General features: G+C 33.1%; 1 protein-coding gene across 1 annotated transcript; it reads left to right on the top strand.

Annotated features, from left to right (window-relative positions):
• The first annotated feature begins 13,670 nt into the window (after window positions 1-13,670).
• Window positions 13,671-41,803, top strand: LOC106783840. Its single transcript, XM_014742750.1, has 6 exons — window positions 13,671-14,226; window positions 34,491-34,623; window positions 37,615-37,757; window positions 38,454-38,595; window positions 40,615-40,729; window positions 41,407-41,803. Exons 1-6 carry the CDS (start codon window positions 14,163-14,165, stop codon window positions 41,530-41,532), a joined length of 723 nt encoding a protein of 240 aa, XP_014598236.1. The 5' UTR covers window positions 13,671-14,162; the 3' UTR covers window positions 41,533-41,803.
• Window positions 41,804-72,089: the final 30,286 nt, after the last annotated feature.

Here is a 72,089-nt window from a genome sequence, read left to right as displayed (position 1 = left end):
TCTAAATTAACTGTATATAATATCGTTTTATTTAATTTCAAAAACATAATACATTTAGTTTTTGGACACGTGCACAGGTATATACGTCGCGACGTATCAATTGTATTTGACGATTACATCGACTTAGCCAATAATATTTGTTGATGTTACTTTTCGACGGGATACTCGGGAGTAAAATTTATCAAGGGTTTATCCCGCTACTTGACCTACGTCGAGCAAACATATTTGTACGATTTATCTTTTCGTTTACTATACGCGAAACAAACATTGCAATTTGTTACCTCTCATATCGTCGCCGTGTAAAACACGATTTTTCCTATTTTTAGTTTTATTTCCCTTTATTTCCGCGTTCTTTTTCTCTTCGTTATTAAAATACGTAAATATGCATACGTATATACATATAATGTAACAAAATAATTTCGAAAATAATAAAATTATCTATGAGAAAATTAAAATAAATGAATTTAAATCTGTGATACAAATAACGAATGCATTATATTAATATAAAAGATTCTAATCTTGTAATACAAATAAAAGGAGTGTCCAAACTTTTGTAATTTCGGTATGACTCAATTAAAGGGATGTTAATTATCAAATTGAAGTAGAAAACTTGAGATACGTTAATGCGATGTCAAAGAGAAGATGGACTTAAAGACGAAAAGCCAATGAGAGTTAAGACGAGAAAACAGAAAGAGAGAGAGCAAGAGAAAGAGAGAGATTGTATACCCTTAGGGGATGAAAGATAGACTAAATGAGAGAGATAGAGATAGAGACAGAAATCTAGTTCTAGTAAAGTCTAGTCTTGCGAGTAGTTCGAAGGTGGTTTCGAATCCAAATTCTCAAGAGTTAAGCCAAACCGTCTTCTCAACCGGAACGTACTCTCGTTCTCTTCGCAGAGTCTGTTCTTCGGCAAGTCTGAAATGAGATCTGCCAGCTCGTACTGTCCTTGATTCTCGCATGCAAACGATCATGAATGCTCACTCAATATCCACCAAGTTGCGAACCTCTTCGATAATCCTCTCGAATCAGTCAACAAACGTGCGAGCGAGTCGAGCTACGTATGTAAGAATGAGGAGAGGGTTGAAGATTCAAGAGGGGAGCTAAAGTAGGATAGGATAAATCACGCGTTTCCGAGTTCCCTCCGCGATTTTCTCACCATTTTCCGGCTATTTTTTACCACGCTTACACTTTACATCAGTTATTCTATAGAAATATACGAGGAAGATGTTATCTACAAAATTGGAATAGGAAATTCAATTCTTCTGTTTTCTTCGTGATAACATTTAGAAATGATATATGTGATATCTTTCGACAAGGCTCGTCGATAAGAAAATTATCCTGCGATTATTTTATCGTTTTTTTTTTATTGATTTTGTTCTATTTTCTCTCTCTAGCATCTAGGATTTTTCTGTTATTTTTAAATTAATTTGATTTTCAACATCGTAGAAAGATCCGACCTATGAAAGAACAACAATAAAAGATTTCTAAGAATCGGTATAATCGAAATATGAAAAATTCAATAGTAGCACAAGTCTCGGGAGACATTCGAAGAAAGTTTGAAAATAATTGTTTTATTTGTTAAAAGAGTTTCCTAGCAATGTCGATTAATAATTATTATCCACACGTGAACAAGAGAACTTGTATGGTGTTTGTTTTTTCTACATTTTAAATTAAGATGATATTTTCTTACAAAAAACGCGATAGTTTATCCATAACAGAATATGTATAACAAAGAATAACAATCCGGAAAACAAGACAACATCTTTCAGTTTGTTCTTTTTCATCGGCGTTTACATTAAAAATACAATGTGCTAATTGAATCATAACGTACTCTCTCATATAGATAGAAGTTATTTTTCTTTTCTAAAGCATTTATCCCATCGCGTAATAGCTATTCTCTAGTGTCCGCGAACGCATTGCTCGATATTGCGCGAGTTTATTTGTTCTTTGCGTTTTGTGATTTATTTCCGGTCTCGAAAAGCGTATACCGAAGTTAACCGAAGAAGGAAAACGATACTGCAATGCGGTGGTTAGTAATGCCAAATTTAAGTGGAATGTTAGCATGATACACACATGGACCAGAAACGTATGGGAAGATAGAACAGAACGGTCTTTATCATTTTCCACCAAGCTAAATGCATTTACCACGCTCGAACGATTTTTTTATACGCTCTCTCTCTCCTTGACTCCTCGTACCTTCAGTTTTCCACTTGATTTGATACACTAAATCCAAATAAATAATTTATTACATTATCACCTTTTCTTTTCTTTTCTTTTCATTTGTTATTTTTTTTTTTTTTACTTTTATTTGTGCATTATTATTCGTATTAAAGAATTACATTAGTTTCTATAAATATAATGATGATGTTTAGAAGAAAAATAATTAGTCAGAATAATTATCAATCAAAACTACTCGTTTACGGCTGACTTCTACTGATTAATTCAACTCACGGTCGTGCAACCCGTGCTTCTACCTATTGAAACGGAATGAGCTTGAATGAAAAGGAAAGCGTCAAGTAACATCGAATCTCGTGAGAATGTTGGAAAGTCGAGCGGAATGCAAATGTCGATCTTCGTTTCGCACACAGGATCCCTTTGTCCTTGATAGAAGCGTGTCGAGCTGGTGGAGGAGCACGTCGTAAAACGAGATTATTTGAGCCTAGCTAGACGAGACGATCGATGGAATGGATAGTAAAGTCTCTTCTATATGTTACCTACAAAAGCTAGAACTGCCCCCTCCTGCATATTGCAGTAGAAGCCTCAAAATTACTTTCCAACTCGATAGCTAATGCTTCAGCCCTTTAAATATTCCAATTCGTTACTCACCATCCCTATTTTCGATCCTTAACTTTTTCTCTCTCTCTCTCTCTCTCTTTCTTTCTCTCTCTTTCTCTTCTTCAAATATCCGAACACCAAATCGAGATCAATTCTTCTACCTTTTCCCTTTTTAAATATTTCTACGATAGCTTATCTCTTTCTTGTTTTTATTTAACCCAATCCTGCCAATCTCTTTTCAATTTGTCCCTTCTTCTTTCCATTTTAACTCCTATTTTTATTTTAATGCCACATGACGCGAAAAAGTTTTAACCTATATTTCCTTAACTATTTTATCCATCCTTATTATTTACTTTAATATTATTCTATCGTTTGTTTTTTTTTCGATACTAATTTTACCGACCAATTAATATTTTATTAGCTTAATAATAATCCGATTCAATTATTTGAAAATTGTGGCATGTATCACGTTGTGGTTTTATAAATAATACGACACATTAAAATGAAGAACGACAGGACGGATATTAAAAACTTTCGATAAAATATTCTCAACGCGAAAGGTGTTCGCGTGCCTTAAAAAAAAAAGAAAAGGAGAGGTAATGAGAAAAAAGTAAAAAAAAGGAAGGTAAAAAGAGAAAAAAGAAAGGAAACAGAAACTTTGAGAGTTGGAATTAGTCCGTTCTTTATGGCCACGTTTCTTCTGCACGACGAGAGCTAGTGAACGTCGTAAAGCTTATAGATACAGAAAAAACTTCCCGTTGGTCCATCGCAACATTTTTGCGTTCTCATTCCGACTAATGTCCGTGATATTTTACGTTAGCGATCGTTTAATAAAAAAAGTTTTCTCTCACGATATGGAGAGTCATGTCGACTTTTTACGCGCGTTTATACTTGAATATATTCCGAGTTAAAAAGATTTCATCTTTCGATTCGCGAATAAAAATTAAAAAAGGGGAGACCAGAGGTAGTACCCATACGTAATAGCCCTTTTACGATAATGACTGAAGAATATTTAGGACAAAAATGTAATTACATTTAATATTTTTCTATAGTTTTATATTATTAAAATAAGGAAGAAAACTCGAATATCCATGGGTGTATACTCGTATTTTATAAAATATATATATATATATGTAGGTACATTATATTATATTATATTTATTCCCTTTCTCTCTCATTTTCCTCGATATACCATTAATCTAATTAGTATCATTTATTCTAATTAATATCACTCATTCTAATTAGTTAAAAAGGGTGTACCTAAGTACATTGTTAAGTACAAGCTTAAAAACTCTTAAGGAACATCAAAGAACATCAAGGAACATCAAGGAACATCAAGGACCATCAAGGACAAAAGATAGATGAGCTTTAGGTATAGTAAATCTATCGAAGCGAATCGAATCGACTTAACGTTAATATTTGCGAACTATATTATATGTTACATCCGTTCCAACGTTGGTTGGCTCTTCATGGAAACAAGACGTAATTCTGGAAGCTTTCCATCTAAACATAATTTTCAGTAGATATCTAACGAGATACGAACACAGCTTTCGGATATCCATGTAATATGATCAAGATTAACGTTCATTTCGTTCGAATCTCTCTCGGATCGACTACAAACGATAGAATCGATTCTAATAGTCAAGCAAGATTGAATTATCCTCAGGCTAAACACTGTTCCTGACAAAAGAATCCACGTGACTGTTCAATGCATCCAGAGGTTAATTTATTGATCGATTGATGCAACTATTTATTCGTTAGAAATTCACTCTAAATCAAATCGTATTCAATAGATATTTAAACATTGCTCATATATAATTAATCAATTTTTATTCGTTGAAAAATTAACTTATTTTTTCTTTTAGAAAATAAAATCATTCCTTTTTTATCGCGTTAATCGATAAGAGAACTAAGTGCATAAAAATTAATTATGAGATAAATCTGTCGTATCGTGCTTTCTCACGTCCTAGTTCGACCGATTATAGGAAGGACGACAATATGAAATCATTCGGTCGGCGAATAATATCGTTAATTAGTCTGTAATACAGGTACGAGGTAATTAGATAGATGGCATTCAGGATGTGTTTCAATATAGAACGTGATACCTACGTGGTAATAACGAACGATACGTTCTCATTCGTCATATCATCTGTTCGAATCTATATTCAACTCGCACAAATTTAGTTTCTTTTTTTTCTTTTTTCAGTATATTTTATTTGTCATATCATAAAATATACTTAAAATGATCGATAACCCTTTCGTCCAAAAATATCTTTGGTAAATTTGCCGACAGAATTTTCATTTTCTATTACAAAATTATGGTTAAATTTATCATCCAATGTTTTCTCATTAATTGGAATAATTAAGATCTCCTGTTATACGATAAAATATCAAAGTTTACGATGTCGTGGTCTTGCATATGCATCTTCCCAATTGATATTCCCTCTCGTGAGATTTACTCAAAATGAATTTATAATATAAAGTAATTTACATGTATAGAGATATTTTTAATATTTAGTCACAAAAATCAAAGATTCGATTAATTCAAATCTTTGCAACATCTTTTGACGAGTGTAATCTACAAATTAATGTGATCATCGTATAAGTAATCATAGTATTTTTAATAGACATGGAACACACAAATATCATTAATGTATGTAACACATTCCTATGCAATCCGATTATATTAGTTAGGTTCATTTGCATGTGCATGAACATTTTCAATCCATTATCTCGGAAATACAGTGGAGCTCATGCTGTCAGCGATGTTACGATTCAGCAATGTGGTATACTAGTGTAAATGCTAATGATATCTGCGCCATCGGAACAAGATAATAGCCAACGGGTTGACCGAAATGAAGGCGCTAATTAGTAAACGTTTCGCGTTTAAGCTTAAAACGAGAACATTAAATGTCGACGTTGCTTATTTGTAATAACAAGAAACGAACTAACCTAATATATTTGTATATAGTTACCTATCCCTGTATTTCGCATAGAATGTTTTCAAATCAAACAAATATCCTTAGCTTTACTCATAAGCTGTTCATTTGGTTTCGCTTGAAACGCATCTATTGATAATTGTCTGCAAATTAAGAAAACATTCCTTTCCCCCATGTTCTAAACACAACCAACTGAAGCATATATTGTGGATTGACCAAAACCCTCCTGGGCATTCTATAAAATGCCCTGATTCTCTATATTGTCCGTAACATATATATATAGGTAGAAAAGATGTATCAAACTCGTCGTAGTTAGAAAGGTAACGTTTACGAATGCAAATTAACTTGACCAACAGTTCTTTGAGATTCAAATCCATGCAAATGGATCCTCCTTGCGTCCTTCTGATGTGTTACAGCCGTGACGAACGTTCGAGAAGTTCGTAGGACACGAGTAGGAGTAAGGAAAAGAGAGATAGGAAGGGTAGGAATAAGTAAATAAAAAGCAGAAAGGACGACGCCAGGCGTCCTTTCATTGACGTTTCTTTGGCGCCGAGGACTCGCGTCGATGACGCCAAAAGGATGGCGTCAATACGACGCCGTCTCTCTTACCATAGAAATACAGAAGTACAGATCGAGAGGGAAATGAAGGTCGTAACAGATGACTCAATTCTTTTTTTTCTTTACCTTTCAAAAATGTATTACGATAAAAAAAAAAAACGATCAAATTTATCATTTTGTATAACAATTATTGCTATTAGATTTATGGTATTTTTGATTTTGGAAATGATTTTCGGCCCAAGTAAAAGACAGAATTTGTCCCTTTTATTATTTTGAAATACGAACAGTTAGTTATAGAAGCAGAAGCGTATTCTCGAATCCTAGATCAACAACCGCATCCACAAACGGTGCGATACTCGCCTGAGATTCGGCTTACCGTCATGATTTCAAGCACTGTTGAATACCGCATCCGACAGATCGGAGCTGACGGACAGACCACGTTTCGCAGGCTACAAACGTGTTCATCGAAACGCGTCATTTTCGAAACCATTTTAGCATAAGTTAGAGAAAAAGGTTCAATAGGATTGCCAGATATAATGTTGAGTCAAGTAAGAAATCAAATTTCTTATACAAATACTAAGAAATATTATAATACTGTTTACATTTATTCATATTTTTCAACGAATTATATAAAATATATTTTTCATCGAAAAATGTTCTATCATCAATTTCTCTTTCGGAGAAAAATCGATCCATCGAAGCATCATAAATCGCTAGATATCAAATTTATAAATTTATAGTCCCCCAAATTCTTGACGTTGTTTCTATGACGTATATTTGGTTCTAAGAAATTGCCATGTCATCTATAGGTACGCGATAGTATCGGAACGATCGTATTAAAAGCGTGCGATAAAAATATCACACACACACACACGCTGCTAATGAACAAACACGTGAGATCAACTATCAATGTTTTAGATTTGTTAAAAGATCGTAGAAGTATGTGTATAAATGATATCGGATAAATAAAACATAGGAAGAAATGAATTGTCGTTTGATCGTACATTATTTAGTAGGCTATATTCCACGACTTAAATACAACCACGTAAGTTATTCGCAATCGAATGATTATCGTACGATCATCGTACGATATTTCAAGGAAATAAGCATGACTGTACGAATTGTACAATTTCAGTTATAGAAATAAATACGTAACACGCATAAATATTTATTTATTGTATCTAAATAATAAAAGATAATGAAATCTTTTAAAACAAATTATTTATATAATATATTGTAGTTTAAAATTGAAAGTTTATTTGAACGTTTGAAATATAGTTTTGATATATTTCACATATTGTGTATAAACTTTATAGACATTTCTGTTATAAATTAAAGCGATTTTCTTGACACGTACCGACTTATCACAAGTCATAAGAAGAGTCCTGCAAAGGGATTCGAAATTTTCTTACTTCCATCGTATGCGCTGGTCTCGCGAGAGTGCATTAATATGCATTATTTCGCGGAGCTTATGAATGCGGCATAAATAAGAGCCGTAATAGTTGACGGTGTAAATTCTCGCGAGATCGCTCGTGGCAAAAATAGTCTGGCTTTGAGATTGCACTCGTCTTTTCAAATTACGTGTTTCTCAAACCGCTTTTGCGCTCTCGTCTCTTTAAATCTTCGCGAATTTTCGCAAATTTCCCCGAATTCTCACGCTCTTATAAGATCGGAAATAATTAATCTTTCTTTCCCATCGCGTATATAATCAAGGAAGTTCAAATTGAATTCGCGCGAATACACAATGTTCGATTTGTTGGTTCGTTTACAATATACGTAGGAATTCTATTGACGTAATAAACGGATAAACGATTAAGAAATAATCTTATCTTCCGTATATTTTTGTTTTGTACTTTACGAAGAAACATTTCTATCATCGTAATATTATTTCGTCTAAATCGATAAGAAATTCTACGCGATTCTATTACAAAACGTATCTCTAAATTACATAAAACATATCGATTTTTTAGTAATACAAATTTCTCTTAAAACGTGGTAGTTTATCATATACGTATGATTAGAAATCAAACTGGAATATTGAAATGTATTGAAAAAAGATGTTATCTATGTTGAAAATTATTTGTGTGAAAAAGTTGAGGAATATATTTAAACTGTCGGATCTTACAGGTTCGATCGGTTATTTCGTCGATGATGTTGGTGCAAGAAACGTAACGTAGAAGGAGTATCTCTAGTTGAAGCATTTTTCGTAGATAAGAGGTCCTTTTGCGCGGATGAGGCAGAACTCCACGGCAGCTCGTAAAACTTTACGAGTTTCGTTTTCTACGTCGAAAGAGTCGCTTGGGAGAAAGGCCTGCCTTCGGTTCCCGATGGCTTTTCGGCGTAAAAGCATTGCTATTTCGGACTTCCAACGTTTATAGTTATTTGTTTCATTTAATTCTTTCCTATATATATTTTCTTTTTTTTGGTACATAGATATATATACACGAATATATATAAAAGTACATATACGACCAAAGTATATTTAAGTTTGAAACTTTTTTTATAGGCAAATATAGAAATGGTAAATGTATAAGCACAAATATGATATATGATCTAACCACGTTTATATATGTTCACGTTTGATATATAAACTCAAACAGATACATGATAGATTTATCGGAAATACTTGAAACTAAAACATACATTTCGAAGATAGTTTCGTCGCAGAAATTTATTGCAAACTCGTTTATTCTTCTTTCCATCATTATTGGTAACAATACTTTCTCTTTTCGGATTTATATTATCGTAACAGATTTTTCTTTACTAATTTTTTGTCGGTTACATTTAATAGAATAGACGTTTGTTAATGGACGTTGTAAAAAAGAAAATACAAGAAAAAAATGGATTTTATTTAGGTCATCGTTCGTTGTAAGAATTTGTCCGTGTCATAACCAGAAGACAAGACGTAGTTTCTTATTCGCAAATAGACAAAACATGTCTGGTTTAGGCAGTCGTTCAATAGATACCGTGCGTTCCTACAACTTGCTAGCTTTTTAAAATTCACTCTTCGAGCACTCCTGAATCTCATTCATACGAAAATAAGTTCGCGAGATGTCCTTGGAAAGCTTGTTCGGGAAAACGAATGGAAGTGGTTGGCGAAAATAAGAATAATGGAAAAGGGTGAGGAAAGCTGAATGACTTCCGAGAAATTATTATTCCCTTTTAGCGAATTTAATTTTATAATCTGTGATTATTAATTATAATTTTTGGTGTACTATTTGGTATAAGTTTTGCCAGTCGTCTGTACGATGGATTCAAATCATTGAAAATGTGTGTGTGTATGTGTTGAAAACTTATTAATAAATATAATAAATTTGTTTAAAAGAAATCAAATTAATTGCTGTGTTTATTATATATGAATGCAAATTGTACGTACGATCAATTATCTATAGTAAAGAAGCATCTTTCTCTCACACTGTTAAGTCAGATACGACATACTCGCGTTTCCGTGACAAACATAATCTACTTACGAGACAAATCCTCTTACCGTGTCACCGTTAGAATCTCTATTTGCCATATCACGTATCAGCTCGAATAAAGTAATCGATTCGCAACTGGTCGAATTTCAGAGATCTTTATTCCATCCAGATATTTGCTAGCCAAAAAATAGAAAAAACCGAAACGAATTTAGTATGCTAGTTTGTTTGAAAAGGATTCACGTGTCAGGATTAAAATTTCACGATACATTGTTAATGTTATATCTATCATTTTTTTGTAAGACTGATAATTTGCCCTAATTTTAGATCGATATATTATCATTAATATCATTTATCTTAACCCTCGTTTCATGACTTTATAAATACAATACGAATGTCGATACTTTTTCAATATCGAAGAACTAAATCGACGGAACCTGGATATGGTTTTAATTTTACATGGAAATTCATGTCACGTTGGAAGAAGATATGTTATATATTATTTTGATTTGGATTTTTTGGTCAATTTTAGCACTTTTATCACTTTTTCATAGCTCACGTTCGCGAGTAGCGACATAAATGGATAACAGAAACTCCTATTTCGACTTGATTTTCGAACTGAACTGAAATGGAACGGTGGATTTGCTTGAAGCAGAGATATAGAGATCGATTGATAAAAGTCTACATACGTTTGTATCTACGTAGGAATATATGTACACACATAATCGAATCGTATTCAGAAGAGCAAAGTAACGAGAAGTTTTCGTTTAAACAAACGAGGGGAAAATCGATCGATAGAAAACTTCAACTTACATTAGTTAGACTTTCAGTTAGATCATCTCTATTTCTTCCTTTTTCTTTTTCTTTTTCTTTTTCTATTTTCTTTTTCTATTTTCTTTTTCTTCTTTCTCCTCTTTTTGAAGTAAAGAGCCCGTAAAAATCGATCCACCGATGTTAATCGGTCGCGATCGTTTACTCGTAACGGTAGTCGTTACTATTCAAGTTAAATGAGATTTCCCGTCGAAACTGGCGAGGTTCCATTTGAGAAAACGTCCCTGCTGCATCAGACGAAGACCGAACTAACGCTTTTTTATGTCAACAGAAAAGGATATTTTTGAAGGAGCGCATTGTGAGCTGTTCGATCAGCTCGTAAATCGCGTTAGGATAAGACCTCGCTGAATATCGATGAAAAGGTATTACGATTCTTTCCAACGATCTAACTCCATCCCCCTCACCCACCCCAGCTCTCTCTCTCTCTCTCTCTCTCTCTCTCTCTTTCTTTCTCTGTGTGCTGAGTATGTGTCTACGTTCTTCAAACGTTTGAACTTTATTTCGAATCGCGACGTCGAACTTGGCACTCGACAACTGTCCCCGTTCGAGCAGCGAATCCGAATAGCCGAGATATTCAAGGTTACGTGACGAAATTCGTCTTATCATCAGACTTAAATGCATTTATCTTTGAGGAAGTTTTTTCGTCATATATAATTACCTTATTAAATGTTATCTCTATTGTTGGTTGTATAAACGACAAATTGAGGCTACGATTAAATTTCATTTATCGTAATGTTTAACTGCGTTTTTCTTTTTTATTTGTATTTTTGGTTAACAATAGCACGCGTTTAAATTGATTAAGGAAATTAACGTTCATTAAGTAAATGCGATTACTTCGTTCGAAACGTAATTAAGAACGGATCGTTAAACCAGTAACACAGTCACTCTTTTACTTTACTTGTTTTTATTTTTATTTTTATTTTTTTTCAACAGAACACGATTGTTTTTGGTGGTGACTTTTTGGCGAACATAAATTTATTATTCCATATGTTTTTTTTTCAATTTAAGAAGGTAATATCACTGGGAATAGCATAATATAAGAGAAAAGTTGGACGCGTTAGTTTGAAGTGTTGCAGCAGCTGGTACGAATGCGTTAAAAATGACACTTAAAATGTAACAGTACGATAATCGGCGTTCGTTCTCTTTGCATCTTATCTTACATTGCATGTTCCACATAAATTTTTATTATAATATATTGTAACGAAATATTATTATCCTTATTCTATACGATGTCACATTTTAGTTATCCTATAGTCGTATCAAATATTTCCAACAAATATTATTCATTAATATTATTTTTCTCATTATAATATAAACGTTAGAAAAGATTATATTATATGTAGAAAAATATTTGAACTAATATGAGCGAAGTGAAAATAACAGATATTTTTCGTATATTTCAAAATATCGTCTACTCAGTTTACAATAACAAGGTATTCAATCAAAGTTCATAGCTAAAGAACTTCTCATTAGTTTCTATACGAATTCGTGCATTTGTGTAGAAAGCATTATTCACGCATATATGATGATGATAATGATACACAGATATGTATAAACGTCAGTCCACACTATCGATTTGGGCAATCGATAATCATCGAATCTTCTGTATTAATTAACGCTGACTAATTGCACTCATTAATAACGTGTTTACAACTAATAAATACGCATTTTCTTTTCATACGTGTAAACATATTAGTTTTTTACATGTAATATGCATATACCTAAATATATAAGAATCGTATGATACTCTTGACGCATGTTTATGAATCACGAGTTTAACAAACCAATATATTTATTTGCAACAGTATATAATACTTACGTGTAAACATTTCATTGCGCGCACGTTTCATAACTTCTCTTATGATTAATTACAAGGATAAATCTGACTCTCTCTCCCTCTCTCCCCTCAGTCCCCCTCTTCTTTCTCTATATTGACAATAAGAGAAAAAGGAATGTAAATTCTTCCGAGATGTTAATGTATTTTTATTTTTTAATATTATAATATAATATCTTATAAATTGATTGTGAAATACTCAAATAGAAATAAATATATTACATTCGATGAGTTTTATATCATTAATAATTAAATCGTTATTATATATACATCGAAAATGATTGCTACTTTTAATTATATTTATATACATGTATGTATGTGAATTATCCACTTCTCTCTTTCTCTTTCTCTCTCTCTCTCTCCCCATTTCTCGAACCGAATCCACTCAACTTTGATTTGTATTATTCATCTCATTTAACTCGTAGATTCGTTCTCGTCAATGAAGAATTTTCACTTCGTTGAAATTATCCGACAGAATATATCCGAGTGTACCAATAACAGGTTGAATAATTATCGTTGCAAAGATGGAATTGACGAGTGTATCGAATTAATATTCCGAATATAATATATGTACTCTAATGTAAAAGATATTTCAGTATTTGAAGTGATAATAAACGAAGGTTGGATTCTGATATTAATTCCCGATATATATATATATATATTTTATTATTTCTATAATTAAATATTTAATCTATTTAAGTGATGATTATATCAATCAATTGAATATCAACAAAAAGATTCTAACGGTCGAAATATGTTATCAAATATCGAATGTTCTTGACATTAAATAGAAAACAATACAACTATCGAAAGATTATTCATAAATCTCAAAAAGAAAAAAATCAAATTCAAATTCCTAATTGAGATTTAAAGCGCGACATGCAAATAAAAGATGATAAGTTCTTTGAAGGCTCGCGCAAATTGTGAAATGATTTCTCAAAGAGACGTAGGTAAGTTTCGTTCCGATAAAGACTGATATCGTACTTAAGGTAAACCGTAAATGATAGTGGCACCAGCATGTTTAGTTGAAATAGAAATAAAAAAAAAATGTATAGAGTGAAATAGCAAGAGCAGGAGCAAGCAAGAGAGAGAGAGAGAGATGGAACGATAAAGTTAGAATCCAAGAGAGTAAACTAGAGAACGAGAGAAGAATGTAGAAGAGTGAGTGAGAGAGAGAGAGACAACAAAAGGGTGAAGAGGTAAGGAAAGAGACGGAAAGAGAGTGTTTGCCCCTTCCAAAGAAGTCCGGTGGCGTGAGCGATCGGCGCAAGCGCATTTGATCGGCTTCAAAGCTTCATGCCGCCAAAATGCATTCGCTACTCAGTCGTGCACGGCCGGTTGCAAAGTACGTTACTTGATAAAGTGTTCTTATCAATTTCATTTATACGTTTGATGTTAAACAACGTTTTCTTATTTATCATAATCATTTGCTTTATTCATTATTTATAATACGTTTTAATCGTATATAATCTTGAATAATACAATCGAGATATATTTATATATATATATCGATCTTGTCAACTTGTTTTTCAATTTTAATAGAAGAAGAAGAAGAAGAAGAAGAAACATTTAAACGAACTTTTTCTTCTATTTCATTTTTTTATATAAAAATTTGAAAAACGTGAGAGATAGTGACGTAAGGAGGAAAAATATATTTCACGTGGGTTGAAAAAAAGACAAAAAGAAAGTAAGAAAAAGAAAAATCAACGTCGTCAAATTCGTTAATTTCGACGAGTGTTGTCATCACGTTTATTCGTGAGAGAAGATAAAGGACTACTACTACGAATATTTAAGAAAAGGAATCTAGAAATGAGAACACTTATGGAACACCAACTGTCCTGGTTCGCCTTGTTAATGACTGCATTCTATTCTCGTAAGTATCTCTTTTATTATTTTTTTTTATCCAAGTGTCAAGGGTAATTTTATTTCTAGTATGGATGTATTAGTTGGGACATGGGAACATACAGCGGGGGGGGGGAGGCGAGATGATACCTTTAAACGATTCATTTTATTTCGATATGTGCGTTATTCGTATTCTCGTCTGTGATTGGCTTTATGCCCACGTGCTTTTCATTTCTCTTTCTCTTTAACTCCCCCTCGTGCTTTCTTTCTATTTCTAACTTTTTCGACACGATGATTTTTGTTAATCTAATCAAACAGGAATACTGGAAAAAAATTGCCTAGTAATCAAGAAACTGGCGTTCGTATTACGGAGAAAAGAAGCTAAAAAAAAGCATTTTCCCTTTAGCAGATTTCGTTTCTCGCGCCCTTTTTTACCTTACAGCTGGTTCGACCTTTAACGGTTCAACGCACTAACGAACACGAATTAAAGGTATTTTTCTCGATTTTTCACAAAGATAAAATTCGATTTGTTCTCGTGAAAAATCATATTACTAGAATCTTCAAATTCGATCATATTTTTTTTTTTCTTTCACTTTTTTTCTTCTACTTCTTCTTCTTCAAACATTCATTCTCTTATTATCGGATTATTATATTTCTGTTACCTTATAGGAAAAAAAAAAAAGATTTCACGATATCGTAACTATCCCTTGAGAATTAATTCGTGACACTTTGAGATTGAAAAATAGAATGAAAGATAGATAGATAGACGTAGACAAAGGTAAGATGAAAAGATCGAAGAAAAGGAAATGGATTCCCAAAGCGGGCACGAATCCGAATCTTCCTTCCTTCCTTCCTTCCTTCCTTCCTTCCTTCCATAGATGAAGGAAAATTTCATTCTTTCGTTCATTGCTCCGAACCGAAACTCGCCGGTAATTAGGTTTGCCTCAGATCAGGACATTTAATTAACGGACGTGATTGATATCGCTGCGAGATAAGCGAAATTTTATACGTGAATTTTCTTCTCTTACTAACTCCCCCCCCTCCTCCTACCCCACTCTATCTATCATCTTTAATTTTCTTTTTATATACATATATAACATTGTTTAACAAAAGAACATAAATAAAAGTGATGATTCGATCTTGAAATTAATTGTAAATGAAAAAAGAAGGGGAGTAATATCTGAAATATAATATCATTCATTCGTTCGTTTCATTTCATCTCAATCATCCTTATGTTTCTTCCATACATATGCTAATAAATTATTTGCATAAATGACAATGTCATAGTTTAAACGAGAACAATCATATGTAACGAGAAAGAACGCGTAATTTAGAAAACGTAAGTTGGAAAAATATCTTCCGCATACGCAGCCTATACTAAACGAAAGCTGACGATAGTAGTTACGCGTTCGACTATTTTAGTCTCCTATCTTGTTGATCATCTTATTTCAACGATCGCCAAGGAATTCGTTGAAAGTATCCATAATATATATGTTTAATGTATACCTGTATATACCATAAACATACGAGAAATTTACGTGTGCATTTACGTTTTGTGTAATATTTTTCCAATCTAAAATTGCGACGTGGAAAAACTTGTTTACGATTTTAATCAATTGACATCGTCGTAATATTGGCAACGTGTATTTTTCTATCTCTCTTTATCGATCATAGAAAATGACCTATCCTCACGTTGCATCCGGTTCATCCTTGAATACAATTTCAATGAAATCATGATTAACGTTGGCAATTTTACAATCATACGATGAATGCTGTAAACAATTCATTTAATACTTGAAACACACGCGTACGCGATATATATTATTTTATTGAAATAAAAATAAATTAATTGTAGAAACGCGAGAGATTTTAATAAATTTGCGTTGGAAAGTGTTTCCCTTTTTTTTCTTTTTTTTCTTTGCGATCTTTTTTCAGCGCGAAGAAATTTTAGAAGAAATAAGAGTTTGATTTACCATTTTAATAAATATTATTAATTGTAGGGCGCGGGGAAGAACGTATAATAACGTCGTGTGTTTGAAAGTTTAGTAAACAAAACGTTGATGAGTAAAAAATAGTAAAGAGTAATTGTAAGAACACAAAATACATTTCTCTTGCAATCCACCGAAATAATCGCGCTCGCAACAAGTATTTCTTTTTATTCCGTCCACCGGATGCAGTTATTTCGCGTTGTAATATTTGCGAATTCCGCTTGTAAAACTTTACGCTTCTTATAATTACCAAGGATTATCCTTTTAATTCGGATGTCTCCTACGACCATGTATATTCTTCATTCATTATGGAAAATATTATATATTCTCTCTCTCTCTCTCTCTCTCTCTCTCTTCGCGAAAATTGTATTTCCGGTCCGTATGAGGAATGAATTCATTTCACTCTGTCACTAAAGTACTGAAAAATCTCGACATTTTTCATTCGTATACGAAAATTCGTAAATTACGGAAGCGTAACAGCTGGACGCGAGAATCTTTTTAAAACATCGTGTGTCAGGGAAATGTCAAAAAATCAAAATGAAGAAGAAGAAGAAGAAAAGTGAAGATACACGACAGAATAGCTTGAAAACGAAAGGGAAAAGGGTAATAGGGGAAAGGAAACAAATCGCTTAACGATCATGTGCCAAACGTGGAAGAAAAATTCTTACCTTTAGTAGATATATTTCCTTGGAAGATATCAAGAAAAAAAGAAAAAAAAAAAAAAAGAGAGAAGAAAAGTAATCACGCGCGTCCTTAGAAATGCGATTCGCGTCTGGTGCAACGACCCATTTTCCACGTACGTAGTTATCGTATCGGGTATAATAAAAAAGGAATAAAAAATAAAAAAAAAAAAAAAGAAAAAGAAGAAGAAGCAGAGAAGACGAGTTAGCGAAATACTTTTCCTTATAAATCGCGTCAAGTTCGACGACGATAGTAACTAGATTGAGAAGGAAAAGAAGAAGAAGAAGAAGATGGGTGGGAAAAAGGGGTGGAGGGGGGTTAGGTGGTAAGTAGAGGGTAAAGTAAAAAGTAAGAAGTCGCTAAGAAGTAAGTAAGTAAGTGAGTAAGTGAATAAGTAAGTATGATAGTATAAAAGAACAACGAAAGAGAAACGAGAAAGTTAAAAGAATGAGCTAGAGAGAGGGGGAGGGAGAGAGAGAAGAAAAGAGAATAGAATAGAATAGAAGAGAAGAGAAGGGGAAAGGCATAGCCCTTGGTAGATCGTTCTAGAAGGATCGTTTTAGAACGATCTCGCGATTTTCTCGAGGAGTGATCTCGAAATAGCGCGGCGCTTAGGCCACGTGGGTGAGTCTCTCCGTTACATCGTACGAGATGACGTAGCAAGCTCCGATTGGACGATAGAATGGGCGTGCGCGCGTTCGTGTGTGTGTGTGTTGTTCGACGGCGAAAGGCACGTCGCACGTATGTATGTGTGTGTGTTTGTACAAGTTGGCGGCGGCAGCTTTTAATGTGTCCTCGCTGGCACGTACGTACGTACCTCCCCACTGGTATCAAACTTTTTTTTTCCTTCTTCGACTTCTTAATCTTTTTATTTCTCTTTCTACCTTGTTTCTTTTCCTTCGTGCTCATCATTTTCTTCTTCTTCTTCTTCTTGTCTGTTACAAGGACTCATCTGAGGCCAGTTTCTCTCGAGGCACATTCCTTGCGGAGTTTAGGTCGAGCCCTCCCCTCCCTCCAGCTATTCTATCACAATTTCTCTCTCTCTCTCTCTCTCTCTTTTTTTTACTTCACATCTAACCGGTTTGCAATATCTCCCAGACGGACGTCCGGCCGACCAATCGTTTCTCGTCCCCGACAAATTCCTCTCTGACGAGTAAACGTCATTTGACGCCATTGACCACGCGTCATTATAATTCACATATAATTGAATACCTTGTACATAATACTTTATCTCTATAAGAAAGATCAATTTTTAATCGATCCCCGTTCTTTCTTACTTCCATTTTTTTATTTGTTTGTTTTTGTTCGTTTTCTACGAGCAAGTCAACACGTTCGGTAGTATATATACCAAGGGTGTGGGGGGGATGCCTTGGAAAGTCGGCTTTCATGGGATATCAAGTGGAATATATACCTACACTATCCCAAGGGAATTCCCTTGCACGGAGCGAATTAGTTGGCTCCGAAGCCACGAATCCTCTTTGGACCGACCAACCGAACGTTGGCACAGGTCAGTTCATCGGGAAACAGTGAGAAAGAAATAGAGTTCTTACTCTCTTTCAAACCAAACAGTTAACCGAGTTCGTAAAATACATTCGGAACTTTCGGTAGCGGATTTTCTCTTACGTAAGTAGTTGCGCTTAATTAAGCCTCTAAACAACAACGTTAAGAAAGTATACGAGTTAGCGAGTGAGAACGAGAAAGAGAGAGACTGAGAGAGAGAGAGAGAGAGAGAGAGAGAAAGAGAGAGATAGATTGACTTCAACGAGTTTGCCCAGTATAAGATAAGAACGAAGAAGCAATAGCGAATTTCGATTTTATTTTTATCCTACAATAAAGCCTATCCGTTTTCATTTATTCGATCTTTTCTTCCTATTGTTCTTACTTTTTTTTTTTTTTTTTTAATTTTATTACCGAAAAAAAAGGAAAATAAAATCATGAAAAATATCACATCGTTGCAGTTGTTAATTATTCTAAAAACATAAAACTAAAATTAGAAATGATAATAAGTATATCTGTATTTATATCTTTTCAATTTATAGACATAATAGATAAGAAAAAAGATTAGATACGATAAAAGAATAAGAAAAATATTATATATTAATTATTTAATTTTATGAATAATCAATTTATTATATTTTACTATTATGTAATATTTAAAATAATCAAATTCGCGTAAAGTTTCATAAGAAAATGATATACTAGGTAATGAAATATAACACACCAGTTACATTTAATAAAATAAGAAAAAGTACTCTCGTTATTGTAATTATAGTTATATGTATTATTTGATACGATAAGGAAAATGATTATGAAAACATGGTCTTCGTTGATAAACCATTAGTTAAATCGATACGCGTTGATATGCAATGATTTACATCGCGCAGGGGTGGTCCACGTTTTCGAGGAGGATGAGGAGGAGAAGGTGGAGACCGCAAGCTTGTTCGATGTATTACGAATATATATTTTCTCAAATTCGTTCTCTGCAAACGAGATAGAGAAAAGCGGAAACCGATGGATCTTCCGGATATATCGCGGTTATTCCTCTCTTTCGACTATACGCTTTAGCAAATGCGACTCTAGCTGTGTATATATAGCTGTACCACCTATATCCACCTACGCGTGCGTGTTTCTATGTATATAGAAATATGTGCATATACATAGAACCATAAATCGCGAATGGCGTTGAAACTGGCGGCAACGAAGCGGCAGGATTTTGGAAAAACGTTATCGACAATCTCTCTCTCTCTCTCTCTCTAAATATATATATCTCTCTTTTTCTATTTCTCTATCTTTCTCTTTCCCTCGAATGTGCTAAAACATGTAACCAGGCACGAACTGTAACCCCGCAGCAGGAAAAGTTTATCGAGTTTTCGCATACGCTCGCGGCGAATTATCTTCGTTAGCGTGAACGTCATCGAGAGAGAGAGAGAGAGAGAGAGAGGGAGAGAGAGTGCAGTTTTGGCGAGTATCAAAAGCTCGTTCTTTTTTTGCTCTTCTCCCTCTCTTTCTTTCTCTGTCTCTTTCCGTATTTCGATATGTCATAGTTCAAAGGATACGAGTACACTCGGAATGTAGTACGCTAAAATCGACGTTTATTATCATCGTTGTTTAATTTATCATTTACTATTAGATAATACTCAAAGAGATAACGCTTAGAGCGTTTCGTTTGTAAAATGATATAATACCAATCGTCATACCTAAATAATCGAGAGATCAAATTAACATTGCATGCGATACTTTCACCACATCTCTCTCTCTCTCTCTCTCTCTTTTTATCGAGTATCGCGTTATGCTTTCTGATAATAAAACTCGTGAAGTTTGTATTCGTAAGAAATAAAAAAATGATCTTTGAAAAGTGCATCGACTTTTGAAAGATTTCATTTAACGTTAAAAAAAACGTTGAATAAAATTCGATTTTCTTTTTCCTGTAAAAGTGAGAAAACAAGAACGAGTAATAGAAAATAAAAAAGAGAAAGACAGAGAAAGAGAGAGAGGTAATAGAAAGAAAGAGAAGTAAAGAAACTCGAGAACGATCCTTCGTAGTTGAGAAACGTCAAAGGAAAGCAGCTTCCTTTAACGTTATAAGATGGTGGAAAGGAAGAGAACATATCTACCTTCCGGTTTTCACACCTCTATCTTTCTTTCTATCTTTCTTTCTATCTATCCTTCACTCTTTCATAGTCCTTTGGAATCTCCCTTGGAAATATCTAGCAATTCCTAGGAAAAGTAACTTGATATGACTATGTCGTCGTCCTAGTCCTAGTTATATCGTCGGTATCGTTCAAAAGCGTCGAACTGAAACGACGATGACGTCGTTAGTTTCTTTATATATATATCTCTCTCTATTATTTCCTTATTTTCTTATCTACCTTATTATTGTATATTTTATATGTTATCTTATCTCATAACTTTATATCGTAGTATTTTTGTTCTTTTACATATTTTATCCTTTTATTTTTCTTCTACCTTAATGAGAAGTATATTAAAAAAGATTTATTATCAGTTCGTTATTCATTAATTCCCATTTGTTAAATCAATATTTTTGGCTTTCTACATGTTATTTCGTGATTTTTCTAAATGCTAACGACCATAATCTTCATTTAGTTAAAATTCTTTCGTAAATATTTATTATATATATGAATTTGAAATGATTTGAAGGAATGAAACCGTTTCTTTCTGTCTTTATTTCTTTTGCTTTCAACGTAACGTAGGAAGATTCGTAGAATATTAAGTGTCGTGGCGTGATATGACGTGTGCATCGTACGATATGACGTTATTCATGACACACACTCACACACACACAACATCCACGTGCTCCTACACACAGATTTATACATACATTTATTTATAGACGCACGCACATATTAAATATTTGTAATACCATTGAAACATATTAGTATTTCATTAAGTTCATACTATAGGTACTATATAAGTATTACCATAATAAATATTAAATAGTAAAATAGGAATATATGCTTTCTCTGCTACGAATAACGATAACTTGTTAAGCAACAAATGAATATATATAATTACAAATGAAGTTACCGGTTATGAGTAACAAGTTTATCCATAATATAAACGTCAATTTTATCATCAATTCCTAAATAATTATATCTAGAAGACAACCCATTCTGTTAATGCAATATATCTGAATTATCGATGATTTATTTCGTAAACAAGTAAACGTTAATGCACACATATATCTACGTCAATATTTACAAATCTAATACAATAATAACAATAAATGCAAATAGAAATTCAAATAAAATTGGAACAGGAAGAAATCAAAAAAAAAAAAAATACAAAAATGAAATTATCAACGTAAATGTTTAAACTCGTATTATATAATACAAATACATAAAATATTTTCTTTAAAAATACACACCCCCTCCCCCTAATTATAGACAGTTGTTAATTTTGATATAAAACACATGTGAATTCCAAGGTGTACGAAAAAGATATATATATAGGTCTATGCGCGTGCACGTTTCTCTTAATCTTATCTTTCTCTCTCTCTCTCTCTCTCATACACACACGCAACTCTGACGCATACGCATGCGCGTACACAAATGCAAACTCTCGTTTTGCGTAAGCAAAGCACGCTTGAATGTATGTGCACAAGTCCAGTCTCTGGTTGACCGCGTGCAAAGGTGTGTAAAAGAGAGAAAGAGAGAGATAGAGAGAGAAGGGTGGGGGGAGAGCTGGGAGAAAGAGAGAAAGGTGTAGCACCGCAAACTACGAGGGGAAAGACGCGTATTTATAACGAGACGGGAACATCGTACGATGCCGGTACGACCAATCGGAAAGCATTTCGTGGTCTGGCCTTGCGGCTCGCTTCCCTCGCACGCAACACACCTTTGCGTGTGAACGAGCTCAAACGAACAGACGCACCTGGAAACGTAAAAAGTTCCTATTAGAGTATTCATAAAGTTATTCATTTAGAAATTACTGATCTCCTTTTTTTCCTTTACACGTGAAATCACTTTTTTTCTCGTATAAGTATCTAAAACGTGTATGCAGATGTATGTGTATGATACATTAAATATGACAGATGTCATAATGATAAAATGATTTATATCATAATTGATAATTATAATTATTTTAAAAAGTGCAGGCACGCGTGCACGATAATAAAGATTTGTTTGATAATTAAAATGCATATCGATGACATTTCCGTAATTGTTTTATAGGCTATATCGTTTTAGCGATAGTTATATAACATAAAAAATATTTATAGTATATGCTGAAAATAAATATTTTTGAAAATTTAATTTAGCATAATATGTTAGATAATAATTTGGATAAATGTATCGATGAAGTCGCGTGGATTCGAGAATGGGAATGACATATATATATATATATGACTTCGGGTTCAAGTCCAAGAGGTTAATGGATATCGTTTTATCGAACAATTATATTCACATTTATTTTATAGTCCGATAACGATGTTTTAATATGTGAGAAAAATGATTTCAATCGTTATCGAAGCTCTAATTGCAAATACGCGTTACTAGTGTTAAAAAACAATAATCAATTTTGACGTATACGATATTTTAATGAAAATATCAAAGCACACGTATGGAATTAAAAAGTATTATTTTCAAATAAAAACGTACCATTAATATTAATGTAAAACCATAGAGAGAGGAAACTGTAATATCGCTTAAAATCCTATAAAAATCTTTGTCTTTTTTTTCTCTCTCTCTCTCTCTCTTTCCTTTTGTCTTGAAACTTTGGGCAAGGAATTTAGCTCGCTTTATTTCCAAATATCGTACGATAGCCGCCGCCCCGTGCATAGTTTCGTTATAAATTTTTTACCACGAGTAAAACTATTCGAGCAGATATATCTTGCGGCAATATAGGAAGAGACACGAAATTTAATCGAGCACGTTAGCCACCGACTACGCTTCGGGCTGACGAACTTTGAGTTATTTTAGATCCTAGCTGGAAATCGAAGGAGCTTTTAAGGAAACAACGAAAAAAAAAAAAACTGTTATTTCCAAGAAATTTCTTATCGAACGTGAAATTTGGTACGTTGGAAGAAATTTTAAGAAATAACAATCCATCGAAATGATGTATCTTTTCGATTATTATTGTAACAATTCGTTGTGTAAAATTTTGATAAATAATTAAATGGATATAAGAAAAAATTGCAAGTTTGACAAAGAGCCAGGCAATATCCTTTAAAGAAAATTGACTCTTCTTTTTCACAAAGTTATTAGCCAAACTCTTGAGTAGTATTTCAATTTTAAGCTAAGTCCAACCCCGTTCAGAACTTCTCCACCATAACCCTTTCATAACCCCTTCATGCATCGCTTTACTTTGATCCATAAAACGTTCTGAAGCGTTTTCTTAAATCTACCGAAGTCTTATACATTTTTCTTAGTTTTATAAAATCTTGGTAATAGTCAGAGTATACGAGTCGACCATATAACGATGGGGATTCTCGTTAAAACGAAAGAACATTTTCAAAGTTCGAATTGTTCCTATTTCTTACAGACTTATAGTGAAACTTTTCGTAGATACCAATATAAACGTGGCGTGTGTGGTACGTTTATTAAATCTATCGTAGTGTATAAGAGGAAATATAAAAGGAAAAGAAAATAAAGACTCTTAGGAAGGACGTAGACTATAAGTAAGAGAGAGAGAGAAAGGAAGAAATTTCTTCTTCTTTCAAGTTATAGACGAACACACATAACAAGCATCTCCGATTGTCCTCGCTAAAAGAAAAAGCGAGAAAATGAAAGAGTCTATCTATCGACTCGTCGTAGACTCTACGAGTCGAGAAATAGGTTTACAGGTTGGCTCACATTGATGCTCCGGGTCACGATCTAGTGATTCCCTCGTGAACGGATCATCCTGCGTCAGCTTCCAAAAGGACTCCAGGAGTCGTTTTCGGCTACGTTCATGAGATAACACAAAAATAACAATGCGATGATAGTTTTTCTTTTTTCGAACGAATCGATGAATTTGCAGCACCGAATCATAGAATAAGAGAAAAACACAACACAACACACACACACACACACACACACGAGAATAAAATAGAAATGAATAAATGAAGTTTCATCGATATATATTTGTCTCTGCATGTCTATATATAGGATGTCTAAAAATATTCAATCTAAATGTGTACCACGTATTACTGAAGTCAAATAAAATAAACGCAAAATGTATATCGTGATATAATTTTATAAAACTAATCGCGACAAGAATTGTGCTACATAAATCTGTCAATTTTTATATATTTTCAATTAAATATTTTCGAGAGGATAAGTTCATATAAACTTATAATCTTAACAATACGCAGTATAAATTTGGTTGCAATCTTTTTGGTTACACCCTATATATGTATATGTATCAAGCCTTTTGGCACCTATCGGCGAATTGACGCGTTATCAACGCGTTGATTAACGACCCGAATGTTTCTGTGATCGAATACGTTCTCACGATTTTGATAACCGTAGGTATAGCGTGGAAAAAGAGAAAAAAAAAAAGAAAAAACATTTACAACGTATAGGGTGTGCCGATTTAACTTTAAATATCATATACTATACGTCCGTATCAATTTTTTTTGTTTGCCCCATAGAATTTTTCACCAAGGATATATGGTTAAAGAAAGTCTTTTGAAATCTCAGAAAATATGATCTCGAAGAAAATGTTTCGCCTTTCGTAAGATTTATCATCCCTATTGGAACAGCTTCTTTTCGAGACAATTTTTTATAATATTAAGAGCACAGGAGGTATCAGGATAGTCAAGATAAATGGGACACCTCGTGTATACGCGTAGAAAAAGAGCAAGAGAGAGTTTTAAATATATAGAGAGAGAGAGAGAGGGAGAGAAAGGAGAAGGAGAACAAATCGCGTTCGGTCTCTTGTTTATTAAATGCAATCTTTCTTGCAGTCAAATTTGTAACGATCACGGGTACATAAATATGTATGTTAGATTCTGCGAATTGTAGTTCTTTTTTAAGCATCTCGTTCTCGATATAAAAAATAAATATATTTTTTTTTCACCGATCTTCGATATAATACCAGTCAATCCGATAATTATAAATCGTGAAATATAAGCCGATTGACAAATTCGTAATATTTTTGCAGAGGTTTTCAAATGTAAGTTCTATTAATATTGCATACATCTAACATCGAGAATCCGTAGGTGAACGAAACTTAACGGGCCAGAGAAAACGGCAGGGATGCAATATATTTGATGCGATGCACTTTTATGCGCTCTTTTCCATCACAATGGACGAACTAAATTTTCTGAGAATATAGTCGGAAGATTTCTCTACGTAATACAGATAACGCGGTTGCGATATATCATTCCGTTGGAACGATTTGCCAAAGGTACGATGTTGGAAAATACCAAGCATCCTAGGTATATGTAAAAATGTTAGAGTTGGTGGTGTTGCTGACGCTGTCGGTAGTGGTCTCGCATAAATAATGATCCTTCGGCATGGTTGATCCATTTACCTATGGTCTTCTTATAATAGCTAAGATATAATATACTTTATTGTTGAAAAGAGTAAAAAATAGTGCGCGAAAGAGAGAGAGAGAGAGGGAGAGAAAGAAAAATAGATGAGATAATTCCAATCAATTGCATTACATTTTTTTTTTTCTTCATACTTTTATTCTATTTTATATCAATCATTCCTCCTATTTAACATATTTGAACGAGTTAAATAAAGATTACCATAAAGTAAATATGTAGAACAAATTAACAATTAATGTAACCTGAATTAGAGATCATATTAATAAGTATTACATTATGCGATATGACTTTAAATTTATTAATTATACAGGGAGTAATAATCTTTGAATTTCACATTATTAATACCGATGTCATAGAGAGAGAGAGAGAGAGAGAGAGAGAGAGAGAGAGAGAGAGAGAGAGAGAGCTATCAGTAAATTAATATTAATCCTTTAATGTGAAATTAATTTTTCATAAAAATCATTAAAATATAATGATCTCGATTGAGGTAAAAAATATTCAGTTAAATATATTAATTTACATTAAATCGATCTCGCGCAGACAAAAAAAAAAAAAAGAAAATAGAAAAAGAAGAAAATATTGGAAATAAATTTATAAAACGAGTTGGATAATATGTAAATAATTTTTCTAACTAATGTAAGATAAATAAAATAATATTTTATCTTGCACATTTATATAATATTAATTGAGCTAATATTAATCGAAATATCTTGGTGTTAAACATAGAAAAGGGATCGAAATGTAATGGGCATAGGTCGTCGAAATCAAAAGGCGGACCTAAATTGTAGAAGGACGTAGCCGGTAGCATAGATGCAAGCGTTGAGAATTAACTAATGCCCAGTCGCATAATGCGCTCGTAATTTCGCCTTCCTCGGGAGAGTCATAACGTTGCCAAGGGATGCACTTTAAAATGGTGCTCGACTTTATGGACCTGTCGACGAAGTGTGTTATATTCATATATACATATGTATTATATATACCTGTACACATGTATGCGTGTAAAAGTAATATCGTAAGGGTGAGAGAGAGAGAGAGAGAGAGAGAGAGAGAGAGAGAACGTGATGCGCACCAGCGCACCACCCCTACGAAAAGAGAATTTGCACGCGCGCTTGCAACAAAAGCGCAACTACCGACTCGTCCAACCGTTACTCCTGCAATTAACGCGCGAATGAAGATGAAACGGACAATTGTTCGCATTTTCCTGCTGCTTCCGTTCATTCTTTCTTTCTTGCTTGCTTGCTCTTTCTTTCTTTCTTTCATTTTGTCCCCAACACTCCAGCTCCCCCTACTTTTCCTTACACTCAGATATTATCCCACTTTTATCATCTACTTTTTTTCTCTACCTCGAAAATTCCTCTTCTCTCCTCCGTTATCTTCCTTTCCATAGGACCGATATAGACAAGCACCTTTCGTCTTTTAATTCTCATCCTCGATGTGTTTTCTTCGATATCTCATCGTCTACCACAATCTTTGCGTTCCCTTGCCGCGAAACCATTACGTTTCTCTATTTCTTTCTCTTTTTATCTCATATCCACGCCAACGGAAATGCATTACGGATCGAGTATCGGTAATATCTCTTTCGTGATGACTTGCATGAGAAACTTTTTGCTTGAGAGTGATAAGAGAGAGGGAGAGAGAGAGAGAGAGATCGTTCGTCGAAATGCTTTTTGAATTGATCGTTGCTGTTGTAATGCGATATCTTAGTCATCCTTTTATAGAAATGTGATTATATCGAAGTTTCAGCAAATAACATACATATCTCTTGGTAAGAAATGGTATTTAAGCAAAGTTGCCATGTTTTTAGTTATTTACAACATGTAACGTCTTCTATGTAGAAATTTCTTAGATAAATTTCTTAAAATTGAAATGTTTCCTTTATTACTGACAATGAAATTCATTCGGTAGGACGAGTCAGCTAGTTACAAGTAGCTACTACTTAACTATGTATTGTATTCATTTACAATCTCAAGATGAGACGATGTTCCCGTGCAGAAATATCTTGTACGTTACGTTTCGAATTCTCTTCTCCATTTCTCTTCTCCATTTCTCTTCTCCATTTCTCTCTCTATCTCTCTCTCTTTCTCTCTCTATCTATCTTTCATTCTAGGTTGTTCGCTCGTTAGACAACCACAGTTTCCGCACGAAATCCTTTAGCTTGTTATAGTGTCGTAAGCAAAACTAACACGCCGGACGAATAACGTTTCAACGTTAATCATCTTCAAAAGGTAGATGAGTTTATAATATGCTCTTTAAAACAAACAAAAATATGATGTGAGGTTTTTGTCAAAGTTTTTTGATTTTCAATCCTTTCGTTTAGATCAAATCAAGAAAAACTCATATTACCCATACACATATATAGGAAATTATATCGTAACAGTTGCGTTTAATATTCACCCTTGTCTTTATTAATAGACATCATGGCCATCGAATTTTGGAATTGTGAATTCACCTGGAAATACAGTCGACAGACGCGAGAATAATTCATGCCCATTCGCGTGAACCTCGCTTTCGTATAAGTCAGCTATATTTGTTCGCTTTTTATTGGTGTGCCAAGCTAAACTTTCCAATAATATGGAGATTTCCATGATTTTCTGACAAAATGAATTCCCATTTACATTCGCGCGGCCGGGAATAAAAATAGATTTTTCTTGATTAACGTATGGCTTATCGTGAATTAAAAATTGTTACTTCATCGGAAGGGATTTTATTAATCGTTATAATATGTGCTTATTAATCGAATCGTTTTAAATATAAATTTATAAAAATATTCAATTTGATAAATACGCGAACGTGTTTTTTACTCTTACAAATCGTAGATTAATATTTTTCAATATTCAAATATTAATTATTCGATCGATTGTATGTAGACATAATTTTTTCGAGGATTATAATTTTTCCGATGGTACCATATTATAACGTGATATAGAAAAAGTATGAAACAAATATCGTTTTACGATATTGTTAGCCTGGGTTACACGGAACAGAATAAAAACGTGAAAAATTGGAGGACAGAAGAAAGAAAAGGAAAAAGATATATATAAATAGAGAAACAGAGAGAGAGAGAGAGAGAGAGAGAGAGAGAGAGAGAGAGAGAAATAAAAAGCTGGCAAAGAAGATAGTACTTTTGAAAATCGACGATAAAAGCACTCGATGAGTTCTTGATGATAAAGAAAAGGGGGAGTGACGGACAGGTCGTCGACTAGAAAATCCACCTTTATTTTTCCTTTTCCACCTTCTTTACTTTTTATTCTTCTCCTTTTCTACTCTTCCCGATCGACGATCAATCTCTTTTATTTTCCACGGATCCTTTGTCTCTCTTTGGACATAATCCTCTTCCTTTCTAAGCTTACCATTGTACCTACGTCCTCGGCAAACATTAATTCCGTTCGTTCCGTGCTTGGAGAGACGAGGTTCGTGAGGTCGAGACGATCATTAAGATAACGAGACTTTTTTCCTCGATCGCTTGATAAAACTTCCCAAGATTTATTCGATACAGGTCCTACACGAAATAAAGATAGTAAGGGAGAGAAAGAGAGAGAGAGAGAGAGAGAGCGAGAAACAGAGAAAAAAGAAAATAGTAATTAAAAAAAAAACGATAAAAATTCGTTCGAAAAACAATTCATTCTAAGCCAAAATAAAAAAAAAAAAAGAACTATAATAAAAGAGAAAACAAATAAGAAAGGAAATAAAGGATTCATCTTGAAAAGTAAATTCCAATGATCGAGTATTCTCTAAATACGCTACCGAGCAAATACGAAGAGTAAACTTATCAGATGATGAAACCGTGGAAGGAAATTGATGCGAGTTTTGCCTCTTATGACGATTAACTGATAAAGAAAACACATGAGAGATTAAACGAATCTATATTATAACCTACTGACTCGCGAGTATGGATTGCTTTCTCGTCTAGTCTAAGTTTTAAGTTTTTTTTTTAAATGAAAAAAGGTCACAAGAGTAAAAAGAGAATAATAATCCTCTTAAAGTTTCTTTTTTCCTTTTTTTCTTTGTTTCTTCTTCTCTAAATGATCTAGATCTAGATCTATGCTACGCGTGTTTAAACTGTTTCAAGAATACATCGGACTCGAGTGCAAGACTATGCGAAGATGTTGTTACGCACGAATAGCTAGCTAGCTAGCTGCGTTGCATTTGCTTCTCGTAATTTCAACTTGTTGTGTATTAGTGTATAGATGTGTATATGTGTTGGATGATATCCTATTCGAACCATCACTACCATCGGAGAATCGATTGAACGATCATCGCTTGCTGATCGTCATCGCTTGCTCTAGGAGTCCTCTAACACAACCACACCCACACCTACACCCACACGCGCGCACGCACAGATCATGCAATCTGTCTATCTCTCTTACACCATTGCCAATCTATCCCGACACGGTCACAACCAACCCGCGTTTCGACCCTCTCCAATAATTTAGATAGTTTGTAATTAAATTTAATGACGCTCGTCGTTGGAGCCTCGAGGGACCAAGCAAGCCCACGTTTGTACTCGAATTTCCCTCGAAATTCGTCCTACTAAATGCGCTTTATCCTACGCATGCGTCATTGTTCCTTTTTTTTCAATTTTCAATCTAACGATATATTATTATTATTTATTTATTTACTTACTTATACGAACAACTCTTTCCCCCTTTCTTTATTAAAATAATATTATATTAAATAAGGTATTTCAAATTATTAATGAATCCAACCGCATGAAATGTAGTCGGAAATTATTGGCAACTCGGTAAATGATTCTCTAACCATCTGTAGTTACTGTACGTGTCAAGGTTAGTGGTAATTGAAACATATATTATGTAATCCCAGTAGTTTGTTCTTCTACAAGAATATTTGCTCTTAACTGGCTCCGTTTTTCCCGTCAAAGCTATTTTTCTTTTTATAGATTCAATGTTTTAATGGCATAATTAAATTCTATACATATATACATGTATAGATAAATGATTTCCCGTAAAATCGTATGTACAAAATTATTTCTTATATTTTAATTATTAAAATGAATAATACAGTTATTAGTCTAACGACGTTTCGATCATTTTATGTAAGAAATATATATATATATATATATGTATATTTCGGAAAACATTTGTTACGTGTTAGCAAAGTTTGATACAAAAAGAAAGACAACGTCGATTAATTATAAAGTATAATTCGTAAGACTAATTAGTAACGAGAGTTACGTAAAACGTGCGATAGAAAATTTTTGAATGGTTTTGCGATAGACACCTAACTTTGCTAGGTAGTTGGTAAATTATGCAATACGCTAATGTATGTGTCGGTAAAATTAGACGATATTATGTAAAGTTCGCGTTTGATAATGATCGCTTGGAAATAAATTAATCGTCGGTCGGAGAGTTCATCATCCATACGGATCTAAAAGAGTAGACGTACGCACTCCGCTTAATTTATTTAATTGGGGAAAATGGCCGGCGGTCGCTGTGAAAAGAGAATCGTGTGACCGTATTCGATGGGATGACAGGCACCGTTTTCAACCCTTTTATAGCGTTTAATTTAACTCTCCTTCACCGTGAAATACTAAATTGCTATGTCGATTTCACGAACAAAAATCTTCTTTTTTTTACAAATAATTTTCTAAGTAAACGCGATCTTTGATATTTACGAAGAATATTTTCTCAAAATTCGAGCAACACTCGTATTTTATTTCTTTCTTAAATATTCAATAAATATTTACTATTAATATAAAATATTACTACATTTTTTATTTGCTTTTAAAAAAAAAAAAAATAGAATGTCAATAATATCTCGGTCTCGCTAAACTTGATATTTAATCGTAAATTAAAATAAACCAGAAAGATATCAATATAAAGAGAGAGAGAGAGCTTTGGGGAGGAATTAAAAAGTATTATTTAAAAGGAAAACGTTCAACATATTACACAAAAAGCGGATGATTCATTGCAATGTGTTCGCAATTCAATTATAAACCCAATCCTGTCGTTTACGAGATTCCCTCGAGTATTATGTTATGTATTATATTTAAAAGCAACGAGGGAAAAAGAGAGAGAGAGGGAGAGAGAGAGATGCTCGATAGCGATGAAAATACAAAATAAAGAAGAAAATAGAGAAAAAAAAAGTTTGGAAAACAAGAAAAACAAGAACAGAGTTGTGGGTAACGCGCCGGAAAGGTTTCACACGTTTCTGTATTGGTAAAGAGGAGATGAAAACACAGGAAATGCATTCGTGGAACGCTAACGATGACAAATGAACGCTTATTATCATGCCGGACAGTACTAGCGTAGGACAAAAAACCATTCGTTCAAATTAAGAAGTTGATTTGAATTTAATGATGCTTCTTTGTTTACTCATTTTCCTGCATTTTTCGCACTTTCCGCATATTCGTCACTTTAGTTTTGCCCCCTGCCTCTCCCCCTGCTCCCACGAGACCAATCTCCTCACGACTAAGAATTATGTATAGATTAGTATTTGAAAGACAATTTTTGACAACTCTTTTTCTTTGTTTTTTTTGTTTACCCAATATTCTCGCAACGTTCCACGTTTACTATTCGATTTCTTTTCCTTTCATTTTTCCTAAGAGAGAGGGAGAATGAGAGAAAGTTTTTCGAACGACGGAAAAGTTCGCAACGATACCATCGACCAGACGAAAAATGGCCAATCATAATTTGACGAGACAAATGGACCAGACGTTGAAACAAATGTTTCTTGGAGTACCGGCCATCTTTTTACGATGATCAATGTTTTATATGGGTCTATCAAAAAAGAAAAGAAAAGAAATTCGGGCGTAGAAGATTTGTCGTAGATCGGGAAAAATAATTTCAAATAATAAACAAAATTAATATATCGATTTTTACACGTTTTTAGAAAATTCATTGCATTTATCAATTCTTTCTTTGTTTAATTTGAGGATAGGTTTCGTTTCCTCTCCTCCCCCCCCCCCCAATTGATAATATCAATTAATTGACAAAATTATTCTATCGATCGTAAAGAAAAAGAAAAAGACAATAATTGTATTTCGTAAAATAATTGCAAGTCGTCGTGCAGAGTTTCGTTGCATGGGGGACGGGAGGGCGGGAAAAGGTTGTAAATGTTGTTCGTATGTAGAAAAGACACTTGTTAAATACGCGTCACGTTAGCAAACCGTAAGAACGTGCGTTGTACATTAACGGGAAGGAAGGAAAAGGCTCGTTACACTCGGTTGGTAGAACCGGTCGCACGTAATCCGATTTAATCCTCGCAAAAAGGTGAGTCGAGGGCTCAAGTGGATAAAGCCCGCCTGGTGTGTTGCACGGCCTGTGTAATAGTAATGGTAAGTAGTAGTACGTCTCGACGTGCACTCCTCCAAAGACCCTACGTAAAGACCTTGGCGCTTCGAGTGCCGCCGAACCATAGACTTTTGTAGAAAAGAATGAATGGTACTCCTTGAAAAGCATTCTTTTCACCTCTTATCTTAAATTGCGAATTTCGAGAAGCAAATAATTGCTCTACTTTACTGTCTATTTAATTCAACGTAAAATACATTTCAAGTAATAACTTAACAGAAATGGAAATAAAAAAAAAAAAAATAGAGAAAACAAAAATTACACAACGATAAAATATCTACGAAGAACTATTGTTGTGTATCTTGGAAAAAAAGACAGGATAGATAGAAAAAATTATCGTACACTTTATCATTGAAATCCGACATAAATAAGATTATATTTTGCATACATTTTTCTTCGTATATTTTCTTTTTTTTTCTCCTTATTTTAAAAACTTCAAATTGCGATAAATTTCTCGTACAAATCCTCGGTTAATATACTCGTCCATTCGATTACAGTATTATTCCTATGAAGATCGGTATAATAATTTTGTCTACTTTTATAAAGTAGATACGTTCAATTTATACTTTTATTGAATTACAAAAAGGTACGTTTCAGCGTACCTGCTTTGAAAGATCGATGCTAAAAAAAAAGTACGACAAAGTAAGATGACGTTCCCGTACTCTTCTGGAAGGGTAATTGCGAGGGGTAGAGAAGCGAAGGGGTCTGCTGAGAAAAATTAATTTTTATCTACTTAAAAGTCGTCTCACGTAAACGTGTCTTCCTTAGCGATGGGGTTGGGTGAGAAAGGTTCGCAAAGGGGTGATTCGATCAAAAGTCTATAGGATTAACCGGTAGTTTGCTTAGAACGAGGTCAAGATCGACTTTTCCCTCGACATCTTTGCATCTCAAAACAAACTTATAAGGAAAAGGTGTGGGAGGAGGAAAATAGGCGACGATGGAGCTCTACCGAAAGTATCACTTTCTGGATTAACAAACAGAAACTACCGGTAAACTAATTTCTATCTCTATCGGGAATTTTTGTTCTCGGAAAAATTTTCTTATTTTTGTTTCCTACTTCTATTCTTTTCTTTATATTTCTTACGATATTCTAGTTTAGCTGCGATACTTGGGGATGTTCTCGCAAACTCGCAGTTTATAATCCAGTTAGTCGACTGAACTTGGTTATATATATATATATATTTCTTTCCCTAGTGACTTTGAATAAAATAAGAGAGGTTAAAAAAAAAAAGAAGAAAAAATTGAAAAGATACGCTTCTCTCTAATATCGACAAAATTTTTAACTTGATTTTATATTATTTTTCTTTTTTCATTTGTTTCTCCATAGTTCTCGCAAGTTGCCGAGGTGAGGAGTGCGGGCACGAAGAACTTACGAGGTGCGCAAGACCTCTCAAGAAGATCAGCAACAACAACGATCTTAGTTTCGTCACGAAGAAAGAGGATCTTCAAGAGTTATGCCCGTAAGTTTCTTAACTTTATTCGATCGAGTTAACCACAGAAATTGGTTAATTGGCATCTAATTAAATGAGCTTGTTACTCTTACTAATAAGACAAGTTCAATATTTACTCGAGTATCTCGAATATTCGCATTTCTCTATACATTAGAAGTAGCTACGTTTCGTATCAATTTATTAAGTATACAAGTTATTTCGTATTTGAATTTGAAAAACAGAAAAAAAGTAGAAATTTGTATTTCTTTTCTTTTTTCTTTCTTTTTTTTTTCTGCGCGTTTTTCAACATCGTTTATTCAAAGCTTGCGATTAATATCGGCGCGTGTAAATTGATATTTCACTTGAATAATTCTACCTATCGTCGATTAATTTATTAAATTGACTTGTTAGCTCGTTACTCTATACGCCAACGATACTTCTCATTAACATTGACCGTTATTGCTAACGAGTACATTCTAAACAAAGCAAACGCAATCGAGACTGATTAGACAAAACTCGAAATTTCCATGCGTATCGTTAACCTTTGAAAATTCTTTGAATTATACGCAACAAAAAAAAAATAAAATAAAATAAAATAAAATAAAATAAATATCATCATTCATTATATCGAACAGTGGCACCTTCTGTTGCTAAAAAATCGATACTCTTCTCTCGAGTCCCATAAGTTATGGCTTTAACGTTGGACAATATCTTGTTGAAGCAGCATACGTATATAGGAGGAAGCTTACATCGAAACGTCTTAAATTTAGTTCTTTAAAAGCAGCTTTTTTATGATACGATTTTCTTTTACTTTTTCCACGATAGTTGATTGATTCGTACCGCGAACTGTGTAACCTTTAATTTTTCATTCTCATGAAACTTATCTTTGTGGAATTTGTCTTTAGAAAATTTTCCTTCTTATCCGCAACTTTATTTTACGTTTCTTCTTCTTCTTTTTTCTATTTTATTTTCTTTTGTTCTAATCATCTTTAACGGAAGAGAAAGGATTTCAATCGGATTATCTCGTACACATTTTCAGCACTTAAATGCGCCAGAAAGGTCCTTTAACCGCACCATCGATAATTTCATTAAAAAGTGAGAACACGTGGCTTGTTTGGCATTATAACTCGTAATCCGAGTACGCTCGAACCATTCCAGAGTATAATGGACCAACTCCGATGTCACACGAGTCCTCGGACCGCAATGAAAATCGCGTTAACGGACCGGACCTAGGCGATTATAGAGAATAAAATAGGAGAACAGTTAAATGGCGTCGACCATTTTTCGATTTTTATTCTCTTTTTTCTTTTTTTCTTTTTTTTTTTTTTTTTTTTGTTTTTTTTTTTTTTTTGGTTTTCTCTTTTTTCTTTTTTTCTTTTTTTTTTTTTTTTTTTTTTTTTTTTTTTTTTTTTTTTTTTTTTGGATTATTCTTTTTTTGTCCCCCCTCGATTCTGTTGTGTCCATCTTTATTCAAAAAGAGAAAATTTGTTAACGACATTGCAAACAATAAAAATAAATAAAAATGTAAAATATAAAGGAAGCCCGAAAAAAAATTATACGTAAACGTACATCCTACGTAATCCCCGCATAACGTTCAAAAACACGAAAAAGAATTTTATTCTGAAAAATATAAAATATCGTACAAAATATTAGTTTCAATGAATATCAATGATAGGATTTATTTTTTCTTTTAAATGTGAATATATAGCCCTTAGGAAAATTGACTTATTGTTGTTGAAGTTGACGAACGCATCGATGGTATTATTAAATGTATTTACCAAGATTATTTTTGTTTTTTTCATATAAAATTATTAACAACCTAATATATAGAATGAAAAAAATCAAATATTAATAATCATTGTTTTAATTTATTTACATATGACTTTAATACTTAATATTTCAATTAAAATCATTGGCTGATATGTTCGTTGGATTGAACGAACGATAAATTATAAATAAAAGTACCTTGCATACGGCATTTTTCTTTTCTCAATGCCTGGGGTAAGTCGAGTTTCAACGATTTTCTCGCGTGCGCGGAGGATTGAAATTGAAATCTGAAATTTAGATGCCTTTTCCAGCCCTTGGCAAGGTAACGGTTTGCTGGAAAGCCTAAGCTATTTTTCGCGTTATAGAGAAATGTAAGAGAAAGCACGTAGAATATTCCTTTTCAACGTATAACCTCGACTTGCAGTATTGTTCAAGGTCGTGCAACTACTTCGATACTCGACGTGAAGTAGGTACCTAGTTATATTGAAAGTTCGAAAGAAGATGTAGATTGAATGGATGCAAGAGAAAAAGAAGAAATGAAGGAAAAAAAGACAAAAAAAAAAAGAAAGAAATAAAGGAAGGTCCAATTCGTAAGAGAGAAAGGAGAGAGAGCAAGTATACAAGCCTTTTGATGCACATTTTTCCATCCCTCTTCTCTCGAGCTTGCTTCTTATCTTATATCACAACGAACACGATTTCCTTGATTTTTTATTTTCTTTCATTTTCCTCCTAAAATTCTACGAAATCATTCATCGACGCCAGGATTAAAGGAGGAATATAAATGATCCAAGAACAAAAATCGATAATTAGTCGGAAAAAAATAAAAAGAAAATATATAGATATTCGAAAGAAATGTATATAATCGTATCGTATTATCTGAAGAAATAATAATAATAGAATCAATCAAAATATTCTCACAAAAACTATCTCGATGTTCATTTAAACTAAATTACTAAATTGTCTAATTACATTTCTAAACGTTTTCTCGTATTACTTTAAATTCCAAGTTTAATATCTGAGTAGGTATTAGATTTTCTTAGTGGTTGTTCCTAACTGACCCTACACGTTACACATACGTATCTACATACGTACAATTAAATAGAATAGGAGTAACCCGAGGAACCGAGTAATGATACGGTTTCAATTAGACGGAAGATAATTAGTCGAATGAAATCGAGTGGATCCGAGAATATATTCTCTTAGAATATTAATCATATATTATATTTCCTTTTCTCTTTCTGTCGATATTTCTAGAGATATCCAGGCTGGGATGAAGTGCATCAAAACGTACACCGTCAAGTGCATGGAGGCCGACCAGAGGGAACACTTTAACTCTTTGTACACGGGGACAAACCAAGCGATTATGGAACTTTGCCAAGATGGTCCTTACCAAGACGGTAAGTGCGCTGGATCGTCTTAACGTTTGACTCTCGCGGCCGTGCAATTTCCACTGGAAAATCGATAAATTCAAGACGCATTCGAGATAGCCATTTTGCTGCTTACTGCGTCCTGTCCTTTACAGAATCGACCGAAATCCTTCCTTCCTGCCTGCCTTCCTCTCTCTTGCTCTCTCGTTTTCACCAATCTACCTTTGTACATGCCTACATACATACACACACACATACGTGCGTACGTATGTACGAGGAAGACGATACACGCGCGATATTCCCGTAATCTCGAGAGTGCCGAATGCATTATTGAGTTGAGTGCCGGTCGCTATCTCTGACCGTGCCGTATCCCTCTAATCTCGAAACACAGAGATAACTCGAAACTAGTCGCGTGATCTCTCCCCCATTCCCTTCTTCTCTACCTTATCGAAGATCTTATTGGATCGCATCGGTTTCGCACGAACAATGACCTAACCCTTTACGATATAATTTAATATACCACATTACTTCACAATTTTCTCTCTTCTGCTATATAATAATTTTATTTAAACGTCCGTTCCCTTGTTGGAATTATTCAATAGGTTGTTGCATTTAATAATTCTTTTAATAACGTTTTTTAACCTAGTGATTTATTTAATATTTATCGATTCACAATGCGATCGCGATACTTATGCACATTTGCATTCGGTTTATTTGTGTTTTCAGAATATCTACGACACGCACCATGCATGCACCATGCCAAGAAAGACTACGATCGTTGTTACAAGAGATACGAGAGAACCACTCAAGAAATCGAGAGGGAAAATCGTACGTCTGGTCCTAACGGTTCTCTCAAATCGGTTTGTTGGTAAGTGTGAGATTTTATAAATTAAGGATAATGAAATGGAAAGAGGAAAATTCTTGAGTATGTGGCATTTTTATTTATATTTAAGTAATAATTAGAATCTTTCATTTTTTCCCCTTTTTCATTTCTTCTTTTTTTTTTTTTTTTTTTCTTTTTTTTTTTTACTTTTTTTCGAACTTTTTCTATCCGTCTTGAAATTCATTTATCTTTTCATTTCTCGTATATTTGGCGGAGAAAGAGATCGATNTTTTTTTTTTTTACTTTTTTTCGAACTTTTTCTATCCGTCTTGAAATTCATTTATCTTTTCATTTCTCGTATATTTGGCGGAGAAAGAGATCGATAAATTAAAGTAGCCACCTCGTCGTTGACTCCTATTGCAATTTTTCTCTCTTCTCTTCTCTTCTCTTCTCCATTTCTTTCACGTCGAAAGTTTCACTTTATCAAACGCGATACGTTCTTCGAATCGAAATTCAATGACGTTTAATGTCGAAACACTTGTAAGAGATCGCGCATGCACGTGCTCACATTTCTATGAAATTCAATCTTTAATTTATTTCATTACAATCGTTCGTTAATCATCACTGTTGTTTGTACTTAACTCTCTTTACCTTTGGTAAAATTTAACGAAAATACTACTATTCGAAACGAGATTGTGCATTTCAATGATTCAAGCATGCACGTTTATTTGTAATTGAATATTTAACAAATATTTTTCGATCGAAAAGTTAATTACATTCCGTACGTTTTCAAATGTTCGTATATAACAATTATTTGTTCATCGATAACGTTTGCACAAAACGAATTTACCTTTTAATGTTATTGCATTCGAATAGATATTAAATTTCAACGATTATTCGAGAATGAACGGTCGAATTTACATTCGTATTACAAATCTCGTGCAGATACATTTTTCGACAATTTACTCACTTTGAATATACCTATTCTATATAATATCTACATCAAATGACGTCGCGATGACTTTACGAAAAATTCGATTAAACGTAACAAACATAAACAATTGTCGAGAGATAAAATACCACCATCTATCCAATCGAAAAAACGCGTAGATTTACTGACCACTTAGAACCGATAATCCTCTCTCTTTTCATTTTCTTCTAATCAAACACAAATTATTTCTAAGCTATTTCATTCTCTATAAACAGGACGAATATAACCATGAAATATTACAAATATTATCTTTGAAATAATTGAATCATCTATTGAACGATCGAAAAGCACATATCACTTAAATAAATTTCATTCTTATTATAAAATCATATATAATTCTTTTTCTTTTTTTTTTTTTTTGATTTAACTCACGTCAGACCGGCCTTGACATCGTCTCATTGTCTTAATCGCAAAGTCGTGCATGGATTTCCATACGCAATGAATGGAAAAGAAACGTACAACGACGGCAATTAATTCGCTAGAATAAATTTATCGATAATAAATACCTATCATCGTATATTTTGTCTTTCGAAAGTTAATTTTTCAACGTTTCCGGTTTACGCACGCGCACTCGCACAAACGATATTTCCACTTCCTCGGATTTTCTCTTTCTCTCTCTTTCTCTCTCTTTCTCTCTCTCTCTCTCTCTCTCCCAAAGGATGCGCGAGTTCAAAAGCTGCAACAGACCGTGTTAGAGATAGGCTAATGACATTACACTCTATGTACATCCATCAACCTGAAAACCTGCCTTGTGTATTTACACGCTGTTGTTCGAGAGATCACAACGGCGAAACGACGCGACGAGAAAACTGAGATGGTCCGTTTTCTCCCTTTGACCAATAGCAAAAATACATTTTTCCTCTTCATATTCATCTATCATTTCAAACATTTTATGATTAAACAAACTATAATATAATATGTCTTAGTTTCTTGATTTTATGATAAGTGATCGATTTCAATCATTTGCAATATCATATATATATATCTTATTGTTCGTTGTTAAAAACGAATTGTTAATAATTTTTTAATTGTTTTTTAATTTTTGTTTTTTTTTTTGAATCTGTCTATTGCAGTGCCTTCAAGGAATATCTAGAGTGTTCGCATCATACGGTACGTCGACAGTGTGGCGATGACACGGCGCGATTCACAAAGGAATTCCTCGACAGGATGTCAAATTCGCTTTTGAAGGTAAATATTTGCTACTTTTATCCCAGCCGTGTAAAAACTTGTCGCTAGAGTAGCTAGAGCTTCGTTTTACTACATAAACTTCGCGTCATTTATTCTTCATCTTTTCTATTTCTATTTCTTTTTATTTTTCTTTTTATTTTTCATCGCAATCTTTTGTCGCACGCGAATCGATTAGTTGCAACACCGTTGACCTAAATTTTCTCTCAACGATTCAACGTTTTTTATCTTATCATCTACGTACAAACGATCTACATATTTTTTTCCTTTCTATCGCAATAATTTCTTATCTTTTTACCCTCCTTTTTTTTTTTTTTTTACAAGTTCGAATCCCTTCTCTGTTAAACCCTTTCTTACGCTTATTCAATACTATCGAAAATCTCTATGGTGGAATCAACAACAAGTTGTTTTTCGTCTTCCGTTTTGTCTCCACCATGTTTCTAAAAGAAAACTAGTAATCCTAACGTAGCTTAATAATTTATTATATGCAAAAAAAAAGCAAATAAATGTATTTAATTAGTAATTTAAACGAAATCATTTCTCAATGTTTTCTACGTAGAAACGAATTTCTTTTTAAAACATTGTTGTCCCCACGATCGATTTCGAAGAAAGGGGCGCGCAAATAACGAGAGATAGAGGAAGATAACGAAGCAATTTTGTTTTTCCTTTTTCGGTTTCAGATGCACTGTGCATCGTTCAGCCATGAAGAGTGTATAGCAATCTATAGCGGAGCCGGTAGAACGTGGAATAATGTCGAGTTGATAGTGCCGTTGATGTTTGTTTTTCTCGCGAGGTATTTCACGTAAATGTAGCGATGGGTTTCAGCTTTGGTGGCCGTCACCTACGATGCCGGGGAAAAAAGGGCAATTTCCTTGCCTGCAAGGTCCCTTTTTTTTCGATACGAACAAAAAGGGCTGCTATCTTTTCGAAAGAAACGATATCAGTTTAGGGGAAGCAAGATGCTGGAAGGAAGACCAACAACAATATCATTTGTTTTCTTCCCTTTTATTCTTATTTTTGTGGAAGATCAACAAGAGTAAAAGGAAATAATAATAATAATAATAAGAAGAAGAAGAAGAAGAAGAAGAAGAAGAAGAAGAAGAAAGAAAGAAAGAAAGAAAGGAAGAAAGAGAGAAGAATGATGACGAGATGAAAGAGACGAACTGGAAGATTCTCTTCGTTACGAGAAAACGTCGCTCGTTTCTACTCCGATACGCGACTTGATGCGACTCGACGAATTTTTCGCGTGTAAAAAGTAAAAGAGAGAGAGAGAGAGAGAGAGATGGAGATAAAAGTCGTCAAGAATAAAAAGGAAAACTTTTTGCTCTAGAATGAAAACTAAAAGAAAAATAAAATCCACTTGTTCTTCCGGTTACGTATTCCTTTCATTTCGTCCCGAACCGCGAAAACGCGTTACGTGTTTGTTCCTTCGCGAGATGTTATCGTATATATATATATATATATAATCTTTGTCAATATATAATATTAAATATTATATTATATAATCGTCATCTCTCCTCATCTCGTCCACATGAAAAATGAATGGATATTTATGGACACTTTCCGTGATATCTCTTACCGATTTATTATATATATATATATAATAAATTAGATAAATAAATTAATAAAATCCAAGTATTATTTAAAAATGTATTCGTCGCCGTTATTATAATCGTGTTAGATTAAATTTACCGTTCGACATACGGAACAACGAAAGGACCAGAAAGCCGATGATTAAACTGCACAACTGCACACTGCCGATGATCATCAACTAACGATGGGAATTTGATCGGCGCTAGCACAGATCGATTAAGATTTTTCTTTTCTTTTTTTTTTTCCATGGAATAAGAAAGAAACGTATTTGAAGATAAGATAGAATGGAGAAGAAGAAGAAGAAGAAGAAGAACTCGCACATCCTTTTGAGAAAAATGTTAGCCACTCAACTTCGTTACCGAAAAGCCGATTCTTTCAAAAAGATCGTGAGTGGGAGAGAAAAATACAGATGTATATAACTAAATACATTTACCTCCCTCTTTTTATATATATACACATAGGCATGTATGTGTCTGCATGTGTGTGTATGTGTGTGTATGTGTGTACAACATATATACACCTATGTAATAGAAGGAGAAGAAAAGAAATACGTTCCGGCGTCGAAGCACGTGCCGTTTCCGTAGAAGGAAGAAGTAGCAAAGGCGTGGTGAAGGGAGGATAGTGAAAAGGGAAAGGGGGTTAGACGAGTACGAAGAGGAATACTGATCTTTCTTCGGGAAGTAGCAAGTTTTCCACTAGGAACGATAGAAAAAGCGACGTATCACTCGAGCAAGAGTACTGGTATTGGTCCATTCGGGGTTATTCATCGAAACGACATCTTCTTCTTCTGCTTCTTCTTTTTCTTCTTTGCGAGGACATAGATGGGTTGAAGAAAGGAAGAAAAAGAAATAGAAGAAGGAAAAGGTGGAGAAAGAGGGAACAAAGTTTTCTTTTTACAAATGTTCTTTCTTTCGATCTTTATTCTTTTTTCTTCTCCCTTCCTCCCTCCCTTCCCCCTTTTTTTTCTTACGTAAGTAGGTAAAGTCTCCTCCCCTAACACTCGTCTTCCATTACCCTGCTTTTCATTCTCTCCTTCATTTTTATTCATCATCCTGATAGGAGAAAGAAAAAAGGAGACACGAAAACTGTGCGTAAAGGGAAGAATAAGAAGAATCGTTAATAGGAAACCGTTTCTCCTGTCTCGATCACGATCCTAAATGCTTTTCTTCGATGAGATCTTTCTTTCTTCCTTCTTTCCTTCCTTCTTACCTTTTTTTCGGATTCACTTACACGAACATTTGAAAAACTAGTCGTCTCGTTGTCATCGTCGTCGTCGTTTTGCCGTCTTTCCGAAAATTCAAACTCCTCGTTTTTCTTATAATCTTTCGTTCTATTTTCTCTTTAAAATTCTACACGCGTATAGAAAAATCTTTCGATCTCATTCATATATTTCCCATTTCACTTGGATTTTTGTAAGAAGCTTTATGATCTATGCTTTCGTATTTAACGAAAAATAATTAATACACTTTCGAGAATACTCATATCTAATGAAATTCCTTATAGAGAAACTTTTTAAATAATTCTTTTGATTATTAAATTAGAAAAATAAAATAAAAAGACAAAAGAGGGGAGGAGGGTGATGGTGGTGGGAGAGGGGACGGCGGTCGAAAGAAAGAAAACGGCGACGATTTGAAATGGAAAATATACGTAAACTGGATTTGAATTTTGAAATACGTCAATAAAACGAATTAATCTTCGTCTCTCTCTTGCTTTGTTTTTTTTTTCTTTTTTTTTTTCTTTTTTTTTTTTTCTTCTTAAATTATTCATAGGATCTAGTCGAAAGTGAGAATGAATTAGAATGCGAGAAAGAGTATAAAATAAATGGAAAGTCGTATCTAAATGATATTTAAGCATGATCGCGTCGTCTAAATACGCATGCATGGATGCACTGCGTTGCATCGTAATAGGGAAATCGCGATGCTTTGTCGAGTGTATTTTCATGTGTATCCATGCGTAATTGTCATTTAACGATGGTCACTCATAATCGGATTTTAAATCCCTCGTGACATCCCGCCTTTGCTCGAAGTCATTTTAAACACACACACACACACACACACAAGTGCGCGGATACGCGCTCAATCGGATACATATATTATAATCATTATCGCGAAACGTTCTATATTTGATTATATTCATTTTCTAAAATTGACGTTCATCATTATTTTGGAAAAAAGGAAAAAAAAAGATTAAAAATCGTATAGATTATAATACATTATTTATAGAACAATAATTAAATAATCTAATCAACGAAGAGAATAACGTCGTCTTGTATTATTTCATAGAAAAGTTATAATTCGTCCAAGGAATACTTTTTTTCCGCAATATTACAATTTTCTACAATTTCTACCAACAGTTATTTTTTGATTTATCGAAAGATAAAGAAATTAATTTATGTCGTTGTCGTCGATATCGAACAAATTTAATGAAAATTCTTCTCAAATACGTTTTCAAATTATTTCATCATTTTCTTTTGTTATTTGAAAAAAAAAAAGAAAAAAAAGATATTTGTTAATGTATTCTTCTCTCGTATAAATTTCCTCGTTGTATTATTATGCACGTTTGTCTATGTTTTAAAAAAATAATTGTTCCGAATAACGTGATTTTTGTTTAACGAAAAAAAAAAAAGCAATCGCGAAGTATAGAGAATATAATTATGCGTGTCTTTAAGCATCCCACCGATTTGTCTCTATCCTATGACGGAGAGACCATACAAATAAATAAATATATATATATATACATGTAATATAAATCGAGAAAAAATTCCATATGAAAGAGAAGAAAAAAAAAAATACAATATAATAAAAAATGCTCTGTTACATAAGTATATAACGTATTTCTTTGGCAATATAAAAACAAAACAAAACAAAAAAAAAAAACAAAAAATAAAGAAAAAGATTTAACAATTTAATACTTGGTATTTGATTGTTCTTTCGAAAAACTTATCTACGACGGATGCCCAACGTTTGTTCCTTCGTAGAAATTTTCGCGACAAAGATAAAATGCTGACTCGAATAAAATGGGATGGAATGGGATGGGAGATAAAGTGGGGTGGTTGCTTGAAGAAGATCATCGAAGAAATATTTAAAGTAAATGGGATCGTTCGAGAGAGAAATGTTTTATACGATATAATGCATATGTATGAATGGTATATATGCACTTACGTACATTTACTTACGTTTACGTATATGAATGAATGTTTGTTGTGTGCGTGTATTAGCTAAAATATGATTGGAAAAAGGCAAAATTTTCTTTGCTCCTAACTTATATGATATGTATCTACGAGTGTAAGTGTGTTGTAAATATATTCTACGATGATGTGTATTTACCAATATTTTAGATCATAAGCCTTATTAAAAAAAAAAAAAAAAATTAACAAGAGATTTAGATTCGTAGAAATACGTTATACGTCCTAGATTTCTGTAGATTTTAACTATAAGAAATAGTATTATCGCAAAACGAAAAGCCTCGTAATAAGAAATAAAAAGAAGAAATGTACCTTTTACCTTGAAGTATGCGAATGCGAATGCGAATGCGTGAGTTAGATGAAAACAGATTTAGAGAGAGAGAGAGTAAAAGTTGCTTTGATTTCCGGATATAAGAGATAGTATGAAGAGGTACTACAGCAATATGATAGGTGGAAAGCGAAGAACACCAACGATGTTCCTTTCCGATTTTATCTATATTATGTATATCTGGATAAAAAGGGAGCATTCACCTCGAATGCGAAAGAGAGTATTTATTTGTAATATAAATAAATATATATATTATGTATAAATATATTTATAGTATAAAATCCGCTATGTACATACAACATAGAACAACTCGTCTATGAGTCGATATAATTGTAAGATAACTTAATACATTAATACGTTCTCAATAAAAAATCGATTATTTTTCGTTAATAATGTTAATAGATTATTCCATCCTTTTTTAATAAAATATCAAATAATATCTCACGAACAGATATTGAAATATATTAATCTATGCACTAGGAAAGTAATGGAATATGTTCGCTAGTTAAAGGATATAATAAAGGATTTTTATTTCAGGAATATAATACTCGACTAAAATGCAAATGTTACAAAAATGTTCATACAAAATCGCGAAGAAAAATTTAGATTTTTTTTTTCAACGAACATGTCTGTCGAAAGAGTTAGTATAGGATAGCTGACGCGTTTTACTCTTTTTCGAAAAGAAGGAACATACCGATGGGATAAGATAACTTAGAGTAGTGAGAGAAAAATACTGCTCTCGCGTGTATACTTGAATCGTTTCACATCCTTACCTACTATACTCGTATCCAGTACCTTTGGATATATCCCTTTGGATTTTGATGGGAACCGAACAGGTAGATATATTCATGTATATTTATAAACGTATATATAGATACATGTTCATCATATAAAACATATATGCGTATATGGATAGATATGGATGGGGTATGTACCGAGAATGTATTGACTGAAATTTAGTATGTGGTACAAGGGACCAGTGTATTATTCTCTTCGATCGAGAAACGAAAAGCATCGAAGCACGTGTCGAATTTCACGCTTATGGTAATTGTGCCGGAAACGTGTCTCCTAGATTCGAAGCTACAAAGTCGAGTTTAATCGTTATAGAGTATGCTGGTCCTTCGAAACGAACTGACAGAGAAACAGAGGGAGAAGAAAAGGGTGGAGGGTGTAAATTATCGAGAATACGTTACGTTGGTCTATTCGAAACCAACTATTGTAAAAGCGACGAGTCGAATTACTGCGTAACAAGTGATGTATAGACGTAGGAACGTTAGTAGTTTCGTTCCTATAACAGGTAAACCATCTATCCTATAAACGGTACAAATTTCGTCTGTAGTGTCCTTTGTCCTACTACCTTTTTTTTTAAACCAATGAAACATAACATACCGCAATAATGCTTCTTTTGACTATTCATATTAGAACTTATGGGACAACACCTAATATTTCAAACATTTCGTCTATATCGATATTTCTTTCTTTACGTTGGTTAATTTGCCTTTTTAACAAATCAAACATATCATGAATTTGCATCCGAAAAAATTTGCAAATAAAAATTCATTATTTATTCACTTTTTTGTTTTTTTTTTTTGCTTTTTTTCGAAATAATTATAGAACAAGACCGATGCGATTTTTTGTTCTCACAGCAATGAAAATGTCTTTACGTTGTACTCTTTCCATTACGTTCTACTGGTCATATCAGTAAAATCGTTCTAGCATCAAAAGCTACCGTAACCCCAGCAAGGAAGACAGTTATATGTAATTTAAATTTAAATTAAATCCGTTCGACGTATGTGCTCTCCTGTCCAACCATTCGTACGGTCACCGTCAAGTACAACTTTTTAAAGGTTCAAAGAACAGCGCGTTCCAATTACTCGTTTCGAACACAAGCAAATAGTAAAAGGCAGGAAAGTTTGAAACGATGCTCGGTTCACCCTTCTTCTCTCGTACGATAACGACGGTGACAACGAAATGCTATTGGAAAAGATCGATCTCTGACCGAATTCGATATATGACCGCAATTTTCAACAAAATTCTCATCGCGAGAGAATCTGTTAGGAATTATCCAAGAGATAGACGTCCCTCGCTATTTCCAGAATTTCGCTTAAACTTCACCACAAAGGTATTGTTTTATATCGATTTGTTACCGCGGTGGTTCGGATGGTAAACGAAAGAGGATGAAAGATAAGAGCTATATCACTAGGGTTGATTATAGGGGCTGAACTCTAGGGAGAGCGAAAGGTAGGTCGATGAACACACACGTTATATTATATTCTCCTTTCTTTTTTACACTGTATAATAATTTATCAAAGAAAATATGAAAATTTATATATTAAATCATTGTATTTTATGCGTTTGTATGTATAGTATACATTTTTCATTTGCAATATATATTTCTTTTATCTCTATAGATTTTACTCCCCGTACGCGATAAATAAGTGTTCCACACTTTATGTTTATATTATAATATTTAATAGCTATGTAGGGACTATACTGGGGATAAATGAGAGATCGATAAGCATACATTTTATCTACCTTCCTTTTTTCCTCTCGTGCAGTGAGTTATCAAAAAGGTATATTATGAATTCATATTAAACCGTTGTAATCGCATAATGAAACTTTTTACACAATACAAAAAAAAATGCATTTTTTATATGTTGCATAAACGTCCAATGTGTGTTACGTTTATAATATTTAACAGGAACCTTTCCTCTATGATTTCGAGAGTATCTGAAATTTTTTATGAACGGTATACGTTCCCGTCCCACGTGTTTCGTTTGCTATCTACGAAAATGATCTCTCGGGAATTTGATATTTCGACACTTCTAGTAGCAAAGAACTCCACAACCTACCGTAATTCAAATCTCGACGCGTAGCTTCCTTCCTCCTTTGAAACTATCGCGCGTTTTCTTTAACGAATAAAATCTTTCTAATATTTTCCGGCTAGAAAATATATCGGGCTTACTTGTTTACGTTATAATAATTATTCTTTCATGATATAAAAATAACTCGATGGGAAAAAATTAATATTTATTTTAGCAATTTCCTGAAAATTTTAATATTAAAATCATGGAACAATGTGTGTATGTGTGTGTGTGTGTGGTACCGTGAAAATGTGTATTTGATATTACTTAAATTAAAATACATGCAAAGTTATTAAAGTTATTAAATAAATGAAATACATACAAATGTACTTATTCAAATCTCTTCTTCTCAGCACGAATAATATATATTTTATATAGAGTCGAATGTACGAGTAATATAGTACACATAGGTACTTATATAGGTATTCCATGTGAGTTGGTTTCCCTCGCATATTCGCATTTACGCGAAAGCTGCTTTTAGCTTCTGGACATTTCCCCGCACGAATTAACCAATTATCGGGCCAGGTGAACGCGATCCAGTACGATGGCAATTAGTGCATTTCGAACACCGAAATCCTAGCATATAGAACAAAATCCTCTTTTGCAATGAACGGGGTCAGCATAGATCCGAAAACTGATAAACAAACGTTTCTCGGAGATTCTTGTCATACAAATATACACGTACTGATATATACCCAAAGAATGTTATCACATTTATTCGAAATGCAACAAATTTTTACACGCTTCAATCAATTTTCCTTTGTTGAACGATACATTTATTTTATTTTATTTTATTTCACCACTTTTGTATTTTGTTCAATCAACGATAAGCATTCGCATTATATTAAACCAGACTATTTACTAATTAAATACCACACTACTCGATATTTTATTTACCAGTACCTACTCAATTCCTAAAACACAAAAATAACTCGACAAATATACCAGCTGTCAATTTATTCAAATGCAAATATGATAGATATTTGTCCGATCCTAAAAGCCGGCCATTGAAAAATAAAATGAACTCTAGAAATAAAGATATAAAAACATTTAATTTAAAAATACGAACGAAAGTGCATTATACGACATGCATAACTAAAATTCCAAGACTTTTTATAGATCAAAAACATTTCTATATATTAGATGAGGAAAGAAAAACATGTTTATCAGCGTCTCGTCGAATGGACAGTTTCCGGATTAAAAATAGATGATCGTCTACCATAAATGTTTCGTCTAAAAAAATGAACTCGTTTAATCCTTGTCTGCTCGAGGTCACCAAAATGCGCTTTTATTTATAGGTATTCAATCATTCAGGCAAATCAGATGTTTATTACACATTTTACATTACTTCGTACGAGTGCCAATAAATAAATACTTGCGTAGACAATATTTTCGATTTTCTTCTTTGACATAAACTGAATCTATTATAATTGTTAATCGAAATCGAAAATTTGATAAGCTACGTAAGGATTATAAAATGATTCTCTGATGAGAAATAAGTCCCCAAAGGGTTTGCCTATTCTAGTTTACTCGGCTTAGGAAGGACGACATCGTTGCTTAAAACTAAATGGACTCTCTCTCTCTCTCTCTCTCTCTTTCTAGACGAGGCAACGAAGCGAATCAGCGAACACGTCGACAACGAACAATGTCGTTACTTCCTTCCTAAAAATCTCTCTGTGTTGGAGGACTTTGAAAATTTGCCAAAATCAATGTAAGAGCCGAAGGACTAAAAAGGGCTTGGGAAGTTGGGGGGGGGGGAGAGAGAGGGGTTGGTTGGTTGTCGCGACAACTTGTGGAATTTGGCGTGAGTCCTCGACTATCCTGAGTCATCTTCAATTTCATTCTATTTTAAATAGATAAGCTCGATCTCGGTCAAGGTAAAACTGTACAATAATAGGGAACATCAAAAATTGAACGGAAAAAAGAAAAAATGGAAGAAAGGAGTTGGTTCTTTTTCCTGTTTGCAAAGAAAATCGCTGACACGAGAGGTCAAAGGTCGAAAGCGACTCACGTCCTTCCAACATATTCGCTTTTATCGTACTACCCTCGACGCTGATAACTGCCATATAAACCGCTTTATGCGAGCCGCATATATCCTCGATCGTCCTAGATACATGCATGCATAGACGATGGTATAAAGTGCTACCTCTACGCAACCCAATTTTACCTGGACGCGAAATATCAACCCCCTTACGATTTTCGTCAACCCGATTTTTATGTTTCCTTCTAACTTTCGTTTCTTCTTTTTCTTCTTTTTTTTTTTTCTCGTTAAATCTATTTTTATTTCGATTTACCTTCGGATCCTCGCGGAGTGAATAAAAGCAAAATCTGTAATAATCCATCTCTCTCTCTTTTTCTCTGCTAATCCTTCGTGATTTTGTTCTCTATTCTTTTTTCAATATTTATCTACGTATATTTTATATTTACATACCTATTTATATTTATATTTATATCTATGCGTTGGTTACTCCGATATGATTTTCTTTTTGTTTTATGACGTAAAATAAAAATAATCCAAATAATACGAAATATTTCAAAACAGATATCACACGGTTATGAATATTCCTGTATTTTAATTTGTTTATTTAAATTGCAGGTAAATGTGTGTGTGTGTGTGTGTGTATACTTATCTTAGAGTGGATTGATGAGTGGATTGTAAGCAAATTAGGCAGGTGTAACTTTAGGGTTTCGTCAATAAATGGAGAGTCAATTAAGGAAGTAAAATGCAATTAGATGATTATCCAGTTAGAAACGAATAGAAAATTATCAGAGGATCGAGGAAACGGTTAAGTTTAAATGAAATTCAATGGTAAATGATATTACCGATTCGTTTGAAAAGAAAATCCTTATTAAAGTGAATCCTTCGTGTTTGCTTAGTTGCCTATCAAAGGAAATTCTTGTGCATCAATTTTGATGCGTAATAATGTTGAAAAGAGATAGGGAGGATACTTTATGAAAAATAATTTGCATCTCTTTTGGTGGCAACAGCAGCAGCAACCAACCAACGTTGCTACTTCTTTATCAAGAGGATAAGGTTTAAAACGAACTTCTTAACTCGCATAATTGGAGAAAATTAATCGTTTTTATCCCTCGTCTAATGAGCACCGCCCAAGTATTCGGTACCGTTAAGTTAACTCGAACTCTCGACTTTTCTTACTTTCTTTCAACGCTTTCTTTCGACACTTTCTTTCAAAATGATTGAAGATATAAAGATCTTTTAATATATATTTTTTTTCTTTTTATAAATTTTATCATTACTCGATTTTTTTTTTTGTTATTAACGTCGATGATATTTTAATAAATTTTACATTATTCGCGATAAGATGGAAGATTTTCATTTATGACAGATATTTGGAAAATTTGTACGCTTGAATATTCTTGATAAAACATAAAATCAATTCTTATAAGATAATATATATTGAAATAATTCTAAAATACTCTTCTTTGTTAAGAATTAATGAGAATAAAATAATTACTGATTGGTTAATTAGTATATTTTAGAAACTACAAGTTCACTTTCGCTATTCCTAGAGGAAGGGGATACTCAGCTATTCTCGTAAATGTCGATACGAATAACGTTGCCTTCGGAGTTCAGTAGCGATCAATTTTATCAACACGGTTCGTTAACTTTTTCTTTAAGTTACTTAGTAGATTCAAAATTTATATTGAAAACTTAAATTATTTGCAACTCAGAATTCAAGACTTCCAATACTTATTATTAATATTAATTCGTCGTTTTATTTGACTTAACGTACTTTTAATTAAAACATTATATTATATATAACGTTCACATTGAAACCTTACGATCGTTTTCGGTAATGTTAGTTAAGGAAAATAGTTTTGATTTTCTTAAATCAAAGTTGTATTACAATTTTACATCTACGAACTTGTCGAATGTTAAAAAAGAACATATAAAAAACGAAAGAGAAAGTAGAGAATGAAAAAAGGGTGAAAGAAATAAGGTAAGTATCAAAAGAATGATAGGTAGGAAGTTGGTAGGTCGACGTAAACTAATTGGTTTCTCTCTTAACTGGCTAAAATCCAGCTTGTTACGTGGTTTCCCTCGTCCAAAGTTCTAGGAAAGAAGAATATTTTCATGAAAATACCACGAACTACGACGAGGTTCTTTAAGTAAAAAGCGAAACAAGATGTGAAAAAGAAATACCGAAATATAATATAAAGAAAATAAATTCAATTTTAATAAATTATATTAAAGAGAACAATTTATTTATATTTACGATTACCATAATGTAAACTTTGATGTAATATAAGAAAATCGAAAAAAAAAAAAACAGAACTTTGCCAGTTACATATTTAATATCTAATGTGATTCGTAATGTTAGATAGAGTTGTCCTAAATAAATTTTAAATCCTACGAAAATATTGATAGGTAAAAATTGGTAGGAAAAATGTTGAGAAGTATAAAACAAAAACAAAAAAGTGATCTAAAGTAGGAAAATAAAAATATAAGTCTTAATAATCGAAATACTCGATACTCTTTCTATCCTCTTTCGGTCGTCTTCCAATAATACAAAAGAAAAAAAGAAAGAAAGAATAGAGGAAAGAAGGTTTAAAGAGGTTAGAAGCATCGACTTCCGACTGATCGATTCTCGTGGCCGGATGCTATTTCATCCCTCTGACCCCGGTGTCCCCCTGGCAAACTCTTTACCAAAAGACCCTCGTAAACTGCTTACGATCTTGTCGCCGTTATTAAGAGGAAAAAAACAGGTACGAGGACACTCGTTCGTTCGTTCGTAAGCGCTAGATCCAGGTTAAACGATGGATCCTCGAATACAAGTGGAAAAGAAAGACTCAAAGAATGAGGATACCAATATAAACTCTAAGAATTCGTTAGATTTTTATTATCTTGAGAAAAAAAAAGGAAGAAAAAAAGGAAAAAGTAAAAAAGATGACAAAAATAATTCTCCTCACCGCGAGAATCAGTTAAAATTTATCTTTTTGCTTTGATTATCTATCGACGACCACTTAAATCTGTATATCATCCGTTCGTCCTTTAAAAAGCGCCGATTAAATGGCAACCAATGATACTCTTCTTTAACAAACGTATACCTTCTTTATCGGAAGAAATTTAATAGCTTTAGGTAAGCTTATTGTTAAATAATAATCGTGGTATTGATTTACTATCGAAAACTTAGTATTTTCTTTATTTATATCTTTGAAATTAATATCAATTTAAACGTTTATAGTATAATACAATTTTCTTTAAGTTTTTATATCTTTCGTATTATATTGTTTATTAAAATATTATATGCACTTATTATTAATATGGTAATGTCTCGTATATTGTAAAACAAAAAAAAACAAAAAAAAAAAGAAAGTTTAGAGTAAATAAAATTACGAATAATTAGATTCTGCGTTGTCGTTACTATGTAAAAATCGACGGAGTTATCCTTCGAGTAGAATTTCGACAAGTTTTTCCCAACTTGGAAAATAGAAAGAGAGAGAGAGAGAGAGAGAGAGAGAGAAGAAAGAGAAAGTCTAACTTGTTTTAACTTCTTTACGCTCGTTATCCACGTAGTCGGAGAAGTTCAAGTAATTAGGCAAAAAAGAAAAAAGCTTTTCGTAAGACATTTTAAGATTTTATCTGTCGCGTTAGGTAATTGTCAAAATTTTTCGTCGAATAGTCCAAAATCATATATTTTTGTATCTCCAAATTTTTATCTTTTTACGTGTACTCGCACATATAACTCACGTTTAATTTCAAATAAATAATTTTGAAGCAATGTATAAACGAAATAAGAGAGAGAGAGAGAGAGAGAGAGGGAGAAAGAGATTGTTAATGAAATTATTCGATCTTCTCTGTGACAACGTGTGGTTTCAGTCATAGATTACTTTAAAATTTCATAAAGTGAAAGTTATAATATAATCCGTTTAGTTTCGTCAACGTTAACGTATTTATACTAAGTAAATTATCTCTTTTTTTATCCATAAAAAAGCCGAGAAATTCATGCGACGAAAATATTATCAGAATATTTAATTATCTCAAGCACTTTTTAAAGTTTCCACTTTGAAAAATGTTGATTTGATTTACGTTATTCCGTTAAGTAGGTTAATTATTCTTTCCGAAATGAAAAATAAGGAACAAGGAAAAAGGAGGTAAAAAGTTGTAAATGTTGTAAAATCATTAGAAACTTGTCTAGGTTTCTCTTCGATAGGGTCGATTTCCTAACACAAAGGAGTTTACCAAAACAAACTATGAAAAGTTAGTTGCTTAAAAGACAATGCAACGGGAAATACATGGCGAACTTAAAATATACACGGTCCGTTTGGCAGCTGTCGAATACATTTTATACGGAGTGTATCTACCAACCATTTGGCAAAACTACCGAATGTACAAAATATACTCATAAATTCGAAATTTCATTTTAAAATGGGGAAAATAAATACGTTGCTGAGATTTCCGACATTTATAAAACGATGCGATTATATTTTATCGATTATTCTTCGCTTAAATAAAATAAGCTGTAATGCTGGATGCGTTAGTAAAAAAGAAAAAAAAGAAAATTCATTTTATTTTCTATATATAAAAACATTGTTATTGTTTAATTTTTACGAAACATTAAAATAAAGTAGAAATTTCAGCGAGCTGTATAACATTTAAAAAAGATCTTGCATTATCATATTATGTTACAGGCTACTAAAATGAAACATTTATATTACGTATACTACACATTTATATTATACGTTTATATTGTTTGTTTAATTATTCAAAAAAAAAAAAAAAAGGAAAATGAGAAGTAAGATATTTAAAAGATAATTATCGATAAAATAATAGTCGTTCGATCTTCGTAAATTTTCTTTCTACTTGGCTGTCAAGTAGAATATATCAATCGTAATTCGGAACATTGAAAAAGATTCTATTTTCCAAAGTAAAGACTGCTACGTCCAATATCGGCAAGTTATCGGTAATATGAATATTTTAACGTTCTTCTTAAAGTTTGTTAATTGAAGAAGAAAGAAAGAACATTTTCTTATAGTTAGCCTTTAGCTTTCGTGTAGACTTTCTTAAAAAGCTCATCCCAAGTTATTATAATTAAAGCCAACCCCTTTTCGTTCTTTGAGATCGTACGAAATTATAGTTTGCAATATATACAAGTAAGAAATTTCTTTTTTTCTCTAACAATTAAATCGTCGTAAAGAAAAAAGAAAAATATAACTTGGAAACGTTAACACACACTCGAAACTGTAATACGTTAGTTTAAATGAAGATATTAACAAGAATAAGTTTTTTTCCTTTCTCTTTATCTTCTTCATTTTTTGCTCGTCTTATTTTCGTTGAAATTAAGAGAAAGAGGAAGAAGTGGAGCTGTAAAAAGGGGAAATTATAACGACATCAAATGAATATAATGAAATACAAATAAAACTGATGGAAGGAGATGGAGAAAATTACGTTAAATTCTCGTAGAACGAGCTTCTGGATCGCAAACGCAAACTTTGACTTCCGGATGAATCGAAAATTACGACGGTCTAGGTTCATTTTTACCCGAGACAACGATCATTCATATCGTTAGTATTATCCAAATTGTGTTTGCTACTTTAACTTAATATACATAGATATGTCAATAGATGTAAAATGAAGTACTTACTTTTAATCGGTATATCTAAATATGTTTTTGTCTTATATTTATAAACGAAAAAAAATCGTTCAAATATCGTTCAAAAATCAAGTTTAGAAAAGTCATTTAAAAACATAAAAGAAAAATATATCAACATTATTTTCTCTTTAAAATACGTTAATAGGTAATGTAATATTTCAATCAATATATATGTGTTAAAACAAACTAAAATATAAGAAGAGTGTATTGGAGAATTCAAATAATTGTTAATTAATCGATGAAAATGTATATTGTAATCCAAAAGCATGGATTTAGCTGTTGATGTTGTTTCCTCTTCGAAATCTTCTGTTAGACTGATACGTTGTTATATAAAAAAGTTCTTTTTATCGAAAGTTGTTTACATGGCTTTCTAAAAGTTGCGCATGTGTGTGTAACGAGAATATTAATTGTATCTAATAGAAATTAAGATTATAACGTTTTGATTTTATTTTTTTTTTTATTTTTATGTAATTGTTTAAATATATGTAAATTTGTTTTAACGTTCCTGTGCAGTGGTGACTTCGGAGGGGGAAATTTTTTTCGAAAAGAATATCACATCGAAATTATTTAATATTTAAAGTATGCTTATACTAGTACATATATGTTTAAACAATCTGAAATATAGAGAGAGTGTATTAAAATATTAAAAAAAATTGTTAATTAATCGATAAAAATGTCTATTGTTGTTAAAAATCTCGGAATATACGATCTATGCACTGTCCTCTTCGAAATCTGCCGTTGAAATGAGCCTTTGTTCTCTATGTAAATACTTTTATTGAATATTGTTTATATGACTTTCCGAACGTTGCGCATGTGTATAAAGGAAATAATCTACTTAATGAATAAAATTTAAGATTAAAACGATCTGATTTTACCATTTTTTCATTTTTATGCAATTATTTAACCGCTCCTGCGCACTGATGACTTCGTTGGCAACATTTTTCTGTAATATAAACAGAGTGGAGCTAAAAGCTCGGAGAATATGATCTATGTATCGTCCTCTTCGAAATCCACCGTTATACTGGGTCATTGTCCTCCATGAAATTTCTTTTTTAAATATCGTTTATATAACTTTTCTAAGAAAATATTATCGTTATCCATATATGGAGCATTCGGAGAGAATCATATAAATAACAATCAATAAAAAAAATTTGATCTATCTTAATAAGTGAGAAAAAGTAAATCTAACGATTATGTCACATCCACCATTTATTTTTTCATAAACAAACGTATTTTGCAATAACTATTGATCGACGTTCCTAATATATACAGCACATCTAACACTAGAACCTTTCTAATCTCATTCAACTGTCGATCGAGTGTAGATTTTATTTCGCTCTCTCTCTCTCTCTCTCATCAAATTTGATCGTTACCGTCTAAGAAGTTTCGCACTTCGAAAAAGAAAAGTCTCGTTTCGCGTTCTTGGAGAGAAAAATGTTCTTCTTGACAAAATTAATTTTGGAGCCAAAATTTCGAAACCTCAAAATCCCATCGGGTATAACATCGAAACGTTAAATTTGTTTTTGCTTTGTATTACAAAGTTAAACGAAAATAGAAGGGAGAAGAAAATATTTGAAAAAAAAAAAAAAAAAAAAAAAAGGAAAAAAGAAAAAGCCAAGTTGGTCAAACAATATAGAATGAAATGAAACGTGCGTATAATATATGCAACTTCGACGCATTCTCGTTCATTCGGAATCTCGTTCATTCGGAATCTCGTTGGTACCGAAACGCGATTAAACGTATTTTTAATACGCGTTATGATAATATGCATGCATGTTATTTTCTTGTTGAATTATCAATCCGACCGCGAATTGTACTAACGATTATTTACCTCTATGGAAAACAGGAATCCGACGAAAAAGCGAAACATAATGAAAATAACGTGAACGATTGAAAGGCAGTTCAAAGGGGATAAATATAGATAGAAAGATAAAGAGAACAAAAAGATTCGAAATAGGATGAGAGGACAAAATCAAAAGACCAGGAAATGTATTTCACTTAACAGAAATGTTTAAACGAACGCGAACGAATTGAATTTTGTGCGTGGAATCTCGTTCCTATATGTAGCTTTCACCGTATATACATATATATATATATATATACAATATATACATATAATATGTATGTATATATTTCTCTCTTGTACACGATGCGTCGAAATAACCGAAACACGTGTAAAAAGCCGTATGCAAAGTCGCGATCGCAGGTCATTAATTTACTTTGAGTTCATTTGAATCTACCGATAAACTGATCGAACGAATGATCAGGAGTGAAAGGAAACGTGAGTTAGAATAGAGAAACAAAGTTATAAAGAACACGCACACTCAAACGAAAATAAGGACAAAAAATAAAGGAAAGTGATCAGAGGCGAGGTAAAATATAGAAGGACTGCTGGTGACAGTTCGGTGATCCGAAAAATCTCTTCTATCGGTTGTCCCTTTTGCCCCCTTTTGTTCTAACTTCCTTTTATCCAGCCGAATAGGGTCTCTCTTTCTTTTTTTATTTTTCTCTTTAGGAAGACGCGATAGGTGATCGACGTTTTCGCTAGCTGTCAAGCTCGTTGTCGTCGGTTCGAAAGCCGGTTTCAACGGCGATTCGAACTCCGATCGGCAATCGTTTACGCGCGTCACTTCGAACGGCTCATTTCAATTAAATCGTTCACTCTCTCGGCGCGATATTAATCGACCGAATAGAATTTGCATTCGTTTACTTGTCAACTCGATCGACCTATTTTCTTATTCTAAAATTCTATCGACAAATCTTACGTGGTCAAATATTTATCTCATATATTATTGCCACCAACTTTTTTTCATCTCTCTCTCTCTCTCTCTCTCTTTCTATTATAAAATAATCTCTAGATAAATAAACGAAGAAATATGAAAAATTAAAAATAATGAAATGCAAAAAAGTATAGATTAATTGAAACAACGTTTTTACCTTTGATCTACTTCAAAAATTGTCAAAGATAAAGTCAACAATTCACGGTGCGATACGAATTCGAACGAAATTGAACGATGCGCTCAAACGAAACATCGATGGGCTTTCCAACGGAATGATCGAATGAAATAACGAAGGATCGTAGATAAAAATGTACGACGTTTCTTCTACTATGCTTCTTTCCATCGTTTAATCAATGCTACGAGATACTAAATAACAGAATTTTTCTTTCCATCCATTCGAAAAGCAAATACCAGGAAGACTTTTTTTTGGGAATTGAGTGGAAGAGAGAGAAAATAGAAAGATGGAAAAAACTATCAAACATAAGCTTTTCAATGGCAGTCAAATTTTACACGCCACCGAACCGTCGTTTATCGAATTATTTCTTCATTTCGTGAACGTAATTTTCTGTTCATTATCTGTCTTGCATCTACAACGTGAGAAATAGTAATCCTTCTCAGCGAGCAAACTCATTATCGATTACTTTATTACAACGTTGTTGAATGTCATGTTAGGATATAATTTGACTTTTTTACGGTACACCTATTTGCATTCATATATTATTTAATAATTAATATAAGAAAATATCTTTTAGTTAACAGGAGCTCAATTAAATGTAATTATTTTCACTATACTTTTTACGATATACCTATTTTCATTTAAATATAGGTTAAATAATAATTGACATAAGAGAAAAAAAGGGAGGTTAATTTAAATAAAACTTATTTATAAATTATTACAAAAGTAATAATCTTTCTTGATAATTTAAGTTTCCTTCTAATATAATTGACATTATTCACAATTTTCGTATTACTATTTCGTATTAATTTTCGATTTATTTGATTTATTTTATTTATTTGCAATCCTAACGCAAACGAAAAGTTCATTAATCTCGTATTTTCAAAAGAACGAAGGACTAAAGGGAACAATCCTATTGCATTGTTTACAGGAATGCGAGCTAGCAACGAGGAGACAGGTAGACAGCTCGCACAAACGATCTATCTATATCCATGGCTTTTGAATAAAAGAGAGAAAGAGAGACAGAGAAAGAGAGAGAGAGAGAGAGAAGTGAACTATTAATTTTTTATATTTCGAAAAAGGGGCTCATCAATTCATTCTGTTTTGTCGATTCGCAGTGATGTTGGCCGCGCCTCGATCTATCATAAATATCGTTTTTCCCAAACATATCTATCATCGTTAATTATAGGTATATATGATTGTTGTTTCTCATACGAAATATATACGCGTATGGTATAGAAAGTTCGTATAAAATGGAGATGCGCGTGGAACTATTCTCCCATAAATTGGGTAGCAGCAACAAGACCGCGGAGATGCGGGGACCGATTGAAAATTCACGATCGACTATGCTTTGAAATCGCATGAATTCGCATTTACCTTTCTCTATCATGGAATCATATTCCGCGTTTGCGGGTACATTTACGTAAATATAAATGAGAACGTGCGTTGGATGTATTGCAAACGTTCATCCCATTCTAATCGACCCTAACAAATATCACGAATCGTTAATAGCCATGCACAATTTTTTGGCTAGGGCTGTTTTTAAATGATATAAATAAAATCATGTCAAACTTGGGTAGAGGGGAAAACAATGGAAAGGGAAAAAATAATGTGCGCTGGGCTCACGGTGCTACGGATAATCGTGGTATAAATTGTATTTCATATAATAATAAATCGCGTATTTTATATATAAAAAAAAAAAAAAGCATAAATGAGATGGCTGCTGAAGAAGTGTAACTATATACATGTACATGTATGCGTGTGTGTGTATGTGTATATAGGTATACTGCTGACGCGTCGACAGAACCCCTCGTAAATCCTAAATTAGCCGGTGTGCTACCGTGGGATTCATTTATCTTCATTCATAGTTATCGCAACTACATACTTTTAGAGATAGGATAAAACGAGCTATGGCTTGTATAAGACCTCGCTCGCGTCTTTCCAACGACGTTCTTTCAAGCCACGTTCATTTCGGAATATCTTTAATATTTTCTAACAAAATTTGACCTAACGGAGATTTTGAATAGTGTCCTTTATAGATAAGTTATTTTATTATAATATTATTATTTATATACTATTACACGTAATATTATTTGATTCGTTCTTTTATTCCAAAGAAAATTCGATAAATTTGTAATCAAAATGTTTACCAGAAAGTAACGTGTTTTTCGTATTAAAGTATCGTAACGTTCGTAACGAGAAGAAAGAAGTGATCTACCTAACGCGTCCCTTGGAAAGAAAGCAGTTTACGTAGCGCACGCGAAAACCCTTCGTAGCTCGTATATCGTATCTAATCTATAAATCGATATACGAGGTACACAGAGAAAAGAACGAAAGAATCGCGTGCAGTTCGTATAACGAAGCACGTAAATAGTACGTACCTATAATACTACGAAATGACTGCCATTCGTTTCTTTCGAAACAAAAATTTCATTCTCCCATTGCGAAAGGAAAAATAAAAGAATTAAGAAATTACAAAAAAATATGTCATTTAGAATTATATCGATCGACCATTGCGATATAAAAATCCGTTCATTCTGTTGAATAACCTACGAGAAGCATAAAGTAAAAAGTTGTATAATCCAACGTTCGAAAATTATTTCTGAAATGTGTTCGTTTACATTTAAATAAATTATTTGAGATATTTTTTGACGATTATAAAAAAAAAAAACAAAAAAGCATACTAGAAATAAAATTTGTCTATTATTATACGACGTACTATTTTAAAGGATTTCACGGAAAATTTGTGGAAATTTTATTTTTGGAAAAGAATAATTACGATAAGAGCTTACTGATTGACGAAGAATAACGCAGGAAATAATCTAACGAGAGATTAAAAATTATTTCAATGTAAAATAGTTATCTTCGCGTACCCACCCGTTCGAATAAAATTTAGCTCGCGTGCGGTAGATATACTCGAAAAAAAAAATGGGAAAAAAAAGAGAACGGGGGAAAAGAAATAATATTCCATGAGTTGTAACACGAGGAAGGGAAATAAAAGCAAACGAGAAAAGAAGAAAATAAAAGAGCTCGGTAAAGTTCTTACGATTCTCCGACTGTCGGCCGACATGCAAATCTACGAGTCGTTACGTCGTTCTAAAATTTCTTAGTTTGACGATATACTTTGACGGTTGAAAAGTATAGGCTTTTTCGAGTGACGAATCGACACGCGAATAAAATACGTGATGTAAATTGAAGAATCGGAGGTCGTTACTTGTGGATAACTAACGACGTACTTAAAATATCCTACACTTAAAAAAGAAAATTAAAAATCGAAAATAGCCGAAAACATTATATACCGTATTCTATTTCATTCTCTCGTAACCTAAATCCTATAGATGTATATTATGTTTGTCTCTTTTTAATATCGTTTCCTCATTTCCATTTGATCGATTGCGTATTAAATCACAACAATTCTAAAGAAATATATTCACTTTAATAAATATAAAATTTCCAAATATATTGATCCCCTAAAATGTGTTAGAGTATCATTTTGGTTAAATATTCCAAATAGTCAAGATACTCTATTTCTGTATAAATTGTATGGATAACATTGTAAGAATCTTAAGATTTTCGTGGAAACGTATAGGAAAGATCTTTAATCCCTAATGAAATGTATCAAGAAAGAGAAATCCTAGGTAAGACGAAGAGGAGTATTCGAGCAGTATCCGATTTAAAAGGCAGATCGAGTTTTCGCCGAGTCGGTGCTCGAACGACTAAAGAAAAAGGGATTTTCTTCTGTTAGGCGAAAGGAGGGAGAGACATGTAGAGACTACTAGTCTAAGGAAATTCCGTATACGTGTTTACCGCGGTTGGATGCGCGATACGTGCTGTCGATCGTCGTTGAGAACTAAGAAAAAGAAAAATACGAAAAAAGATAGGACGTATTGAGCCACGTAGAGAAATTGAACGGTAGGAAGAAAGAAAGAAAGAGAGAAAGAGAGAGAGAGAGAGAGAAAAATATAGAGACCGACAGAAACGTAGTATCGGATGGGATACAAAAATCGAAAGAGAAAGAGAGGATTCACCAACGTAAGCAACAAACGCACGTCGATTCTTGAGGATTCGCCACAAAGATGGAATCCAAATTTATTTTTCCACTTCGAGTTGGACCGACTCGTCGTCGTTCGCTCGACCAACCAGCTTTCTTCTCCATTGGTAAACCCTGACGCAACTACCCAACCTTCTTCTCTTCCCTTTATCCTTTCTTTCTTTTTCTTTCTAAAACCTTTACAACTCTTTCCTCTTTTCTCTCATTCACTCTCTATGATTTACGAGCGTAGTCGTGGAAATCACCATTTTCTTCCATAGCTGAGAAACTTGGCTCCTTCTTTCGTTATATCCTCTTTCACTACCTTTTTTCAACTACAACGAACAAAGAAAGAGAGAGAGAGAGAGAAAAAGGATAGAAAAAGACTTTTGGAATCATGGTCGACAAAGCTCTTTTCGTGATGCCCGTATGCGCCGGTTGTCTTCTAAACGAGAATGTTCTAGATGTTATCGTCTTGATTTTAACGAAAAGCTCGCCCGCACAAGCCTTTACCAACAAATGAGAAGACCAAGGGAGAATAAGAAGCAGGATTTGAAGGGAAACTCGAAAGCGGACGAGATTAAACCGTCCACTTCGGAGATGTCAACTTTATGGATCCTATGCAACCTAGAATTGCGAGATGAATTCGATGACTATCTGTATGCCTTTATCTCTTTCTCTCTCTCTCTCTCTTTCTCTCTTTCTATCCTTCTGTCCTTCTCTTTTTGAATTACCAACAGAGAACGGTAGATCGAATTTAGCTCTTTATACGAGCGGTCTGTGGTAACAGGATACGAATGTAACGCAATATTTCCTGCATTTCTCTCGTTTCTCGCATTTTTCGCATTCTCGAATCGTCCTATGGTATATGTGTGTCTGTGTATGTAGTTATACGCGTCTATAGTATATGTACTTACTACGTACCCCCTATTCAACCCCCTTCGTATACGTAGTTCCAGCTATGAGAGAAACTTACTGGTAATAGGTTCAATGTAAAGCATATAAGCATATAATATTTCCAGTCTATGTACTGAAGTAACATGTTGTATCAAAAAGATGAGGTAAATTGCATATATATATATATATATATATATATTTATATACATGTACCAACGAATTGCAAAAGTTTTCGTACCACCACTGTATCAATGTAAAACAATTAATATTTTTGTCTAATACATAATTATTTTCAAAGTCTTATACGCAGAAACATATTTTCTCGGTTTACTTTCAGTTTCCTTTTTTTTTTTTTTTTCATCTTCTTACGATTTTTAATTTAAATCACACTATTACATGCGCGATCGTTGTAGCGTCAAACACGTTCATTGATTTTGTACACAAAGATTTTACGAAAGAATCATCGTGCATACAGGTACTAGCGCTCATGCATATGCAATCGTTGGCGTATAGCTAACAGGAGATAAAAAGAATACATTGAGCGGACGAATGTTAAACATTTCATTACCTTTTTCTAGAATTTTCCTGAACAATGAAAATTCACGGAACGGTCGTTTTACTTGTCGAAAGCTCAACACATGCAGATATTTTATATAAACTCTGTTAATCTCGTTTACTGTTTATTCCTTTTTTTTTTTTCATTTTTATTTTTAATTAATCCAATAGAAAAAGAAAAAAAATCAAATTTTTTTTTTTCTATTCTTACAACGTATCAAAAGAGTAAGAGTGCTCGGTTTAAATAGAAATGTGTATGTGTGTGTACGTGTGTGTGTAAATTTCGCAACAATAATTTCTATTGAAATTCAATTTTCTACACGACAAATATGTCGATCTAATCTACATGAAAAATTCTATTATAATAACAATATCCTTTTAACGTTTAGTTTTTTAAATTACAACCTTTAAATATAAGATCGTTTTATCGAAGATTTAATAAAAAAAAAAAATAAAGAAAGATTCACCGTTATATCGATGATCGGATAACAAGAACGCCGTATTTTTTCTATCGAAAAATCTTTTCTTTCGAATAAACAAAATCGTTAATCGTGTAGCTCTTGTCTCTTCTTATACCTCAAGGATAAAACAGGCACTTCAGGATTGAATCTTGGTTCTCTTTTTCTTTCCCGATAATATTTCTCTTGAATAATAAGATTGATAGAGTATAAAGAAACTGGTTGGTTTATTCAACACAAGAGTAAATTTCTTTCCCTCTCTTTTATTCCCAAAAGCAATTCTCTTTGTTTTTCAAAAATCCCTTGAAATTCAACTAATAGCAAGGTCCTTTTCCTTTCTCATTCTCATTCCCTTCTGAATAGTTAGCCCTGAGTCCATTATTAAAGCACGCTGGCAACGAGTACGCGTTTCAAAGCACGCATCTAAAGATCCTAAGAAAATGCTTTTTTCTCTTTGGCTTTCTGTAAAGGCGGTGAAAGCAAAATTAGCCCTATGTTCGGTCTCCGAGCTCGAACTTTATCGAATCCTTACGGGTAACTTGGCATGGTAGTGAAAAAAGAAATGGAAAAGGAAAAAGGAAAAACATTGAAAGAAAGAGAAAGAGAAAGAGAAAGAGAGAAAGGAATAAAAGTAACCATTCGTCCTTTTGAACCACCTAGAAATATCGATTTCATGCTACATCGATGTTCGCTAATTCGATAGCAAGGCGACTTTTTCGAAAGGTACAAGCGAGAAAGTAAGTTACGTTCATGAAGGAAAACGAGAAGGAAGATAGAATTCGAGTAAGAGTCCTTGAATTATTATCTCGTCGTAAATTATTGCCACACGTTCGATTGCTTCTCCTAAGTTCATTCACGTCTCTCGACCTTTGCCCAGCTCCTCTTCTTCTTTTCTTTTCTTTTTTTTTATGTTTCCTTTTCTATCCTTTTCCATTCTCGCTAGATACAGCAACGTTTTTCGTTTTCTACTCTATCGACTCGAGTCCTATTTCGAACTTTCCGAAAAAGAATCTAAACTCGCGAGAACCTTAAGACGACAACTCCTTTAAAAGATTTCGTTGATTCATGTAGACACACACCTTGTACAGGACTTCGAATTCATCGTAAATATTGTTACACGTTTTTCCAAACTTTTCCGATATTAATTTATACCTTCTGGGCTTGGTTTTGTTTTTTTGTTTTTTTTTACGATAATGGTGGAAAAGATTTCTTTTTTTTTAATATCCTCCCCTTTTTATCGTGCATTGATCTTGTAATACATTGGCACGATATGTTGTATCATTTGTCAAAGACAAACCTTCCAGAGACAGACGATCTTACAGGAGAGAGTATCGACATTGTTTGATGCATGCTTCGTTTGATCATAAATCATACATATATTCGAGTACAGGACGTTATCGAGTGTAATGCTGTTGGTTATGATCGAGTAAGTATCGAGACAACTCGATAATTACCATTCATTTATATACTTCATGTATTATTTACAACTTGTCGATTGTAAAGAAAAAATTCATTATTGTATAATACACAAAAACTAAATATCTGACAATTAAAAAGATTTTCATTTATTCACAGAGACTACTATTTGAAATCACTTTATCGTATTACAATGATTACAAAGTCATGTATCTACAATACGTGTTCGAGAGATCAAACTTAAAACTTATTACTTAATATATACACGTATTAAATTGAGATAAATTCTTTTCTATATACTTTAATCTCGTAATAGTTTCATTGATCTCTTTACATTAAACGAAGCTTAAATTGTCAGAATAAAATTCTATCTTTTTCCCTTTCTTATCTTATTCCTCTTATTTATCCACTGAGACATAGAAAATCCTGACAAATATAACGATATAACGACGGTGCAAGAACTTATAACAGGCCGTGTGATATAATAAAATATTCCAAGTACGCTTTTTCGAGAAATAGAGAGAAGAAGAAATTGAGAAATAGAAATAAAGAAAGAGAGGGAACACAGAGACGAACAAAATGCGTCTATGTGTGGAAAAAAGAGACGTGCATCGAGAAAGAGAAAGAGAGAAAGAGAGAGATTGATGCGCGGTAGAAACTCAAGCTTTTTATACAACCATCCTGTTGTGTAGAAAGCGTTACGAGACACGTGAATAAGAGTAAGAGAGAGAGAGGGAGAGAGAGAGAGAACAAAAAGAGATATCTAAAGTTAGAAAAACAGAAGGAGAAAAGTGGAAAATAGAAAGACACTCGTGGGATCTATGTAGATAGGACAAAAGCCCTAAAAGGTCGCAACCTTATATAACGGTTAGGGTAAAGAAGGTTTTGCCGAGAGGAATGATTTCAAGACTTTCGCCAAATTCACTTTGAAATCTACAAAAGTACTGTAGGAAGTAACCACAAGAAGAGTTTTTATTGGTCACGTATTCTACCGAATAATCCCGTCAAAAGTTGATACTTTATCCGTTACCACGAGGCTACAATACAAATATTAACGGGGAGGATGCTTTAAGTTACCTTCGAAATGAAACGATAAAGGATTAGTATTAAATCTTATTGATACTCGGAGATATTAAGGTTTTATCGATCGATTCCATAGAAATATTATTTTATGTTATTTTCCTATAGAATAATAATGTTGAAAATGATCTAACCTGTTCAGGAATGATGTCACTCAAGTTTCGAATTCAATAAAAATTCACACGAATCTCTCTATATGTATTTGATAATAAATTATTCTATTTCCATCGTGATTAGATTGAAAAAGTCAAAAATTCGTCGAGAGTCTCGTGGAAAGATCACGAGAACTCGTCGTCGTATATTTTTCTCTCTTTTTATTATTTTCCTTTCCTTTCCTTTCCTTTTTTTTTTCTTTAATTATATTTTAACACCGCCGTGCCAAAAGTTAAACTTTCTCTGACAATAATTTTATAACGAAAGACGTAATGACGTAAGAGTATTCTTATCGCGACGACAAAACGTAGAACGAGAGAGATTATTTTACGATTTAAATAACGAGAAAAGCTAACTCCTTATATATTTTTGTCTCATTAAAAAATGATTCTTCTCTCGTCCTCAGAAATCTCTAATACTACGTGTTTCTTAACGATGTATTCTTTAAACGTGATGTTGCGTTTTTTTCTGTTTTTTTTTTTTTTGAAACGAGGAGAAACGGAAGAAAAAAAATTGATGATAAGATTGAAAGAAAAGTGGAAAGAAAAATGGTATAAAACTAAGTTAAATAATGAAAAGAGATGACACGTCCAGGAATATCGTTCTTTTTGTGTCATTCTATTTTGCATAATTAAAATATAAATCTATTACGATTTAACGATGTCAAAAAAGTAAGATCGTGGTAATATTATAAAGAAACAAAAATACAAAAAAAACAAATATTATCTTTGTCGCGATATATAAAAAATTGTTGGTCATAATATAAAAGGAAAGAAACGTTTATATACGGTTTTCATCATTAATACTATGTCCTCCTATTTCGCGTTAGCACGTTCGAGTTAGGCGAGCACGTATAATAACCAGCGATAAATTAAATATAATGATGCGCAAGGATGAGTAGAAGATGGTTATCGAGAAGAGTAAAAGAGGGCTTTTCCCGTACGACCATAAATTCACGAAAGTGCTACCGCGTGAGAACAGAAATGCGACGTTACAGGGACTTCCGGTCGATCTGAGGTAGATTGCCTGTACTCGATCTCTGCTGCGGTCACAAATGAAATATGGCCGCGGCAACTGCAGCCATGGTGACATAGGGTGAGGCCGAGAGAAAGGGAGAAAGGTAGAAAGAGAGAGAGAGAGAAAGTGGAAGAGAAATTTCGTCCAGCAAAATCGCACGGTTCATCTGTCCCGATACAAAAGTAATCACATTTATCGTGTTTTCCATTGTGTCGCCTTTGTACTTTTCGATAAAAGCGTCAAATGTAGTTAAAGTATTTGAAAATTGTCATTGTACGGACGGTACCAATATTACCGGACATTAGTTATCTAATCTTCACCGTTATTCGAACAAAAAAAAAGAAAAAAAAAGGAACAAGTTATTGAAATAAATGCATCGAGAAACGTAAAAACGAATAGAAAACTGTGTTAGAAATATTAATAGAAAATAATTGTAATATCAATCTCTAATGTAAATTTTATTCGCAATTTTTCTCTATTAAGTTATTTCCATGGAGATATATAAGTAAATTGATATATCGAAGATATAGTTGTATTAGAATAATATGAATTGATATGGGAACGAGAATAGAAACTTCTGGGATACAAATGTAAAGTGAAAGCGAAACAGGAAGGTCGACGTTCCAGCTTAGGTTAAACCGTAAATTTCTTGGAAACGCGTTCGCGATAGAACAGAAGTGCGAGGTAACGTCAACTTCCGCTCGATTCAAGACCAGACCACTCATACTCGATCTCTGTTATAGTCGCGTTACGTAAAATACGATCGTCCTGACTCGGTTAGGATCCAAATATAGGAAGGTAGTAGTATCTTTGAATCTATGTACTATTACACTCGTCTTCTCTAACTGCAATTTGAGAATCACGTCGCTTAACTAGAAATTCTCGCCAAGTTACTCTCGGCTTTTCAGTTTTGTTATCGATGCGAATTAAACGTAAATTTAGTCGATTAATAATCCGATTGTGGCAGGATGTATGAAAATTCGATTAGTTATTTTTTTTTTAATATCATTTCTAACGAGAGATCTAATTTTTCTTTTAATTCGTCGTCGTCGTTGTCGTAAATGGAGAAAAAGCTAGGAAAAGTAGAAAGTATTTGACGAGTGGCAAAGCTCATTTGCGTAATGGAAGGTTGCACCGTTCGGTAGGTAGGTACCTATCTATATCACGAAGAAAAGAAAACGCAAATACACTCCGTGAAAAATCGATGAAATTGTATAGTTAGGTCGATGGGAAATTCTCGTTGAAATGAGAAAGCCAATGCTCGGCCAACGTTTTAAATGCTCTTGCAAATGCTTCAACCACCTTTCAAAATACCGAACATTCATAAGAGATATTATATTTTTAATGTTACGTTTTTTACTTCATTCGTTTTTTCCTCTATGGTAGAAAATTATCTTATACAATGATAATAAAACTTTTAAGATTATACCGGGTAAGTTTGTCTATGTGCATTTCTATAAATAAATGTATATAATTCTCATTACTTGGAAAGGCGTCTCTAAGCTGGCTGGCTGGCTGACTATCCTTAGAAAAGATAAAGAGGATCCAAGAGGCAAAAGTAATCTCACGAGATTACGATTTTACTTGGATTGAAAGTTGTTAGCCACCGCGAAAAACCTAGCACGTACAGTAGTAGAGATTCGTTATAAAGCAGACCGAGAAAAGGAGGACAGAATGTTCGTGGGCAAAGCAAGCGTTCAGTAGTATTAGTCCTTTACAGATCAGACATATCCACATATGAGAAATTGTACACTTTTAGTTACTCTTTGTGTTATTTTTTTTTTCTTTTTTTTTACAAATATTCAGTACATTTGAAAAATATAAATATTTCCCAAAGAAAAATTTATCCACATCCATAGTGTTTGTTCTTCTTTTAACATTATTTTTTTAAGATAACGAATCGAAAAACTTGCTTGAGGGAAAAGACAAAAATAAAATGAAGAGAGAGAAGAAGTAGGTTAAACATCACGTACCACGCTCGATGCGTACTTTTAATATTTGACTTTATTCGAGTTTTATTCATTTGTAGCTCACCCTGTCCGATACATGCTTTTCTTCTTCTTCTTCATCTTCTTTTTTTTTTTCTTTCTTCTTTCCTTCGTACTCTTTGCTCATTAATTATACAAAAATCTCATTAACGAGTCAGCCATATTGCCTGACATCACGAGGCAGATAAAAAATGAGGGAGAAGAATTGCGTCAAAATGTATCAAAGGCGTTTTTCCAACGAAAGCATCGCTGCAGACGAAGAAACTCGATGTATAAAATAATGGATGATCGCAAGAATTCTACCGTACAGTCTCTCCTACCTACAAGTTTATACGAATACACAATTCGTTGTGTGTATATATATCTTGGCTACATCACATCGGTCTCTCTCGAAAAATAATAATTACGGTTATATTTTCTTTTCTGCTTATCTCTACCTTTAATCCGCGCGTAGTTGTATTATCACGAAGTTCGTTTCGATGAGCTAAATTAATAACAGAAAAAAAAAACAAAAAAAAAAATAAAAGAAAATAATTTAATAAACTTTCAAATGGAAAAAAAAGTTAACAAAAACATTGTAATAATATCTTGATATTTCGAAAAATATTCTATACAATACGTTTTAACAAACAAATTTAATCAATATTATCAAATACACACACATACGCATTTACAAATGATAATACAGTTCGCATAACAAATGTGAATTTGGTTTTAATAAATAACGTAATGAATTATAAAAATACGATTGGGTACCAGCATATATCGTAAGCGAATGAATAAGTTGAGCGTAGAAAATCGGCTTGAAATAATGAAACAATATCGCATTCGCGTTATTAAATATACAAATATTTTAAATTAAAATAGAGTGCAGAAAACAATTGATCGAGCGTGAAACGTATATAGGTAGTAGTGGATTTATAATCGAACGATCAACTCGACGATTTCGAAATTCTATTGATGATGTTAGAAAGAAGAAGTAACGGGGAGAAGTATAAGTAGATACTTTTTCCTATTAAAACTTTTGAAAGAGAAAATTGTAAAAATGTCTTGTACATACAAGGGAGAGAGAGAGAGAGAGGGAGAAATAGAACATTCTCTTGAATCGATTTATTGATCGAATGAAACATCTATACCTTGGTTTGATAAATGAACGATTAAACGCGTATTCCAGGCACGAGTTTAATACTAATTGTAAGAAATATTAGAATTAATAAGCGCAGCGCTTT

This window comes from Polistes canadensis, unplaced genomic scaffold (genome assembly GCF_001313835.1).
Source record: "Polistes canadensis isolate GaletaPanama2010 unplaced genomic scaffold, ASM131383v1 scaffold_26, whole genome shotgun sequence".
Lineage (NCBI taxonomy): Eukaryota > Metazoa > Arthropoda > Insecta > Hymenoptera > Vespidae > Polistes > Polistes canadensis.
Note: the sequence above shows the minus strand (reverse complement) of the source record. Positions and strands in the feature narration are given on the sequence as shown.

Coding starts and splice junctions, on each gene's coding strand:
- LOC106783840 (XM_014742750.1), top strand. CDS start 14,163: ATGAGAACACTTATGGAACACCAACTGTCCTGGTTCGCCTTGTTAATG. Junction 14,227..34,490: donor AATGACTGCATTCTATTCTC/GTAAGTATCTCT, acceptor GTTTCTCCATAG/TTCTCGCAAGTTGCCGAGGT. Junction 38,596..40,614: donor TCTCTCAAATCGGTTTGTTG/GTAAGTGTGAGA, acceptor TGTCTATTGCAG/TGCCTTCAAGGAATATCTAG.